General features: G+C 38.6%; 1 protein-coding gene across 1 annotated transcript; it reads right to left on the minus strand.

Moving 5' to 3' along the window:
- Window positions 1–13,258: 13,258 nt before the first annotated feature.
- Window positions 13,259–32,455, minus strand: FEM1C (fem-1 homolog C). The gene is made up of 3 exons (XM_072597206.1): window positions 32,321–32,455; window positions 31,078–31,764; window positions 13,259–16,219 (listed from the first exon to the last, which is right to left on the minus strand). Exons 2-3 carry the CDS (start codon window positions 31,619–31,621, stop codon window positions 14,910–14,912), a joined length of 1,854 nt encoding a protein of 617 aa, XP_072453307.1. The 5' UTR covers window positions 31,622–31,764; window positions 32,321–32,455; the 3' UTR covers window positions 13,259–14,909.
- Window positions 32,456–69,324: the final 36,869 nt, after the last annotated feature.

The raw sequence follows: 69,324 nt of genomic DNA on the forward strand, positions 1-69,324 counted from the left end.
GGGGACCTGTAAGTTTTTGGTTCTTCCAAGATGGTATGATCTAAGGAGAGGTGTGTTTTTGGGAGAGTACCCTTTCTGTATTCTGGCCTGTGAATGAGCATAAGCACTCATTTCCACCCTAGAATTGTGACCAGGGTCCTTGCTCCCCTACAGACACAGCCTTTAGTGTGTTAGTATTCCTCTTTGCTCTGGGACTGAGACCCAGGGCTGCAATCCAGATTCAAGAGCAATGCAACAGAGTCCTGCCTCCAGTGCCAGCAAAGGGATCCCTCTAATCTCCTTCCAACCTGTTGTCTGACTCTGCTCCACCCCTTACTGTCTGTGGGCTGAGAGGTCTGACTGGAAACTGCAACCACTGATTCAGTTGCCCAGCGGCCTGCTGTTTGCTGGGGCCCATCTGCACTGATGCAATATGCACTGGTCTATGCGCCACTCTCACCCTTGTGCAATAGACCTTTCCTGCCAACTTTACAAGGTCTCTTAGGCTGAAAAATTATTTCAGTGTCTTTTTTTGTTTTGGGGGCATTATTTAAAAGTTTTTGGAGGGGTTTGAGAGAGAGTTCAGGCAAGACCCTGCCTTTTCTCCAACTTGGCTCTGCCTCCTATACTTTTTCTCTTAAGAAGTCATAATCTCTGGAAATGCTCCCGTCTATGGGGGCTGTGACTAAAATTCTAAAATCATAGAATAAAATCATAAAATACCATCCTGTTTTATGAAAGTTGTCCACTTATAAAGTGAAATAAAAACTAAGTAATACCAATCTAATCCAAAAAGCATTTACAAAGTACCTATGGTGAACTCTCTTAGGGACTGGGAATAGAAAAAAAATTGAAAAAATAACCCCTGCTTTAAAGAAATTTATATTTTATCTAGAGTGAGGGAATTATCCAGATAATTTCAGTCTCAAAACATTACTGGAAACATGAATATAATTGAAGTAATAGATAATTGCGATTGTGATCATTTAGGTAATTACTACAACTCTTCATTGCAAACCTTAAATGCATTCTATCTTGCTTGTATGTGAGCCAGAGTTGTGTCTATGGGTGATAAAGGATATGGCTTTGTAGCATTTGAGTCTTGTCTTTTTAAAACTGTACATGAATTTCACTTTCTTTGTCCAGATTTCTTACAGCATTATTTATGAGGCTCAAATAATTAAATGTATACAAAGTATTTTGTAAGTTGTAAAGCTATTAGTATCTGTACCAGTCAAATTAAGTAGTTATTTACCCATCCATCCTCTGCTAGGCTTTGTTCCCTGTAGATTCAGTCAATGAAGCAAAGTGCACTATGGTGCATATTGTCTAGGAAACAGAACAAAGAAAATCATTCAGTTTCTACTGATATTAATGAAAATTAACAGGAGGTATTAATGGAGGTTAACAGCTGTTGGGATTGGAAGTTCAAATCCGTGTGGACGGTCTTGGGCAGGTAAAAGTGGGACTTCTAAATCTTAGAGTCTTACGAGGCCCTCCATGAACAGCGGGGATTCGAGAAGGTCAGACTGAGCTAGCTCGGCTAGCTCGGGTATTTCCGCCTCTCCCCGGGAGATACGTGATGGGTGGAGTCTCCCTGCCCTCGAGGTCGTCCCGGATCTGGGCACACTATTGTTATCTAACAGCACGGTATTCAGATGCAAACTGTGTGGCTGAAGGTTAAGTAGGATTGAGGAAGCCTGAAAGCTCTCTTAGCACGTGAGGAGCCAAGAGGACAGTAGGCTCCGCTTTTCTTCTCTTCTCTCTCCCCTCCCCCTCTCTCCCCGCTTGTACTTCTACTTCCAATCCCTTAAGATCCTAGCCTCCTTAGGAAATCTCCCCCTCTTCCTCCTAAGGAAGACCCCCCTGCACTTGTAACTAGACCCTGAAATAAAGCTCAACCCTTGTTCGACTCTGGAACGTCCTTTCTCTCATATGAGCATCCAGTTTTGGCCAACCGAAGACCTCAGAGGTGAGGTAAGAAGACTCAGGTAGCCCACACAGGCCTCTAGGCCTGGCAGTTGGCGCCCCAACAGAGGACTGGGAGCGCAGATAATCCTGGGTGCTTTGGGAACATCCGGAAGGGGCTGTGAAAGAAGCGAGTCCCGAATCCTAGATTCGGAAGGAGAGAAAGAGTGAGAGAAGCTTCCCACACCCATGGGAAAAGGGCAGAGATGGGGAATCTATTGCCAGTAATAAAGCCAGAGGAACAGGAGGTCTGGGCTGAGAAACTTCACAGGGAAGGCAGGGAGGCGGGGGTCACAATAGAGTTAAACGACCTCCGAGAATTTTGTAAGGAAGGGCCGGAGAGGCCAGGGCGGGATTGGAATGAGAGTGGAAGCGGAGAGAGGGGAGGGGAGGACCTTGGCGAGCAGAAAGTTAAGGAGCGTAAAGAAAAAATAGGTTCGGAGCTCCATCTAGCGGATAGGACCTGCCTTAGCGGTCGCTCAGTACCCCGGCACTGGAAGCTCAAAGAAAGCCAAAGACCAGTGTGGGGAATAGGAGGGTGCCAAAATACCTTAGAGACAATGCACCCAGTAAAGTGGGAGGCAGAGGATTGCCAAGGGACCGTATGGCCGTTGGTGATTCCAGGACTTAGTTTTAACATCTGGGGCAGAGACATTATGAGCCGCCTCGGGATGAGGTTATCAAATTTTTAGTAAGGGCCATTGCTGTTGTACTGGAGTCCCCACCCTTGAATTGGAAGTCAGACACCCCGATTTGGGTGGAGCAATGGCCCCTGACTCCAGAAAAACTCCAGGCATTACAAATACTGGTTAAGGAGCAATCAGCACCCTGGAATGCTCCTGTGTTTGTTATAAAGAAAAAATCCGTAAAATTCAGGTTCCTTACAGATGTTAATCAAGCATTTGTAAGCTCCTGGCAGCTGCTATACCAAAGTAACCAGCCACTATGCATTCTTATCAATTTTACCTTAAAGGCAATCCTCGCTAAACAAAAGAGGGGGAGATTAAGAGGCCTAATACAATCAGAGCTAAGATTAAGAGGCCTAATACAATCAGAGCTTGATACAGCTGTCTCAAGGAACTCACATACTACTCCAGCTATGAGACATTTTAAGATACTAATATGGGGTCCTGGGTATGTTTGTGTCTCCATAGGAAAAGGTCATGCGTGGATTCCCATTAGAAGGATCCGTAGGTGGGAACCGATGTCGGAGACGGCGGAGACGCAGAAGGCAGAGACCCCGGAGAGCCCGGAGACCCCGGAGAAGGATCATACACCACCTGAGCCTGCTGCTGACAGCTTTAACCTTGCTGCCCAGAGAGGAGGCAGCACTCATCACAACCGCAGACACTGCTGCTGACAGCTTCCCATCTAGGCATCTCTTTCCACCGGCTGAAGGAGGACTTTGATATCACAGACTCAGACACTTGGGGGGGGAGGAGATGACCAATTTTCCACCTGTATAGATCCATTTGCAAGATTAAGGGGGGTGGTGACGTGTGAGGCACCTACACCAGCTGCTCCTCTTAAAATATGCTTTGGGATTAGTTGATTGCACTTCCCCTGTTGAAACTCAGGCATTTAGTTTCATCTTTGTTTTATTTGATGCCTCCCTTTGTCAGTTGTGCTAGCTGCAGATTTCTGTGTGAATGAAGTCTTGTTGTAGGGTACTCATATGCTAAAGGCCTTCCTAATCCACTCAGCCTCCAGCCACTGTTTGCTCTAGAGCCAGGTGCGCTCCGCGCATAACAAAGAAGGGGAGATGTTGGGATTGGAAGTTCAAATCCGTGTGGACGGTCTTGGGCAGGTAAAAGTGGGACTTCTAAATCTTAGAGTCTTACGAGGCCCTCCATGAACAGCGGGGATTCGAGAAGGTCAGACTGAGCTAGCTCGGCTAGCTCGGGTATTTCCGCCTCTCCCCGGGAGATACGTGATGGGTGGAGTCTCCCTGCCCTCGAGGTCGTCCCGGATCTGGGCACACTATTGTTATCTAACAGCACGGTATTCAGATGCAAACTGTGTGGCTGAAGGTTAAGTAGGATTGAGGAAGCCTGAAAGCTCTCTTAGCACGTGAGGAGCCAAGAGGACAGTAGGCTCCGCTTTTCTTCTCTTCTCTCTCCCCTCCCCCTCTCTCCCCGCTTGTACTTCTACTTCCAATCCCTTAAGATCCTAGCCTCCTTAGGAAATCTCCCCCTCTTCCTCCTAAGGAAGACCCCCCTGCACTTGTAACTAGACCCTGAAATAAAGCTCAACCCTTGTTCGACTCTGGAACGTCCTTTCTCTCATATGAGCATCCAGTTTTGGCCAACCGAAGACCTCAGAGGTGAGGTAAGAAGACTCGGGTAGCCCACACAGGCCTCTAGGCCTGGCAAACAGCTGGAATCAAAATAATTCTAGAGGCAAATTGTCTTTCTTTGAAACAATTTTTTTTCCTTTTTTTGGGAATCAGGGTTAAGTGACTTACCCAGGGTCACACAGCTGGTAAGTATCTAGTGTCTAAGGCTGAATTTGAACTTGGATCTTCCTGACTCCAAGCTACTGCTCTATCTACTGGGCCACCTAGCTGCCCCAAAATAACAGTATTTTGGCAGGATTTTTGGTTTGACATTTTCACTAAAAAATACAACAGAGTGTAGGTAAAGTTTATTATTCATCCTACAAATATTGAGCACCATCTGTGTACAAGGGACTGTGTGAGCTCCTAAAGAGCAGCCAGATTTATGATAGTTCCTATCGTCAAGCAGCTTATAAACAAATTGCCTGTGAAAACTAGGTTAATAAAAAAAAAAATACATGTAGATATAAGTATCATGTGGATACATAAATACAGGAGAAACATGACAATACATTGCTAAGAAAAACCGTTTACCATCTCAGAAGGCAATGTGGATGCCAAAGAGCAGATTAATGTATTTGATGCACAAAGGCTCTCAGGGAAGAGGTGTGTTTCTGGGAAAGACAGAACATTCCTCCCAGCCCAAATCTTTTTCCACTGGAAGCAAAACAAGGAAGTGTATTCAATAGTTAATGTTTAATTTGGAGTTCTATTTTCAGATTAGTCAGGTAATTTTAAAAAAATGAATAGTGGATCCACATAATTTTTAAGAGAAAAAAAAAACTTGTCACAATGCATTTTTTTAACAGTCCAAAAAGTTGAAAATATTTAAACAACTTAATGGTGCTGCACTTCAGAATGGTAGGACCCAAAGGCCAAAAAGATAGTTCAATGGATGTAAGTTCTTTACAGATCTGTTTTATTAATAAGATCATTTCAGAAATGAAGCAAAAAACAGAGCCTTAATGATACTTGAACCAAATGCTCTGTCAATGTGCATCATATTAATTACTGGAACCAAAAAATGCTAAGGCCAATAAGCTTGCCTTGAAACAGAGATTAGTGGAATTTTGGTCTGACATTTTCAGTAACCAAAATTGTTGCATAAAAACTTGGATAGAGTTTTTATACTGGCTTGAAGTAACTCAATTGGTGCTGTTGTCAGTTTCTTTATTTTTAATCTTTATGACTTATAAAGAATACCCTCTAATAAAAAGGAAGTTGGGCATGGGAGTGGGGAGAGTAGAGGAAAAAATAGTGAGTTCAGTTTGGGGCATGTTTTGTTCCTTATAAAGAATGAATGTTGCATGTATTTACAAGATCTGGATCAACAAATCCTTATAGTTTCTCTTTATTGGTGAAGGAACCCAGAAGGTTAATGGACTTGCCTAAAGTCACACAGGCAATCAAGTCACTGGCAAAACTAGGATTAAAGCCTGGTCCTCTGACTTCAATTCTATTTGGAAAGAGAATGTATTGCAAGGACTAGTTTAACTATTTTTTTTTCTATTACTAGCACCTAACACAGCACCTCACACATTGATGTTAATATTTGTTAAGGAAATACTCCATGGTGGGGCATCTGCCAAAGAAGGCACTGCAGAGTGTGGGGAAGTGATTGTTAATATCCCTACTACAGGCTAAGGCCAAAGTTAGAAGACATTGTAAGGATCATCTAGTCCAAATCATACTTTACAGATAAAGATACGAGGTCCAGAGAGGTTATGTCATATGGGTAATAAGTAGGAGAGCTAGGATTTAAACCCAAGTCCTTCAATTCCAAATCCAATGTTGTTGGGGGTTTCTCCCCATTATACTATATTGCTTTAAAGAAGCTGTGAGATTAGAAGAGGTTTAAGTGATGACTGAAGCTATTTCCTCTCCACCTACACCTTGAAACATCACCACCCCGTCTCAATCCCCACCAGGAAAAAAAAAGTTTCATCATTTCCACCTGTACTCTCAACCAAAAGACAAGTGGCACAAAAGCGAAATGGAAGAAAGCTGCTACAGTCAAGGATGCAGCAGAGCTATTTGATGCTTCCAAATTTGATTAAAAAAGAAAAATACTGGACTTCAGTTATATCCCTTACTATATTTATCACCCTTAGATATGATATGTTTAACTTTGGCTCCTTTTTTCTACCAATGAAAAGCTCATATAACAAATGCTATTGCTCCTCTCTGAAAAAGTATCATCTGTTTAGTTTTTTGCATTTAACTCACTTTTTTTTTTTTTGAGGTCTGATTGTAGAACTTAATAATAAAACCAGATTTTTCATTCTGAAGAGTGAAAGAATTGGTCTTCTGAAGACCAATTTTGTTTTCTAAAGAAATAGATCAAATTTATTAAGGTAAAATGTAGGAAACAAGAACAAACTAAAAATAAAACAACAAAACACTGCATAGTAAATTTCTGAACGTTTAAGATTTCCTTAAACAGAGCACAACTACTAAGTAAAACTAACGTGGTAACATTATTAAAATTTCAAAACACTTCAGGGCAAATTTCTAAAAATGTTGATGCCCTTAAATAGAGCACAACTTTTTTTTCTCTCTCTCAATACACCTATATCATTGGCTAGTATTTGGATCCTAAGCAAACAGTTTAACCTTTTAATTTTAAAAAACATGGCTCACCTTTGGCAACAGTGCTCCAACAACTGTTCCATCATGCATTATCACTTTTTGGCACTGTAAAAGAAGCCAAGTTAATCACCAGCACTGCCTCTTAGATTGAAGACTTGTAACTTGAGGTCCACGAATGTTTTAAAAATATTTTCATAACTGGATTGCAATATGATCAGTTTCCTTTGTAATCCTACTTATCTTTTTTTCTGAGAAGGGATCCATGACTTTCACCAAATTGTCTCCAGAGCACCAGAAGGTATGCGCAACAGAGAAAAGGTTAAGGACCCATGATTTAGATAAAATAAAATCATTCATTCTTTTACGACAGCTGACAAGTTCCAGGATCTACAGGAGCAGAGAAGCCATTTAGCTCAATCCCCTTATGTGCTGTGGTGAGGTGGTAAGCTAGGTTCTAGCAGTTCGGTGGTTTGCTCATTTTCCTCGGATTTAATGATGGTGGTTTCCTATATCCTAGAAGGAACACCAAAAACCAAGCAATGTTTCTAAGATTAATGCAACTAAAACCTATCCTTCATATGTATATACCCCTACCTAAAATGTAACGTTTGAAAGGTTTTTTTTCCACCCTCAGCAGTGGTCAAACATTTACTTACACTATTCTTTCACCTCTCTGGAGACCTACTTATATAAGACAGCTAGCCATTGTGAAAGTCACCCAAAGGGGACTAATGCCATCTTCATTAGAACAGGATTCTAAAAGCAAAAAGGCAAAAATAGTGCTCTCATTTGCCTATTGCTTATGAAAATATCAGTTTGCATGTGAAGAAACTACAGGTATGAAGAAATAAAATTGGAATTGAATTTCTAGGTCATTTTAAAAAAGCTAACCTTTTTTGATCTTGCACTTCTATGTCTTGGAGAGTTATAGTTATTTCACATGAAATCAAGTTCTCTGGATTTCTAGAACTGAGAGTTGGTGCTTGCAAGGTGAATTATAACTAATAATATAGCATGGTATTCATGGCAAGTACTAATTTTGATATCAAATTATAAAAACATCACATATGAAATGCAGTATTTCTCTAAGAAGTCCCCCAAAAGGAACATTAAGAAAAAAGCTAAGGATTTGGTGGTGCAGTGGACAGAACACTGGGCTTGGAATCAGGAAGACTCATCTCATGAGTTCAAATCTGACTGCAGATACCTACTAAGATGGGTGACACTAGGTAAGTCACTTAACCCTGCTTGCCTCAGTTCATATCTAAAATGGGCTGAAGAAATGGCAAACCACTCCTGTTATCTCCGCCAAGAAATCCCCAAAAGAAAAAAGTTGAATTGATAACTCTAAAAGACAATGCAAATTCTGTATTGGTTACTGCCTCTACAACTGACAAAAATAATGCAAAAGCCAGTGCTACTAAGTGTGAATAATACTGAAATCAATGAGCACTCTCCAGATTATCTATCAGTGACAATTAGCTCCTGCTGCCTTACTTAAACCAGAGGCAGGATGTTTTCAGGTCTGTTGAATGCTTGATCCTTGAAGTTCCAGATGAGATATATTAAAGGAATAAATATTAATTTTGTTGTTTTTGTAAGATAGAACTAATGGTGAATCCTTCTGGCTTGATTACTAGATGCTTAGGAGAAACAAAATAATTTTAACTTTTATTTTTCAAGGATAAAACATTGTATAATTTGTATGAGGAAGTAAATTAAAATCTGACAGTGGGTTGTTTTTTTAACATTTTCCTCTTAAGTCTTGAAAAATATCTAAAATTTAGAGTGTCTATATTTGTGACATTCTCTTCCCTGTCCCTCCCACATGAACATTTAAATGACAAACTACTCAAGTTTAATTATATTTCTTAAGGCCTACAGGCAAATAGAACTCAAATCACAATTTTTAATACCTGCACACTCAAAGTACCTGGAAACTGTATTTCTGAAACTTCCAGGAAAAGAAATGTAAAATCACAAAAGTGGCTAAAGCGACAAGTGGTGTTTGATTAAGATGGGGCAAGATCATAAGTAGTTATATGGAAGAAATAAACAATATTTGCAGTAATAAAGATCAAATGTATATATTCAAGCCTTTAAAAACTTGTCAAATGTTTTTCATACAATCGTCACCTTTTTTGATTAGCATCACAAAGTTTGTACAGATGCCACCCTAATAGTAATTTTAAAGAACTAATTCCATCATTCAAAATTCTAACTTTCCTATTAAAAAATCTATCTGTAAAATAATGTACAAAAACATATAGTAAATACACTAATTTCACTTTGTTCCACTACCTGTTCTTTGCCTTTCATATATCTAAAAAATTAGGATTTATGCTGTGTCCTTAATAGCTCAGTCATGTAGCCATTTATAGTTTACACACAGTAATAATCATTTGATTCTCCCAATAATTATGTAAGGTAGATGGTGCCAAGTATTATTATTCACATTTTACAGATGGGTAAACTGAGGCTTGGGTTGGCTGATTTGCCCAAGATCACACAGCCAGTGAACTGTCAGTTCTCCAACTCCAAATCAAAAGCTGCCCCACCCCAAACTAATACAATTAAAAATTAAATAAAAAATTTTATTACAAATTATTAAAATTAAATCTTATTAAAAATCTGTTATTCATCAACCAAGCCCTTGAACCTACGTATAGGTAAGCATCATAGTAAATCTTATGCTACTAAAATCCGTGTCCCATTGCGGCTCCATTGCTTTGTGATATAGAGGCAACTATGGATTCTCAAAGACTATGCTAGGATATCACAAGTTCTGTAGAACCAATCAAGATGGAAGTTTCAAGAAGAGGCTGCAAACAGCACCGTAGGTCTGTTGTCCAAGGACCAGTCTACCAAATTTGTAGAAATCACTACCAGAATGTTACCTAATAACGTTCTTCGATTACAGCAATTGATTACCTTAATAAAATGGGGGTTAGGAGAGGGAACAGTATTCATCAGTGAAAGTATTACTCTTACTGAAGAAATCATCAGTCACTGAAACATTTAAATAATTGAGTGTCCAAGTATTTATTATGGCATAACGGAGAAATGTTTTATTTGTCCTAATACATCTTCCAATATTTAAACCACATTGCTTAGTTTAATAATAGCAATAACTATCATATATTTAATGCCTTATAAGGCTTGAAGAGTGCTTTAAAAAATCGTGATTTCCACAATCCTTTGAGGTTGATGCTATTATGCCGTTTATTGATGAGTTTACTATAGATGAGAAAAATCAGTGATTTTGTCGAGGGTCACATAGCTAGCTGAAACCAAGGTCCTACTAGTTCCAAGGCCACCAAGCTAATTATGTATTATTATCTACAACTGCCTCAAATATTTTAGTATTTTGGGATTTGGGGGTAAATCTGCATTCACACTGCCTATTGTCCTACACAGTTTTAAAGATTTTAAGCTAACTTCAACAAGATTAGGCTTTTTTTTTCAAAATAGAAAATTTAGGATCAATGAATCAACAAATAATTACTGAAGATCTATAAAGTACATAAGTTAAATATGCCATTATTAAATTTTTTTTAATAAACGCAATCATATTCCCCAGTGACACTGTAATTTTAGGTTTACTAAATATTAATTTCTGATTGACATAAAATTTAGTCTTCTAATGTTTTAACTTTAAATGTTTTCACCCTCCTTATTCATCCAAGCAAGTAACTTAAATATACTTTAATGTAGTAGGGAAAACAATTTCAATAAAAGAATTTTAATGTGAACCCTTTATTAATACGAACCTTTTTCTGAGTTTAATTTTTCCTTTGGGTTTGGAGCAGACAAAGGTATAAACTCTGTATGAAGACCAAAAGTGAGAGGTAAACATTAAATACCCTGAGAATAAAAAATATACACAATCAATATTATAGATTTCTTAAGTCTATTAAGAATTCACTTTTGAAAATAAATATCAAGTTACACACTCACAAAAACTTCCTTCCTGTAAAGCATTAAGTTTTTCTGCAGACATCTAAATGGTACTTTGATAAACTACTAAGATTTTTCTTGCGCTTGCTGATGTAAACATGATACTGATTCATCAATCTGAAAGTCCTTTTCAAATATTCAAAAAAAAATAACTGAAGAACAATAACCACACCAGAGTGCAAAAGAACATACTGAAAGGGAAAAAAAATGGCACTATTTTACTGGTCGAAATAAATAATCAATCAAAAAGAAAAAAATCATCTATGCATCAATTGCTGCATGGAATTTGGAAATTCTGGCAAGTCTCTTGCTATAACAAATCAGGCATGACAGTTTAATCAGTAAACCTTGTCTAAAATGTTCAAGACAAACAATCACTTGAGCAATAAATGTGTGCAAAAGGGTTAAGGATATTAACTTCTAAGTCAATACAATTTAGCAGTGATAACATTTTGTGCTTCTAAACAAAATTAATACCAAGCTGCTTTTAAAACAATGGCAAGAATTGTGTTTGTTTTTTTTTAATCCTTTCCCAACTGGCAAAAATATCTCCTCATATTTCTGTTCTGCAGCCTTTCTTGGAATAAGGCTTGTAAAGAAAGTAGGACAACACAGTGTACATAAAGGAACTCTTTAAAAAAAGGCAACAAATATTATCAGATGACAAGGAGACTCAAGTTTCTGTTTAAACAAATATCCATTCTTATACATTAAACAGATCCCAAACAGGAATGCCAATTCACATTCTGACAAGCATACACTTAAGTTTGCTGTAAATTTTTAATTTTATTATGCCTCACAATGTACACTGTGGCATGTCATTTTACCATTGTGTGACAATTCATTGTTTGTCATCTCCGAATACAGTATTGCTTTGGAAAGATACACAATGGGAAACTGACAAAAGAGAGCTATTGATTAGGAAAATAAGACAGAAAGGGTGGTTAATTATAATATTCTTCAAAGTTCTTTAGTATCTGACTCCAAAATGCACAGTCAATAGTCCTATATTTCAGTATACAAGAACAGAGATTGTACCATCTTAGGATATTAAAAGGGCTAAAATTCTTGCATTCCAGGTTATTATTTCTGGTAGACAACACAACTTTAAAGAGTTACTCTGTTAAATATAAATATTTATTCAAAGTCACAGTAGTTGGGGTCTCTGAAATATTCAGTGTAGTGTTAGAGAGTATCTATCTTCCTTTATTAGTTTGGGTTTAAAGCCCTTATTAAAAGAGATGAAAGAAAATGAGTGTTTTAACTTAAAACCCATTTGCCCACATAAAATAAATTGGCATCTAGTTGAAATAATGGAAATTTCTACTTTAAAAAAAAGTGTCTGTTGAAAGCCAACAGGTGAAAAAACATAGCAGACATATAGTTAATGTGCATTAACTATAGCCTACACTATTTATTTGCACTAGACTTGAACTTAATCAGTACAATTAGTTTATACAAGGGATAAATTTAATAATTGGTAAAAAATAAAGATATTAAATATTTTATTTGGTTTCACAATAACTTTTAACAACACCCCAAAAAGGTTTTTTCATGTGCAAAAAGAACCTGTTAACTCTCAAAATAAAAATTTCTTTTATGATGACACCTCAATATATCACTTTGTTATGTCAAACTAGCTAGTCGTGCCTTACTTTAAATAAAGAATTTTCATGTCACTACGTAAGAACAGTTCTAGGTTATCGACTGACAACAGTAGAGAAATGCTACATTTTAAAGTAAAGAGTCCTTCCAGCTGTGGTTCATCTTTAGAGGATTCTCTGGTGTCCCTAAGACAGCATATAGAAGGGATATGGAAAAGAGAAAAAATATTAGAATCATTTTTTAAAAATCTGTTTATACCTACCAAAAAAGGGATGACTTTAAATATCATTTAACAGCTCAACTTAGATTTATTGTACTTGTCAAGTGTTTTTTTTTAAAAGTCACTCCCATAGTTCATACACTACATGGTTTAAGTACATGGGTTAAATAAAAGTTGGCAAAATATCAGTCCTGTATCACAAAAGGCAGCATACTCAGTGGTGGTCTAAGATTTCATAAAATATATACCAAGAAACCCCCTGCCCTCCCAAAAAGAAAATTTAAAATAGCTAGTAGGTAGGACAGATATTCTTTTACTAGCCAACTCAGGATGTTGAATAGTTAACTAAATGCACAAAAGCAGAATAATTATTTAGGGGAGTGTAAGGAGAAAAGGAGAGGACAGAAGAAAAGATTTTTTGAAAATGTGCAGATGATTTCAATTATTGGCCACTAAAATAACCTATAAGATAATTGTTACATTACATAAACCCTTCAAACAAAATGTTGCCGGTGCCCTAATACCACAGGTCAACTGATTTTTTTCCCCCTCAAATCAGTGAGGAACGTTTTATTCGGAACAATTTCATTTTAAGACATCTGCAGTGATAAGCTATCAAACTTTATTCTGAATAACAATAAAGTGCTGAACGGTAATTACCTGAATTTTACACATTTGTATTCTTTATTTATACTTTACTTATACTTTTAAGTCAAAGAGCCCTTTCTGCTTCAATAGCAAATTGCTGTGCACACATTATATACATTTTTTTTTTAAATATAGTTTTCAGTTAGGGGCTATGTAGTACTGCAACCTTCTTGTATGGCTGAAAGATAAAGACAAATCATGCAACTTATCTTTAGGAGGTGTATTTAAACTTAAGGAAAAATGGGACACTTATTGAACCTTTTATACCATAAAATTATACCATTTACTAAAATATTATTATACTAGATGCCTAGGTTTAGATTGGCAAGCATCATGCCACTGACATGCTTTAATTTTTTTGTAACTAAGGAAGGCAATCTTTAAAAATAAGGTGATCTATAATTTCATACTATGAACATCTATTTCTCATTAAACTGTGTGATTAAATTTGAGATAACTTTGAGCAAATCCATATACAATCACACAATTAGTACATGCAAAACAGCACTGGAGCAGCATGAAAGGTATGCCAGTTTTTATCTAAAGACTCTTTCCTTTTGTTTCATGATGCAAGATGGCAGACAAATTTCATCTGGGTCAGTAAGTGACAAATAGGTCTCCCAAATTGAGCACATAATAATTTCAGTGTATTAGAGAAAGCAACTGCACAAAAATCTTCAAAAAAAAAAAACCAATCAGAAAATCTTAGGCAACTAACATAGCTCTTAAAAAAAAATCATGCTGTGAAGTGTTCTCTTAAAATAATTCAACAAATTCTTCAAAACAGTGGTTTGAGTTGAAGTTGGCAAACTGCTGCATAGAAATATGCTAACGTACAACAGTCATGTGTAAGCCAGTGCATAGAGAATATAAAGCACTTGTGGTAACTGCAAATGGTAAAAAGTCAATAAAGCTTGTACAACCCAGCAATGAATCATTACAAAAAATAAAAATAAAAACCAGAAATGCTCAAGCCCAAGCTCTTTCTCCGTGGCATCTCCACCCTGTCTACCTCACCATTCCCCTCCCCATTACAAAATAAGGGGGGTGGGGGCGAAGGGAATGCAAGAGAACAGATGGGAAGGCAAGGGAAGTGGGAGGGAAGGAAGAAAGGAAGGAGAAAAGAAAGGAAGGAATGGGAGGGGGAGGGAAGGAAAGAAGGAAGAAAGAGAGAGAGGGATAGAAGGAAGAAGGGGTAGGCAAGCCTGGCTGGGAAGAAAAGGACAGGAAAAAACGGGCAAAAAAATAGGTCTTCATTTGCTTAATATCTGCAAACCAAGAACTGTATAAAGAGACCAGTGAAAAATAGAATTCAGTCCCAAACATCTAACAGGCAAATAAAACAAGACAGACAGGGCTTTGGCAGACAATTTTAGGAGTTTGAATATGGCATTACACTTATCAATAATCTACAAAACAATATAATTATGGCATATTTATATTAAATACGGGGCAACCAATTCTGCAAATGTGATGCTCAACGCTTTAGCCAAAGAAAGCACAATGTTATCAAGTTATATGAATGCTGGTGTTATCACAACAGTGCTCAAATATGAAACAACTGTTACCAACTCGTGCTTCAACAGTATTAAGAATTCACTCAAATTATCATCTATGAAGTAAAACAAAGTTTTCCAGCTTTTCTGGGATGTGGCCTTTGTAATATATGCTATGATTCACTATGACACGAGCAGCAAGACACTGCAATGTTGTATGATTTATGGGCTGGATCAAATTTTTAGCTATCTCCTTCTCATCCAACAAGTCACTAGCAGTTTGTTTGTGAGAGTTTGTGGCATCAAAATGTGAGCCCGATTTGATCAAGAGGTTCATGATGTCTGGATGGTTATTAAGTGCAGCAATGTGCAAGGGACTGTTGTCATCAGAGTCTCTGACATTCACATCAGCACCACATTCCACCAGCACTGCAGTAACTTGCAGAGATGGGAATTTACAAACAGGATATCGACCTACACATGTGGTATTCTTGTCCACAGCAAGATGAAGCGGGCTAAAGTTATTCTTTCCTCTAGGGTACAGCTTAAGAAACTTGTATATAGTCTGCTTCTTAAAATGATCCTGTTCGGGTGTACAAGGAACTTTTTCTAACAAACAAACTAAATGCAAAATGATGGAAAGGGCTTTATTCAACTGTATTTGGTCGGGTGGACACTGAGTTTGTTTGATAGCTCTATCTATCTCAAGAACGCTTTTGCACAGTATACCCATAAGATCATCAAATGTAACGGTGGTTCCCAATAAGCCTTTTGCCCTGTCCTGCAGCATGAAAGAGAACAGTTCTGCGAAAGATAATAAACTGCTAGCAGTCATCGGGCTCAAGGGGTCCAAATTGTTCTGTTGCATATCCAAAGCATATTTCCATAGATTGATGCATCTTTTGAAATTTCCAGAGTCTGCATAGACAGCACCTCTGTACCTAATATAATAAGATGTGTCTGGGTGAGAAGGACCAAGAATACGTTCTCTAATTAGCAGAGCTTGCATTCTCATCTCATCAGGGTCAGCAATCAGACTTTCCAGTTCTTCTGCGCTGTTCACCTCCTTGGCGTAGTCATAAGCCATTATTAACGTTTGTGGCACAGGCTTGCTGATGACGTTAGTCCTGTCACTGTATCTCATGTCCATTGCTCTTTTCCAGTATTTCAAAGCCCCAAGGAGATCTCTTTTTTTGTCAACAAATGTAGCTCCCAAAAGTTCCAAGGCATTAATGCGTTCTGTCTTGCTAGTCTGTGCATGTTGTGTGAGAAAATCCACAATATTTGTGTGACCCGTCACACTTGCTGATAGAAGGGGAGTCATTCCATAGCCATCCTTTTCCATCTTGGCACTATACTTCAGAAGCATTTTCATGATGTCCAAACTTCCAGATTCTGCACAATCATGTAGTGCAGTATTTCCTTAGGAAAAAAGACAAAGAAATTAACACATCTTTATGGATAAATAATGCAACACATATCTATACTACAAGTTTAATGATATGAAAAGTAGTTTTCTCTAACAGGCACTAAAAAAAAAAATTGAACATAAAATGTCCATATCTGATTCCAAATATGGAAAATTAACTATGTATTCTCTGAATATAGTCTATAGCCATACAATGAAATACTCAAAAAATACAAAACTGACACATAAAAATAAATTTACTATAAAGGGTTTTAACATTTTTCTTTCTATATAAAGATACTTACTGTTCCTGTTGTCCCTCCATCACTTTTTTTTCCTTCTCTTATTAATAGTACAATTATTGGCTGGCCTCAGGCCTGGCCAAACAAAACAGATTGGGAGTGGGAGGATAATCCATATTTGGACCAATACAATAAAGAATCAAAAGAAACTGTAGAGTTCAGATTCAATTTAAAGAGAAATAAGCATTTATATAGTACTATGTGCTAGGCACTATGCTGCGCTCTTTACAAATATTATCTCTTTTGATGCTCACAACCCTGAGACATAGGTGCTGCTATTACCCTTGTTTCAGTTAAGAAAACTGAGGCAAACAAGTTGTAACTTGCACAGTGTTATACAGCTAGTAAGGTCTAATTTAAACTCTGGTCTTCCCGACTCAAGGCTTAGCACTCTATCCACTGTACCACCTTTTGCAGGTATTCAAATAAAGAATTAAACATTGTATATCTAGAGTAATGGGTTGCAATTTAAAAAATATGTGGGCCATTTGAGATTAATTTTAAAGGAGATATTGAAATATTTTTACATTTTTCATTGTTATTTAAGTACTTACCTTTTTTAGATGCTTGAGTGCTAGCCTATTTCCCCCTACAAAAAGCTTAGAATTGATGGACATTGGTACATTGTTGAAAAGTTTATATGAAACAAAACTCAAGGAGGAGGGACTTGCACCCATTCAGGAGTATTAGCTTTTATGTTATTTAGTCATTTTTCAGTTGTGTCCCGTTCCTTCTCCAGCTCATTTTACAGGAAACTGAGGTGAACAGGGTTAAATGACTCGCCCAGGTTAATACAGCTAGTAAGTTTCAATGGCCAGATTTGAACTCAGAAAGAGGAGTCTTCCTGACTATAGGCCCATCACGCTATCCACTGTACCACTTAGCCCCCTAGGAATATTAGCTACCTGAGTTTAATGAACACTTCACGTAATGCAATTTTTATTGTGCTGTAACACCTTTTGTGCTTCCAAATGTAATTCTCCTTTTTTCCCCCACACTTATCACTGTGTCACTTCAGTGATAGTATTTACAAAGGAAAAAAACCCCCACAACCTCTGGATTTCATGCTTGTTTGGGGTTGAAAAAGTAAATATGTAACAAGATGCCCTAGAAATATCTTTGGGATACCCCGATATTAAGACAGTTCAAAATTCTCATTAATAATATACTCATTCCCTGCAGTCAGAAGGACCTGAGTTCAAATCTGACCTCAGACACTTGATAGCTGCACAACCCTGGGGAAGTCACTTAATTCCAATTACCTCAAAAAAAAAAAATACTCATTCCAATTACAGAAGACTTATATGAACTGATGCAAAGTGAAGTGAGCAGAACCAGAACAGGATACACAGCAGCAACACTGTACAATGATCAAATGTGGAACGACTGAGCTATTCTCAGCATGAAGTGATTCAAGACAATTCCAAAGGACTCATGATGAAAAAAGCAATCTAACTCCAGAGAGAGAATGGATGGAGTCTGAATGCAGATTTATTTTTCACTTTCTGTATTTTTTGCTTCTTCTCCCTTGGAGTCTGTGTCTTCTTTCAAACATGACTAATATGGTCAAATGTTCTGCATGATTGAACATGTTGTTATCTTGGGGAAATGAAGGCAGGAGAGAGAAAATCTGGAACTCAAAACATTTTTTAAAATGGATGTTAAAAATTGTCTTTACATGTAACTGGGAAAAAATAAAGTATTATTTTAAAATTACTATATTCATTCCCCTAAAATGACATAAAAATCTAATAACACTCCAACTGAATCTTTTATTTTTCAAGTCTTTTATATGTAAAACTACAGAGGGGAAATAATACAGCACAACATTATTCCCCCTTTTTGCAAAGAAATACAATGCACACAGCAAGTACAACTGAACAATCAATCCACAAGCATTTACTAAGCACCTACTATGTTCCAGGCACTTTGCTAGGTATACAAAGACAAAAAAAATGAAACAAATTAGAGTGGACCTATAGAAAGTCATGCACTATTCATATGAAGTCTAGCTTCTTAGTAGTTATTAGCTATAGAATAGATAAGTTCTACAAGTTACTAATTATATAAAAATTTAATGGTACACTACATGCCTCCCCCCCCCAAAAAAACACCCTATAAAGAAGTACTTAGAACAGTACTTAGTTTTCCTTAGTAGTAAGAGATCTATCTCATTTTATCCTTAAATTAACTCTGTAAGGCAGATCTTAACCCCCTTCTTTAATTAAGAAACTGAACAACAAGTTAGTTGGTAAAGCTAGGATTAAAACTCAAATTTCTTAACTCCTACTCTAATGCCCTAACTTTATTTCAAGTGACTATTGTCCTAAGAGAACAATCCTCAAAATCCATGACTTTCTGTGAACTCTTTTGAATAAGTTAAATCTGCTTTACATTAACACTTATCATGCATTAAATGTATACATAGTTCTGAAAGGTAAATATGTACATTTTATGTATAAAAAAGCAAATTCTGAAAAGTAATGTTCAGAAGTGTCCCTTGTTCTTTCCTCCCCTTTCCTGAAACAACCTTGGTAGTTGTCTACCCCAGTTCCACTTCCAAGTGGAAGTGGCACAACATGATCTAAGAAGCTGTGATTTGCCACTTCACCTTCATGTACCTCAAATTTCTCCTTTGTAAAACAAAGGGGTTGGCTTGGAGGAGTTCTCTCTCTCCTCATGCTAACTCTTTGATTCTACGTCACTACCTGCTCAAAAGTCTCCAACAGTCTCTACACACCTCAAGATATAAGTACAAGCTCCTCAGACTACATTTCAAAAATTTATAAAGTACACAGTACAAAAAAGTCTCACCTTATCCTCTTAACTTTTTATTTCCCAATGCTCCTCAGTGTGAACCCTCAACTCTAGCCAAGCTACCTCACTTGCCCAAGCACACCATTCACATTCTGGCTTCCAGACTTTCAATGTTTTCCTCTGCCAAAATTCATTATTCACCTTACTTTTCATGTTAACCTTTTCAAATTCAATGTGTCTTTGAAGATTCAGCTTAAGTCCCATTCCCCTCCAAAAGCATTCCAAGAGATTCCAAGAGTATTATTCCAGGCTAAAAGGAACAGCCTTTTCAAAATCACAGAGATGAAATAAAATAACACATGGTAAATGCACAAAAAAAGGTAAAAGTGCTCTGTAGGACTCATAGGAGGATTTAGGAAGGTGTTCTAGAAGCACATTTGCAGTGCTTAAAAGTCAACAGGCAGAAAGGAGGCCATTCTAGGCACAGAGAGCACCACAAATGGCAAAGGAGGCAGGTGTAAGTGGGGCTGGTACTGAAGGCAACTAGACGATCCCTTCAGATCTGACCTAACCCTTTCAGGCTCTGGAACTGCATCTGTTGAAGAATTTATGAAGAGCCTAATGTATAATAACAAGTAAATACAAATTAATTTTTTTCGGGACTGGGGGAACAACACCACAATCATCTGACACGATCAAGACAAGTCTGTGCAGGAAGCAGCATAAGTTAATTGCAGCAGAAAAATAAGTGTTAGTAGCTGAAGATGAAAGATGTCCTGTTGTCTGGGGAACACCAAGGAGGACAGTTTGGTGCCCTGCTGCTTTAGCTAGGCTAGCCTGCCTTCCCTGTGGGTGGCACTTGGTGAGGATCACTGGTCCTTTATCCATTACATTTATATACTACATTTATCCATATGAATTGCTTCCCTGGATGACAGCTATGAGAGCAGAATTGGAATCAGGCATGGGTAGGGTGCTTCTAGGTAATGTGCCAACGTGTCAGTTGGTGGTAGTTGGATAAGTCCTCAACAAACATTTATTAAATGTCTACTATGTGTGAGGAATTTTGCTAAGTGCTGGGGACACAAAGAAAGCCCTCCCTACTCCTACTCCACCCCACCCCACCCCCAAAAAAAATTGTCCAGGAGCTCAGAGTCTAATGATCAGTAATTGTTCCTGGTGGTGGTAAAGAACATAGGCACCTATTCCATCATGATTTATTCCCACTGATGGCTACAGGAGGTAGGATGGAAGGTCTGTTGAGGGCACTGCTATCATCAAATTTCTTGGGCTATCTCCATCAGCATCTGAGTGAAGATGGTGGTGGTGATTTGATTTGCCTGGCACAATCCCACCTCTTGTTTATTCCCAGTGAGAAAAAAGAAGCAAGAGAGTAAGTGTCATGAAAATGCAGGGAAGAAAGAGTAATCATTTGCTAAAAACATTTCTACCCCGAAGATAACATATACATATATAAGTATGATGTATTTTTTCTAAATGAAGGGTGAAATCAGGAAATATTTTATGTAGAAGGTGGTACTTGAGATGATTTCTGAAGAAAATTAGGGACTCTAAGAAGCAACAGTAAGAGTAGTACATCCTACGCAAGAGTGACAGCCTGTGAAAAGGTAAAGGTTTAGGAGACAGAATGTCCTGCAGGAACAATATGGCCATTTTGTCTGCATCTTAAGAGTGTTTTAAGGGAAGTTTATATAAGGTTAGAAGGGTAGGTCCAGAGCTAGGTTGTAAAGGGTATTAAATGTCAAACAGAGGAGCTTGTACTTAACTCTAGGGGTAATTCAGTCACAATGCATACCAGTACTGAAACAGGGAGTGACGTGGTCAGACTTTATGAAAATCAGTTCAAAATCTATGTAGAGAATAGACTGGAGAGGGGAAGAGACTTGAGGAAAGGAGACCAATTAGGAAGCTACTTCAATACTCTAGGTAAGAAGTGACATTGAAGGCTTGAACTAAGGCATAGAACAGATGCAAGCCTTACAGAGGTAAAAATTAACAAGACTTGGCATCTTCCTTCAATTAAGAACTAAGGAAAGGTTTAGTCCAAAATGAAATGTCAGAACCATTACTACGAAACAACAACATAATTAGCCTTTAAAATCAAAGACAGTCACAGGGACCTTGCAGTTAGAGGGACAGCTACTAGGGCAGTGGATAGAGTGCTGTGCCTAGAAGCAGGAAGACTTTGAGTTCAAATCTGGATCCAAAACCAACTATATATCTCCACTAAATTATATATGTCAACTAATTCAGTTTAGAATTTAAAGGTATAGAGATAAAACCTTATATTCAGTTGATCTATTAAGAAGGTTTACCAATAGTACTATATACTGATCTCGTAGAAAAAGAATATATACCCTTGCTGTCTCATAGCCACCTTGGTCCTAATAGTGGTTCTTGTTTGGAGAGATGAAGAAGCAATGGAGAAGTCAGGTGGCTTGGTGAATACAGCACTGGGCCAGAAATCATGAAGACCTGAGTTCAAATAAGGCCTCAGACACTTATCAGCTGTGTAACCTTGAGCAAGTCACATAACTTCTGTCTGTTTCAGTTTCCTCAGTTGTAAAAAAAGGATAATAATAGCACCTACCTCCCAGGTTTGTAATAACTGTAAAATGATTACCATAGTACATGGCACAGATGTTTGTTCAGTCATGTCTGACTCTTCATGACTCCATATGGGGTTTTCCTGACAAAGATACTGCAGTAGCTTGCCATTTTCTTCTCTGGTGAATTAGATTAAGTCGCTTGCCCAGGGTCACACAGGTAGTGATTGTCTGAGACAGAATTTGAACTCAGGTCGTCCTGAATCCAATCCCAATACTCTATCCACTGTCCATTTTGTCACTTCTTATGGCACAGTAATATTTAATTACATTTATATACTACAATTTGTTTAGCTGTTTTCCAGCAAGAAGACCCTCCCTTCCTTTTCCTGCCCTAGTTTCTATTTCCTGACTGCCACAAAAAGAGCTACTATAAGTATTTTTGTGCATGAGTCTTTTCCCTTTTTCTTTGATTTTCTTGGGTTTTTGATATCACTGAGTCAAAGAGTTTGTGTAACTTAGTAACTGTGGGGGCATAATTCCAAACTGCTTTCTAAAATGGCTACACCAATTCATAGTTCCACCTGGCACAAAGTAAATATTTTATGAATGTGGGCTGTTGTTGTTAACCTCTACCTCTTTATTTTTTTCTTTACTTTTTATATTGAAGCTCTTCTGGTTTGTTTGTTTTTTAAGGAATACTTCATTTGGGGGGCAGAGTAGAAAGATGCACATACTCTAGCTCTTTCCCCACAGCCTATAAAATACCTGTAAAGAATGACTCTCAACAAATTCTAGAGCAGTAGAAGCCACAGAATGACGGAGTGGAGGAGATTTCCAGCCCAGGGTGACCTGGAAGGCCAACGGGAAAGGTCTGTCACACTGGACACGGAGTGGAGCCCAGCCCAGCGAGGTACCAGGAGGAACAGGACCAGAGCAGGTTTTGGGCACAGAATCTCCAGCAGAAGCGGAGGTTCGCAGATTCCTTAACTCACAGGCACCAACAGTGAGAGGGCTTTTTCAATTATGGAGAGAAGAGAGCAGAGTCATCCCCCAAGCCCTGGCCCCAGGCAGCAGCAGGCTGGCTGGCCTGGGTCCATTGTTGGAGCAGCTCAGCTTAAAGCCCCTGGGGGAACTGAACAGCTGATATGAATCTCAGCCCTGAACAGCGTTGACTGTACCACCTTGGAGGAACTGAGAATTTATAGGTCCCCAGAGTATGCCCTACTCTTGACAAAGGACCCAAAAGTCAAGTAACTCGTTGGGAAAATACCCCAAAAAGGGAAAAAAATAAGACAACAGAAGGTTACTTTCTTGGTGAACAGGTATTTTATTCCATCCTTTCAGATGAGGAAGAACAATGTTTAACCATCAGGGGAAGACATAAAAACCAAGGCTTCTGCATCCAAAACCTCTAAAATAAATATGCAATGGTCCCAGGTCATGGAAAACCTCAAAAAGGATTTTGAAAATCAAGTAAGAGAGGTAGAAGAAAAACTAGGAAGAGAAATGAGAGCGATGCAAGAAAATCATGAAAAGCAAATCAACAGCTTGCTAAAGGAGACCCTAAAAAAATGCTGATGAAAATAATACCTTTTAAAAAATAGGCTAACTCAATTGGTAAGAGAGGTCCAAAAAGCCAATGAGGAGAAGAATGCTTTAAAAAGCAGAATTAGTCAAATGGAAAAGGAGGTTCAAAACTCACTGAAGAAAATAAAATTAAAAAAAAAAAATTAAAAATCAGAATGGAGCAGATGGAAGCTAATGACTTTATGAGAAACCAAGACATTACAAAACAAAACCAAAAGAATGAAAAAATAGAAGAAAATGTGAAGTATCTCATTGGAAAAACAACTGACCTGGAAAATAGATCCAGGAGATAATTTAAAAATTATGGGACTACCTGAAAGTCATGATCAAAAAAAGAGCCTAGACATCACCTTGCATGAAATTATCGAGGAAAACTACCCTGATATTCTAGAACCAGAGACCAAAATAAATACTGAAAGAATCCACCTGATCCCCTGAAAGAGGATCTCCTGAAAGAGATTCAAAAAGAGAAACTCCTAGTAATATTGTAGCCAAATTCCAGAGTTCCCAGGTCAAGGAGAAAATACTGCAAGCAGCTAGAAAGAAACAATTCAAGTATTGTGGAAATACAATCAGGATAACACAGGATCTGGCGGCTTCTACATTAAGGGATCAAAGGGCTTGGAATAGGATATTCCAGAAGTCAAAGGAACTAGGATTAAACCAAGAATCACCTACCCAGCAAAACTGAGTACAATACTTCAGGGAAAAAATGGTCTTTCAATGAAATAGAGGTCTTTCAAGCATTCTTAATGAAAAGACCAGAGTTGAAAAGAAAATTTGACTTTCAAACACAAGAATTAAGAGAAGCATGAAAAGATAAATAAGGAAAGAGGAATCACAAGAGACTTACTAAAGTTGAACTGTTTACATTCCTACATGCAAAGATAATATTTGTAACTCCTGAAACTTTTCTCAGTATCTGGGTAGTTGGAGGGATTATATACACATACACACACACACACACACACACACACACACACACACAGAGCACAGGGTGAGTTGAATAGGAAGGGATCATATCTAAAAAAATAAAATTAAGGAGTGAGAGGAATACATTGGGAGGATAAAGGGAGAAAAGGAATGGGGCAAATTACCTCTCACAGAAGAGGCAAGAAAAAGCTTTTCCAATGAAGGGCAAAAGAGGGGAGGTGAGAGGGAAAAAGTGAAGCTTATTCACATTTGGCTCAAGGAAGGAATAACATGCACACTCAATTTGTTATGAAAATCTATCTTACACTACAGGAAAGTAGGGGAGAAGTAGGGTGGGGGGCATGATGGAAGGGAGGGCAATGGAAGGAGGGAGCAATTAGTAGTCAACACTCTTGGGGAGGGACAAGGTCAAAAGAGAGAATAGAAGAAATGGGGGGAGCAGGATAAGACAGAGGGAAATATAGTTAGTCTTACACAACATGACTATTATGGAAGTCATTTGCAAAACTACACATAATATGGCCTATATTGAATTGCTTGCCTTCTCAATGAGGATGAGTGGGGAGGGAAGAAGGAAGAGAAGTTGGAACTCAAAGTTTTAGGAACAAATGTTGAGAACTGTTTTTGTGTACAACTGGGAAATAAGAAATACAGGTAATGGGGTATAGAAATTTAACTTGCCCTACAGGACAAGAGAGAAGATGGGGATAAGGGAGGGAAGGGGTGTTAGAAAGGAGGGCACACTGGTGGAAGGGGCAATCAGAATGCAAGGCATTTTGGGGTAGGAGGAAGGGAGAGATGGGGAGAAAATTTGGAACTCAAAATTTTGTGGAAATGAATGTTGAAAACTTAAAAAAATTAAAATACCTGATTCTCTTCTGAGAAGTACCCTGACCTGCACTTTTAGCAATTATAACAATTACTTGGCTATGGCAGAAAGACTAAATTTCACACATTATTTGAGTCACTGCAAAATTCTCCTTCCTCTCCATATCTTTCATTCTTCCCAAATTCCTACCTTTGGTTTTACTCAAAATTTTAAAAACTTTCAAAATCTTCAAAAGTGCTTCATGTGTCAATGAATAATCACTCATTTCTAGGGAAAATGAAAAATGGAAAATCCTCCCTCTCAAAAATAATCTAGTACTGCACAAACAAAATCAACGCAGCTAGACTATGAAAAGTTGTTCATGAGATAAAAATATCTTCAGAGAAAATACCTAATAAAAGTCTAATATCCAAAATGCACAGGGAATTGATATAAATACGGAAAGAAGAAATGGAAGCTATTAATGAGCATATATAAATCATTAACGAAAGAAACAGAAATTAAAACTTTGAAACTTCATCTCACACCCATAAGATTGGCAAAGATAAGAAGGTAGAAAAGGTAAATATTGGAAGGACTGTGAAAGACAGACACCATAGGCAGAGGTGTGAACTGATCTCAACTATTCTGGATAATAACTTGAAATTATACAAAAGCCATTTAATTGTAAATACCCTTGGATTCAGTAATGCCACTCAGGCATATAGCTCAAGGTCAAAAGAGGGTATCACATACACAAAAAGTATTTATAGCAACACTTTTTATAGTGGCCAAAATGAGTGGCTACTGATTGCAGAAATGAGGATAGCAAGATATCTACAATGCAAAAAATAATATGAAAATTCAGATAAACATAGGAAAACTTGTATGAACTGATATACAGCAGAGTAAGAAGAACCAAGGACAACCTACATGATGATCATAATAATACAAAGGAACATCATCAAACACAGCCAATGTATTTATTGGCTTTGCTTAACTGTACTTTTCTGTGGATTTGGGGGGGGGGGGGGGTGTGAATGACAAAGAAAAAAAAAATCAATAAAAATGTGTAAATAAACTGACAATACATCAAATGATCCAATTCAAACAAGCATAGCAATCTAATAATGTTTCAAATCCTATCCTTGCTCAATTTGCCCCTACATCTCATCCTGGCATTCTTGTTAGCCTCAGATAAGATAAGTTCTTACTTTTCAGGAAAACAATGCTCCTTTTATTCTAAGTGGCACCTCAGGCCCAAGTAAACCTAGTTTATACTGATTTAATTCAGGGGTTCTTAACCTTTTTTGTCATTGACCCCTTTGACAATCTGGTGAAACCTAAGGCCCACTTATAATGCATGAAATAAAATACACAGGAAACCAATTATACTGAAATATGGTTCTGCTCTAAATGGTGGCATCATTTTAAAGTCTTAACCCCTGCTATCCTCCCTAGTTCTCAGAAAAGGATATCAAAACTAGCATCTTATCAGGCACTACTTGTGCCACAGGGGACCGCTTTCATCAATCCTCAAGGTGCTAGGTGATTCAATTTAATTCAATTCGGCAAACATTTATTAAGAAACTACTATGAGGTCCTGTACATTTACTCTTTCAGGTCAGTTAGTATTTAAATGAATATTAAGAACTAGGAATCAGGAAAACTGAGTTTTAATCTTGGCTCTACCAATGTCAGCTATGTATCCATGGATGTGTAACCATGCTGTCTAAATCAGAAGATTTAGAATTGGAACTTAGAAATCATCTAGTTAAAACTTTTCACTTTACAGAAGAGGAAACTAAGACTCAGAGAGGCTGGGATTTAAACAAGGGGTTCTCTGACTCTAAATTTATTGCATTTGCCACTTCGTGGCTTTTTTCCTTCCTTAGCCCATTTGAAGCGAAGTTATGCAATTAGTAAGAGCTTTTATGGTAGGTTTTATAGTGTTACCATACTGAGGAAGTGATATAGACATACCTTATGCAACAGGATTTTAGCAAATCACTTGACAAAGTCTGTCACAAGACACTTATGAAAAAGATGGAAAAGAAATATGGCTATAGAAGTTAGATGAACTCAAAGCAGATTGATCATTTCTTTGACAACTGTTGGAAAGATAAGTACAAATTTATAAGATGTAGGGCTAAGTTTATATAAAAGCCTGCTCTTAAGTTACCACAAACAGAATGGGATATACCTGGCCTAGTAGTAATCTGCCAAAAGTTTATGAGTTTTAATTTACCACATGCTCAGCAAAAGTTAAATACAATATGGTTGCCACAACAGCTGTACTCTGCTGCCCCATGATATGGAGGCATTCCATGTTTTTCTGAGCCTTGCTTTCCTCATCTGTAAAATGAGGATAATAATACTTACCTTACAGAGTTGCTGTGAGGATCAAATTTATATAAATCAATTTGGAAACTTTAAAATACTAAACGGGAGCTACTATTATTTAAGTTAATGTGTGCCAATGCTTAGTGATTATTTGTCCTTTATTAAAAAGTGGTCAGTTATAATTTTACCAGTTACAAATTATCAATCTCTTAGAAAAAGAATTTATGTCTTTTAAATTAATAAAACTATTTTTCATTATATAAATTATGCTGTATAAACAATATTTAAAAACACGTGTGCTCTTGGAAGTCTACTTGCCAAAACTCACAGGAACTACAACCTCCAAACACTCTTTACACAAACACAGATCTAAATAATTGGAGAAATAGTAATGCTCCTGGGTGGGCCAACTCAATAAAACCAGAAGAGCAATATTACTCATATTACTTTTTCAGTACAATACCAATCAAACTAACAAAGAATTACTTTTAAAGAGTTAGAAAAAAATCATCTGGAGGAAGAAAAGGTCTGTCATCTCAAGGGAAATAATGAAAAAAGAGGCCTAAGAGTACCACATCTCAAACTACACTACAAAGCGGTATTCTTGGGAAACAGTTCGGTACTGGTTAAGAAACAGAAAGCCCAGATTGGTGGAACAAAGCAAGTACACAACATACAGAAGAAAATAAGCAGGGTGATCTAGTGTCTGATAAACCCAAGGATTCCAGTAATTGGGTAAGAACTCACTATCTGATAGAAACTTTTAGGAAAATTGTATATAATGCAGTTTGGTAGAAACTAGGGGTATTTCACACTGTATACCAAGACTTTAAGCTCCCAAGTAAACTAAACTAAAGGATGAAATCAAGAGGAATATGGACGAAATTACCTGACAAATTTATGGATAGGGAAAGATGATCAAACAAGGGAAAAAAGGAATCCCAAAGGGTAGACAATTTTGATTTGATGATTCTCCTGTTCTTTTCCATTCTCCTTCATATTCAATCAGCTGCCAAATCTTACCATCCTACCTCCACATCTCCCAAATACAATCCTTTCTACTCCCTTATCCAGTTCACCCATTTACATGGTAACCTCTTAAATGCTTTTCCTGACATAAGTCCCTCCTGCCCATCCCTCAATCCATCTTCCATTCAGCTGCTAAACTGATATTCCTAAAGCACAGGTCTAAAATACAATAGCTTAAAAAGCTGAAGCTTAAAAAAGCTGAGGGTCCTCTCTTGCCTGCAGGGTACCAGTATAAATTTCCATTTATCATTTAAATCCTTCCCCTTTTGGCTCCAGCTCACCTTTTCACTGAAACTATTCTGGTGAAACTGACCTACTTGCTATTCCTAGCACTGACTGTGTACAAAGGGTTAGATTTGGAATCAGAACCTGATGACAGAAATCCAGCCTTGAAATTTAGTAGCTATGTGACCTTGGTCAAGTCATGTAAAACTCTCTGAGCCTCAGAGTTTTCTCATCTGTAAAATAGGAAAACTAATAATAATAGCAAGATTTTTGTGAGAAGCAAATAGGGGATAATATGTAAACCTTAAAGCACTCTATAAATTTGAACTCTTATTAAACATAATATTCCATTTCCAATCTCCATGATTTTGTATAGGTTGTGGCTCATGCCTGCAATGTACTCCTTTACACCTTCCTTATTCAGTGCATTGTGACCTCTGGGTACTCTAAATTTCTTCACCTAAAACAGTATTTGCCCTAGTTTCTTCATATGTATCTTTGTAACTAAATATGAACATTATATTAAAATGAAACTGAAGAAAGTATGCTAGATCTTTAAAAGCTGAATTTTAAGATGGAACACTGTTTATGCAGTGTGTGCTTTTACTGATTAGGGAAAATTTCAATTCTGAAAATAACAAACAAGTGCAAGTGTAAAAGTGCCCTGTCTCTCAAGGGCCTAAAAAGAACATAAACCCTTCCATATAAGAGCTGTAAAATGCTATTTAAACAATAAAAACAAAGGAATGGAGGAATAAACAGTGACGAAACAAACCCCAGGCAGGGTTAAACATTGCTTAATATGGCTTATAATTTAACAGAGAAAAATGCTGACAATACAAGCTATTTTTATGAATTGCCCTTGAATATTTTTATTATTGCAGTAACTGATTCATGAAGAGACTGTAAACGAAAAACAGTGAAATATGGTGTTAGATTCCATATTATTGAAACGATCTATCAAAAGCACATGACATTTTCAACAAGAGTCTATGATGACTCATTAAGGACATTTCGTATTCCTAGAGTGTTACAAAAAGTCCTTAATGAGTCACCACAGATTCTTGTATTCCTAGACTGTTTACAGGGCAACTGGGTGAATACAGCACCAGGCCTGGAGTCAGGAAGGCTGCCTGCCTAAGCTCAAATCTGGCCTCAGACACTTTACTGGCTGTGTGACCCTTGATAAGTCACTTAACCTTGGCTGCCTCAGTGAGCTCATCTGTAAAATGAGCTAGAGAATTAAAAGGCAAAACCACCCCAGGATCTTCGAAAAGAAAACCTCAAGAGTTGGATATGACTGAACAGATCATATTTTTGAGCCCTCCAAAAAGTGCCCCTAACTCATACTCCTTTAAGATTACAAACTTTAATATTACATCCTATAACTGTTCACAACATCAACATGGTCACATGTAAGCAGGGATGATCTCTTAATATTACTGTTTTAACTAAAAAGAATGGAAAAATTGTATTCAAATATTTTTATGTTCAAAGCACTCTATATGAAGTTGATCAGAAACAATTATGTTACTATTATACAAACATTTTGTTTGGGGAAAAAAAAGAAGTCCTTCAGTGTCAAAACAGTGGCTCCAAGATTTTCTGAAGTACTGAAGGAAAAAGGACTTGAAAGGTAATGCTTGTTTAAAATGTAATCCACATATAATGGTACAAATAAGCCATTGTCTTCTGAAAAAATTTGTAGTAGCACACCAATAACTTCAGTGCACATTCCACATTTTTAAAGATGAATACGTAACAGAAAAAGCCATTTTAAGATTTTTCTAGCTTGCCACATTTAATAAATATTGTACAAAAAAGCACTGAAAAAGAGGCATACAATAAACGTTTTAAAGGAAAGGATTCTCTTCTTCCACTTATAGAAATTCTCCGATAAGATCAGTTTACTAACACTAATTTCCTGCAAAAGAACATATTTTTCTTTTTGGTAAAAAGCAAACTCAAACATTTTATATATAAAATAAAAAGATAACTTTTTAAAGAGCTATTTTCAGTATGTTTACAAATAGAAAAAGACAACTTATCTGGATAGATTAAATAAAAACTAAGGAATATAACCGATTAAACAATACCTTGCTATCTGTAACACTGGGCAAGTCATTTCACATCTATGCACAAGTTTACCCAACTATAAATTAAAAGACAATGCTTATCATAGAGGTATTTTAAGGCAGTTTACAAGAAGAGCCAAACTAGAGTGCACTTGGTAGTCAGTCAATACTAATTATTACTTGCAGAAAAGTTCTAAATCGTAACCACCTAAAAATGATAGAAAATGCAGACCTCGAACTTACCTTTAACACTTTTTCTATTAACGTCTGCCCCCTTTTCAAGTAAATACTGGGCAATTTCTTTATGTCCTTTGTAACAAGAAATCATCAAGCACGTATGACCATGGCGGTTTGAAACTTCCAAATCAGCTTTGTGTTCCACAAGGTATTTCACTATTTCCAGGTGACCATCAAAACAGGCAGCCCTAAGAGGGGTGGAATTGGTCAAAGTTGTGTTGTTGACAGACGCTCCATGGTCCAGCAAAGACTGGACTACCTTCAGATGCCCTGCTGCAGAAGCTGCCCATAAAGGTGGAGCCCCCTCGATGGTCTCCCCATCAAAGTTCACAGAGCCTCCAATCTCTATGGAGGCACTGCACTGCTCCAGAAGGTACTCCACCATGTCAAGGTGCCCATATCGGGCTGCCATCAAAAGTGGAGTGGCACCGTTCGTTTTTTCGGAGATCAACAAGGCCACTTCCTCTTTCGATTTGCTTGCCAACAGTTTGGCAAGGAGGCGCAGCTTGCCATCCCGAGCTGCGTTAAACACCGCTGTCTTTAGATCCATTTATGTCCAGTGGAGATGTCCTGCTTCGCTTCGAGGGCAGGGCCCACAGCACAGGCACAATCACAGCCACCCGGTGAGGGTACAGCCGTGACAAATGTCCGTCTTCCTGCCGCCTTCCAACATCTGGCACCCGAGTGACCAAGCTGGAAAAGAGAGGGGAAGGTTATGGATGTATTTATTATCACACCTTTTAGATTTTCCTGCCTTATCTTTTAAGGAGCGACTCGGTTTTCTTCAATAATTCCCCTAAAAGCTCTTGCTGGAGACGACCCAGGACACTTCGTAGTTGGTTCATTTTGCTTCCAAGCGTCTCGTTCCGCGGTGCCAGCGGCGGTGCCCGTGCCAGGCACAGAACGAGCAAGGCAACAGTTGGGATCCTGATGAACTTTTGACTTAATCTCCCGGGGCTCCGGCTCCGAGCGGGAAGCAGGGTCGGGGCAGAGAAAACAAAAGGGCCGATTCCCGAAAGCTCCGCAGCCCGACTTCCCCATGCGGTTCCTCCAAACCCCAACTTCCGTCCCCCGGGACCCCGGGAGCTCCTCCCCATCCCCCACGTCCCCCGCCGACTCCTCCGAAGCCCGGGGGCTTTCCCACCGGCCCGGCCGCCCCCCCAGGCCTCCGCCCGGCCCGGCCGCTCCCCCCTCCCCGCTGACCGGGCCTCCGCTTCGGGCCCAGGAGGGCGCCCCCGCCGCCACGCACCTGCCCGGCCGCCTCCACGCCTCCGAGCCCCGACGCTGGCTCCAGTCTCCGGCCGCCGCCGCCACCCCTTCAAAGGCTAACCGTCGGCGCGGTGCCGGCCGTCGCAGCCCGGGCCGCCCTGGTCTCCCGGCCGGCCTCCAGCTCCTCCATGACCCGCAGCGCACGAACCCTAGCGGCCCCGCCGCCGCCGAAGCCAACCGGGCTGAGCCTCCTCCTTCCACTCCTCAGGACGCTGCTTCAGCAGCAGCCATGGCGGATGTTGTAATGGGCTCCGGGCGGGGGAAGCCTAAAGTGCTGGCTCACAGCGCTGACGCCACAGCCGCGCCATTGGGCTAGGAGAGGGCGGCGGCGGCCGCGAGCAACCGCCCTGGGGCGGGCCGAGCGCGTGCGTGCGCACCTTGAAGCCAAGGCGCGGGGGCGGGGGGCGGGGCCGAGGGAGGCGGGGCTTGGGCGCTGCGGAGCGCGGGCAGGAGGTCACGTGCTCCCCGGCCTAGTCTCGCGGGCTCTCGGGGCCTGGGGCGCGAGGAGAGAAGGGAGGGGAGAGGACCCTCGAAAGTCCGCTTCTTCGGTCTGAGAGGATTTCGTCGATGGGCGTGGCGGCTCATCCTTACTTCCCTGTTCCATCCCAGCTGCAAAAAAACGACGCTGTGTATCTCCTCTCCTACAGAATGCCCTAGAATGGATGGGCTGTTCCTTTTTTGTCTGTCCTTCATGATTGATCAGGGCACTCCCGGTGTGGAAACTCACATTGAGGCAAATAATTTGCAGGCATCAAACCGGAGCTGCCACAGACCTCAGGCCACCTCATTTTTACAGATGAAGAAACAGGCCCAGGGAGATTAAATGACTTCCTGAGCGTGCACCAGCAGCAAACTTTGCAGATGGGAGTTGAATCCAGGACCTTCGATTGCAGTTACTGCCCAGGAATCTGCAGTGCAACAATGTTTCCCTTGAAGTGTATCCCACAAAGCGTTCCCTCACCTGCTTGGTTTCTGAAGCTACTAGAGTATCAGTGTGACCGCGGGGCGAGTGAACTTCCCTTCCCTGTCTTAATCCCTTGCTAAACCAGTTCAGTACCACCCTGTTCTCTTGTCCTCTTAGTAAAGGCCAAGCCTGAGCTTTGGATCACTGCCGCCATCATCCTCATTGGTCTCTCCTGGTTCTCCTGCTGCCCCCAGAAACAAATACAGAATGCTCTGTTTAGCATTCAAAGACCTTGGTAACTTAACCCCTCGCACCTTTCCTGTCATCTTAAACCTTACCCCCTTCCATGCACTTACCCCACTTCCATACAGTGACACTGACCTCCTTACAGTTCATTACACAGAATAATTCTCCATCTCCCAACTCCAGGCATTTTCACTGGTTGTTATCCCGCCCCAACCCCCCCATGCCTAGAATTCTCTCCCTCCTCATCTCTGCCTCCTAGTTTCCTTCAAGTCTCAGCTAAAATTCTACCCTCTTTAAGAAATGTTAGCCCATCTTAATATTAGTTCTTTCTCGCTGAAAAAGCAACTGATTGGAAATATGAGGTAAGAGAGAGTGAGAAATCAAGGATAATGGCAAGACTGCAAATAGCGGTGCCTACAGCAACAAGAGGAAGTTTGGGAGAGGGGTGGGTTTTGGGAAAAGTCAACGGGTTTTGGGTAAAGTCAACGAATTCTGTTTTTGCCTTGTTCAGTTTCAGGTATCTCTTCTAGATAAAAATAATGACCGGTAAACAGTTGATACAGGATTGAAGAGATTGGGGCAAGAATGGGAGTCATCAAAGCTCCACTGACCCTGACATATTTTCCTTCTTTCAGAAAAACTGACTGGCCCCAATTTCCCTGATGAAAAATAAGGACCTAATTAAGCATAGTCACCATCTCTCAGAATTAGTAGGTGCCTGAGACCACATGAGTGAGTGACTGCACGCTGATGACTAACTGACCAGACATGTTTCCAGATGGAGATGAGGAGGGCTGTGACCAAAAAAGCTTAGTGACACTGTGTCCTTGTTGCATATCCTTCCTATGCTGGAGCCAAATAAACTTCCTCTTTTGTTACATATTCAATGCCTTCCTGGTCCCTCATTTCATTCCATCACTAAACCTGACCTACGAGGGTACTGGCTTTAGAGCCACGCCTACAGTAAGAGCTGCTGAAGTCACTGAGAGAGAATAAAGAAGCCCTAGGACACAGCAAACAAATATCTACAAAGCAAGCTATATATAAGAGAAATGGAAAATAATTAACTGAGAAAAGGCACTAGAATATATAAAAGATGAGATTTGGGTTGATACTTAAGATAATCAGTATACAGGTGGAGTTGTGGACATTACAGACTTGGGGGACAGCCAAAGAAAACACCTGGAGCCAGCTGATGGTGTATCTTATTTATGGAACATTCAGGAGGCTGGTGTCACTAGATGAAAGAATAGGTATTAGGGAGTAGGGTATAAGAAAACTGGAAAGGTAGGGAGCTAGGTTATGAAGTGCTTTTAATACCAAAAGAGCACTTTATATTTGCTTCTGAAGGCAATGGGGAGCCACTGGTGTTTGTTGAGTAGGGAGGTGACCTGATCAGACTTGTGTTTTAGAAAAATCACTTTAGTGGCTGAATGGAAAAAGAATTGGAGTGGAGAGAGGAATTAAAAGAGATTAGTTTCATGAAAGTTCAAAGACAAAGGTTATCCAGGAGGACAGGATGGTCAGCATGTCAAATGGTGTAGAGGAGTCAAGAATGTGAAAGCATTGAGACAAGTTTCAGTTGAATGCTGAAGTTGGAAGCCAGGTTGCAAAGGGTTGAGAAGTGAGTGGAAGAAGGAAGTAGAAGCAGTGAATGTATACATCTTTTTCCAGGAGTTTGCCTGAGGAAAGGAAAGATTTAGAATGATATTTGAGGGATTTTAGTGTCTAATGTTTTTCTTTTTAAAGAGTAGAGGACATGTACGTAGCTGGGAAGGAACAAGTAGATAGGGAGAGACTGAAGATTAGAAAAATTAAGGATGATTATAGGGACAGAAAGAAGAAGGAGATAGGATCAAAGGTACATGTAGAAGGGTTGGCTTTGGCAAGCATAAGGGCTATTTTATCAAACCTTTAAGCGATGTATATGAGTTATTGCTATTTAAGTGAACCATTGACAATGCTCCCATGATACTTATTTGCCAGTCTAATTATTCACAAAACATCTGTCCTATTTGGCCAGTAATTAATGCCAAGCTTACTATTTTGTGGTTTTCATACTATTGTTATATGGAAAACAAATAAAAATATCCCTGGAAAAAATAACTTTTTCTTATTATATTATCAACAAAATAGAATTTCTCATTTGTACTGCATAAACAATATTTCTAAACATGTTGTAATGATCAAAATCAAAGTAAACCAAGGCATAAAGTTCTGAGCATGATCAATTTATTGACAAAGCATGAATTTGCCAATAAACAGAATCTCAGCTTCCTCAGCAAAGCTAAGACCTCAAAATAGGCTTGCTTTCCTTTTTTTTTTTTTGGACAAAAGAAGGAACATCCAAAAAAAAAGGAAGGCAGCCTCATAGATGGGGAAAACAGTGTTATTGGTTATGAGGCATGTAGATCACAGCTGTGAGGAACAATATGATTGTCTAGAAATTAGGAATCAGAAGCTAGCAACAACCCCTCTTTCTATCCTGTTATCTAAGAAATGTTCATTGTTTGAGTCCACCTGCAAGGACAGTATAGCAATAGTGGATCAGACTATCTTGGATAACAGATCAGATTCCCTGGTGTCCACCTGCATCCTTCAGGGTTAACCGATTTCCCTGAGACAAGAATAGGACAGTGGCAGACATCTCAGAGACAATGAATGATTTACAGGAAGATTGAAACTCCAAACTTAACTCTGAGACAAAAGAGATATGACTTAGGTTGTTACAAAATATCTGTGGTGATACTGTTGTTGTCAGAGAAACGATGACATGACTTGCAAGGTCACCAGTCTCACTTCTCAGGAGCTCTCTGGATACAGTGACCAGATATTCATCAGGATGACTGGAGATGGTCCAGGATGCAGTGGGAGACCTTGGCCCTTTTAGGTCAAGGCCTATTCAGGTACTCACTTAGGGTGAGGTAACACCCATTGAGTGAATAGACCTGCTTAAGAAGTAGTCAGGGGATGGCCCCTTTAAGGAGGCAAAGAAAAATAACTAAATCAGGCTGGAAGGGAAACAGCAATAGTTACCACTGATAATCACTCTTAAGCCAGGATGGTCCAGAAAACATCCCGTAAGTGGAGCTTGGGCAGGGGTGAAGAAAAGGAAAGGGAAGGGAAGGGAAGGGAAGGGAAGGGAAGGGAAGGGAAGGGAAGGGAAAGGAAGGGAAGGGAAGGGAACGGAAAGGAAGGGAAGGGAAGGGAAGGGAAGGGAAGGGAAGGGAAGGGAAGGGAAGGGAAGGGAAGGGAAGGGAAGGGAAAGGAAGGGAAAGGAAAGGGAACTAGCCAGCAAACACCAAGTTAACTTGGCATCCTCTGGCCATTCAAATTTACCTTCCTTTGAATAGGAGAAGGAAGAGGAGGGGGAGACAGATAGGAGAGGAGGACTTCAGTTACCTAGCTAGCTGGGTCCCCATTCAGGCAGCTGGGTCTACTCATAGATTGTTGTGTTCATCCTTCATTGCCAAAGAAGACCTTGCGCTCAGAGAAATGATGACACGACTTGCACTTGACTTTGTTTTGAGTGAGGGAGGGCTGTGCAGGTCACCAGCCTCACTTCTCCTCCTCAGTCATCTGGATCCAGTGACCAGATATTCATCAGGATGACTGGAAATGACCCAGGATGCACTGGGAGTCTGTGGTGATACAGAATAGAATCAATCTGCTTATCCCAATTTTCACTTTACCCCTTTGATCAATGGCAGACATTTCTCCCATGGACCACTCATCTAGAAGCTAATTTTATAAGATTTTTAACATAGTCATCATGCATCTTACCATAAACTTTTCTGGGGCTAGTCTAGAACAAGATTTAATACTATAACCAAAGCAAAGAATAAGAAGACAAAGAACAGGAAGGCCCATTTTACTGAAGGTGGCTGACAAACTATTTCCCTGCATTCAAGTGAACTAAGAAGAAGGATTCCACCAAGGGTCAGTGGGGCAGGATAGTTGTGCATCTGCTACAAGTTGTTGGATTTCATGAAAGTTGGTTATAATTTCCCCAGAACAGTTAAAAAGATTAATCATATCACAAGCCCCTCCCTGAGCTGCCATAAGAAATACCTACAATCATTTGATTTCTCAAGGCCATTCCAGCTACTGTGAATCTATCTCAGTCTGGAAGGAGGAGATGGATTCACTTGCGACCTGGGTCACCTCAATCCCAAGGAAGAAATTTTTAGTTGCTTGTTTTAATGAAGTGACTTCTAAAAATGGAAATAGGGACCAAAAGAATTTCATTCTGTTTCAAAGTTCTTTAACAGGGTTTGGGACTAAATCTATATTTTTGTTAGGTTGAATCTCTGGTCTTTTGATGTTGATGCTACAGTGCACCTCAGTTGCAGGAAGACTTTTCTCCCAGTAGTCCTACGGTGTGATTAAAGACTGGTGCTGGTGAGGCCACATAGGCAATTCCACAGACCAAACCAGTTTGGAGTCAGGGAGGAATAGACTTTGTCTTTACAAATAAAAAACTGATCTTGGGTCACCAATCCCTATTATATTTTGGAAGAGGAAAGTTTATGTCCACCTTAGGGCTTTGCCAAAAACCATTGCCTTTTATAGTATTGGCCCCTGATTTCACCCACCGGAACCTAGCTAGACCCACTAATTAGGGAAACATGTAGAGGTGTATGGTCATTTTACCATTATAGAGAATGACATTAGCATAGATAATGGATCCCCTATATGAATATGAGGGAAAGAAAGGACATTAATGCAGCTATCTCTCCTAAATCTTAAAGTAGCACTAGGACCTTTCTCCTTCTTTATACAGAAATGGAAACTCAGGAAGGGAGTAACAACTTTTAACAAAATATCCTTGACTTTAATAGTACCACGAAACCCACTGAAGTTAAGAGTGATTTGGTTTTTCCTGAGGTTGGTAAAGGAAATGACCTTTGGACCTTTCAGTACCTTCTTATCAAGAGTATTAAAATAAAGCAAATAAAAATAAAGCAAAAATGTAGAAACCCCAGTTAAAGGGGGAAGGGTGATACTCTGAATGATAAATGTTCTCTGGCTGGGGGAGATTTTCCTTTTCAGTAATAGGGAAAACTTCCCATGGGTCAGGATCTCTCTGGTGGATAAGATGACAAACCCAACATCCATGAGGTCCAATAGCATTAAGGTGGTATAAGTATGTCCCATTTTCCCATGGAGATGGCTAATATCACTAAGTCTTTTCCAATCCTCTCAAGGGGAATGTACAGGATAGGAGAAAGCTATGAAGGGGCTGAGGGATATCAAAGCAAAAATGTCATGAAAGAGTATGAGGAATAGGTTTCACAAGAGTGCTGTATATTCAAGCATCCTTTTCTTGAGTTTTGATTACAGTTGGGGTGGCCAGCAGCACCTGGAACAGTCCTGTCAAGTGGACTGAGTTTCTCTGGTCTGCTAGAAATTACTGATGTAGACCTTGTTTTTCAAATGTAAATAATAGAGTAAGAAGTTCAAAGGTCCAGCCTGCACTGCTGCTCCTGAGTCATGGAGTTTGTTCAACCTATTTTGTAGCTCCTGTATATAGGAATGAACAGATATCTCCTCCAGTAAGGGTGTATACACTGGGGGTGGGATAGGGAAGGTCTGCCATGGATATGGGGTGGGGTGCCCAAAAACATTTCCAAAGGAGATATATGTAATTCCCCTTCTTGGTCTACTGCATAGATGGGACAAGACAAGAGGAAAGACATCAGACCATTTCAGATGGGTCTCAATATACAACTTGCCAAGCATAGTTTTCAGCTCCCCAGTCATATATTCAGCTTGGCCCAAGCTTTGGGGGTGGTAGGACATCTGGAATTTGGGGAAAACTCACAGACAGGAGTAGACCTGAGATAGATGTGGGCCAGAGCAGAGTCAGTAAAGTGGGTGCTCTTGTCAGAATCACTGCATGTCAGTGGACCAAAACAGGGAAACTTAGCAATAAATCCAACTGCTGCTCAAGAGCCAGGAGAATTCTCCATCCACTCAGTGAACAATAACAGGACAGAGTTCATCACAGCCACACTTGAGCACATAAATGGAACTAATCTGCAAATGTTCAAAAGGCTAGGGGATACCCAACATAGGCAAAAGCACAAAAGGCATGCTGATTATATATGTCTGGCAAATAGGGCAAGAGGTATATATGGGGCACCTACATGGGTGACATATATAGCAACTCAGATCTTCCTTATTGAATTCACAAAATACACCCCTTCTCCACTTATGAATACACAGACATACCTGATGATAGATACTCCAGGGAAGGAGTGGTTTGTCCCTTTCAGTTACCCACACACCAGCAACTTTTAGCTTGACACTTGTATTCACTTCTCAGTTCCAAAGTCATCACAAGAAAGAGATATTGTCATCACAAGAAGCAGAGATTAAAAATATGTGCACAGCCTTCCAGGGCAGAGAGCTTTGCCATTGTGCCAGCATGTTCATTTCCTTGTGAAATAGGGTCAGTTCCACTAGAGTAGGCAGAGCAATGGACAATGGTTAGGGCAGCAGGGAATTTCAGAGCAGATAAGAGACCTTGATAAAATCTGCATTTGCAATGTCCTTACCAGCAGAAGTAAAAATACCCATCTGTAACCAAGGCATGACAGATACCAAATGAGTAGCATGAATCAGTATAAATTGTGGGGCTTTTTGTTTGTCAAGGAGATATGCCTGAGTAAGGGCTATGAGCTCAACAGCTTGCATGCTGAGACTAGAAAGCAGTGAAGCCATCCAGATAGTGTCATGATCAGAAAGCATGGCAGCACCAATGTGGCAAGAGCATCACTCATAAAAGAGGACCCTTCAGAATATGTAATCAGGATTGTGGAAAGGGGTATCTGAAAGGTGATTTTTTAGCCATGTCCACTATTAAGGTTCACTAATGTAGTGGTTCCCCAGAGACTGGCATATGAAGGAGCAACGTGGCAGAATTAGGAGGGCACATTGCTTGAGAGTGATATTTTCTTTGCCACCTCCTATTTGGCAAATCTCTGACCCAAAAAGACCTGAGGTCATTGACAATGTAAGATGGCCTTAACTTCATAGGGACACTGCACTTTTGAGGGGTACCCCAAAACCATATCATAAGCCTTGTCTACCATAAGGGTGGTGGCAGCTAGAACCAAACTGGGCAAAATAATAAGCTACTTTGCTCACGTGTAAAAAGAGAGAAGTACTTACTGTAATCCAGGAGCCCCAATCTAGGTGCCAAGAACAGGACTTCTTTAAGGTTCGCAAAGGTAGAGGGATGTTGGTTGTCAAGGTGCAAAGGTTCGGGAACAGAGTCTTTAGTTAGAGAGAAAGGGGGCTTGGTAATGTTACTAAATGAAGGAATCCACTGCGTGCACTGTCCTGCTGTTCCAAGGATAATGCACATCTGCTGCTTAGGGATAAGCAATGTTGCTGGACAGTCTGAATGCGTTTAGGAGAGACAGAACAAGATTCAGCAGCTAAAATAAACCCCAAATATTCCACTTGTGGAAAGTATCACTGGACTTTATGGTCCCTTTGATGAACCTCAAGCAATAGATGATGACTGTCTTCCCAACAAACTTCAACATCCGGAGCAGCTAGAAGGAGATCATTCACCATACCGGACCAAGTTCGTGCCCTTAAAAGTGATGTAAGCCAAATCTACCATAAAATTTGACAGAACAGAATGGGGCTCTCTACATAGATGAGTCCATAGTCATTGCAAATTCTTCTAGGTAAAAGCAAACAAGTGCGGGGAATCTGGGTAAATGGAGATTGTAAAAAATGCTGAGCAAAGATCTATCACCATAAAACAGGTAACCTCACAAGGAACTGAAGAAATGGCAGTGTCAGACTTGAATACCACAGGATGTCTAGGTATAACATAAACATTAATAGCATGCTATATGCTGGTCATTGGGAGCTGGCATTGGTTTCTTAACAGGGAGCGTCAGCATGTTGCATGAATATTTGCAAGGCACAATAATACCTTTATATTAAAGTGTCAATGATGAGTGAAATGTCCTCAGTGGTGTTCCTGGATAAAGGGTACTGAGAGACAGATGGTGCAGGGTTTCCTCTAACTTTAATGGTAATAGGAATGACAGATTTTAAGAGTCCTGTATCTGAAAGCAAGGAGACCTATAAGGAGTTGGGGATGTCAGATGAAATGCTAAAAGCATCCCTAATAGTCTCTTCGACATTCTGAATGAGAATGAGGAATAAGTAGAGGGAATCCTTAGGCAGTTGTAGTGACAGAGAACCATCAGTAGAATAGGAAATAAAAATCCTAAATTTGCATCAGCGATCATGCCCCAACAGATTCACCAGGGATTTCCAGCGTGAGAGGGAGGAGTGTTCAACAGAAAGGACAGTGGAAACAATAAAATGGGAAAGGCCTGGAACAATCAGAGGCTTTCACAACATTCTGGCTATATTTAAAAATCCCATAGAGACACATTCAGAGTTAGGTTTACTCGGTAGCAAATTAGAGATACTGGTATCCAGAAAGCCTTAAGTATTAAAGTGCTGGGCCTGGAGTCAGAAAGAGTTCAAATGCAGTCTCAGACACGTATGAGCTCGTTTGTTTTTGGGGAAATCATTTAATCTCTGTTTGCCTCAGTTTCATCAACTGTAAAATGGGGATAATAATAGGACCTACCTCCCAAAGTTATTTTGAGGATCAAATGAGATATTTTTAAAGTGCTTACTTAGCCCAGTGGCGGCTGGCACATAGTAAGTATTACATAAATGCTAGCTATTATTATTAATGAGGCCAATGGAAAGGGGACTATCCAAAAAGAATAATAAAGGGAATAGAAGAAGGTTGTAGCATTTTTTAAATGCACAGAAAGGAGTTCAGGAGGAAACAGAGAGTATTTTGTGAGAGTATTTTGAAACAATCATTGAATTTTTGATGGTCTTAAAAAATGAAAGCTGCATGTAATAGAAATGTATGGTTTTGTGTTAAAACTCTTTTGCTCTTCCATGTCTTTATTTGTTAAGTACATGGCACAAAGCTCTGGTCTCCCTATCCTGACCCACATATGCACCAACAGGTCAGGTCTCCAGAGGAGTGCAATGCTTGACTACATCTCTCTTTCAGGGTTCTAGCGATAACCCTGAGAAGTCATGGAGAATTACCACTGCCACCACCAACACCACCACCACAACCCCTACTCCCAGTAGAATAGGCAGATGAGAACAATTTATTTCAACAGCCACTAAGGTGGCTATGAATGCTTATGAATGCTATGAGCTTGTTCAGACATCAAAGGTGCCAAGGTTATTCACTGCATTCCAGGCCATCACCAGTGGTCTTGACTTAGATCACACTGGAAGAGTGAGGCTGACTACTCTGTGCAATTCTGCCTCACTTAAATCCAATTTACACACTAGTCAAGACATCACCCCATGATGTCCTTGCTCCTCTTCTAAAGGAATTCAAGCCACTATTCTGGTATGTTCTCAGTATCAGTTATCCATTTTCTTCTAATGAGTGATACAAGCAAACGAGCATTTATTAAGTGCCTACTATGTACCAGGTATTGTGCTAAGGGCTGTAAAAATATTATCTCCTTGAATCCTGTGAAAAGAAGAAAAGGCACAGATGTTTCTGATGGGTACAGTTTTCTCAAGCTTCAGCAAGCAAACTGAGTCTAAAAGTAAAGCATTCTAGTTCTAGCCTTTGTAAGTAGAAAATGGTGGTTCCCTTTGTACTTGATGGGGATGAACTGTAGGCTAACAGAAAAAGGTATCTTGAAAGTAGAATGATAACTGGCAGCTGACATTTCCAAACCAACTCTCAAAACAGAATCTATATCTGAAAATTGACTGGTAAATATCACTTCTACTCCTATCCCTTCACCTACCCAAATCAAAAGTGGTTTTGATAGTCACAGTAGAATATCCATTAACATTTGGATATGATATATATATGTATATATATATACACTATTTCATGAAAATTGTCTTTGTTACTCATAATTGGTCTAGCACATTAAATATTAATTGTATTGAATTATTGCATCAACTGATAATTCACAGCTTAAAAAGAACTTACTCAAAATCCTGGCAAAGTCTACTCGTTTGAAAACATAGATTATTTCTCTTCCTGGTGATGTTGTGGCACCTTTCATTTACTACAAGCTTTTTAGCAAAGTGAACATAACTCTTCATTTAGAATGAACAAGATTTGTTCAGGAAAAAAATTGCTACTTTTAAAAATTTCTCCTCCTATCCTCTACAGAGTTAGTTCTGAGTCATACTCAGATATAGGAAAGCTTTTATTAGCAGCTTAACAGTAAGCTATATTTAAGCAGTTCCATTAAGCAGCTAATTAAGAATGTTTTCCTAACTACTCACACAACAGGTTCAAACTAGATAAATCAGCTGTATGCAGGTCATTTCTGGGAAATAATAAAGTAGAACATATCAAGATGTCATGTAACAGCTCTGATGATGTTACCAGTATTCTTGTAATGAGGGAAATCACTATTTTACTTTTACATCAATAACCAATTGGTATCCAGGCTTTTCTCCTATGTTTCTTCATCAAGACCCAGCTCCTGTGGAAGGTCAGCTTCTGAAGGACATGGCTGATTAAGATTCTCTAATCCTCAAGGAACATACTCCTCTATCTTGAGCTGAATCCCACCCAACTAGAAAATCAACCTTACTTCTGTTTAGAGTGCAAATAGATTCCAGTCTAGACTAATTCCTACCTAGAGGAGAACAGCTCCTGTCCTTGTACCCCTCCATTAGAGTTTATGATGACCTAGCTCATGAAGGAGAATACCAACCAGAGTGACCTGACCTGGATGGAGATGGGTTCCACTGTCCAGGCTGTTGGACGTACAGTCTCGTGATGAAGCCATGTTCTCAGCAGGAGGAACTGAAGACTTCTAGCCCACCTCCTCATTAAATATCCACCGATCAAAGTTGATTTTCACTTGTCAAGGGAATTTCCTTTCAAGGATTATTTAAAGATTTCAGTCTCTCCATGTCATTTGTCTTTGGTTGCCAAAAGAAACCACTGACCATCATCAACTTATTGATTATTAGCTAGCCTAATTAATAAGTTGATTATTAATTACCCAGAAGCTCTGTCTCTCAGATTTTTCATTTGTTACAACAAACAAGCACTTTGGAAATTTCCATACAATTGTAATGGTGTTCTGATCAATAAGAGATCAGGAGCTGTATAAAGGAATAAATTCATTGTGTAGAAACTTGAAAAAAAATCAATAATATCAAGATAGCTACAGTAATTTCTAAATAAGAAGTAGAAAAGGGAGGATACGATGGTTTCTTTCATGAGTTCTTAGTTATAAAAGATTGGTCCATTTTGTTGACTCCACATAATTTCCTTATGGAAATAAAAACAAGGTTTTATGCAATCTACTACTGTTACCCTCAATTACCTTACAGAAAAGTTTGGGTTGCTTTTGTCCCATAGAAAAGAAAACTAAATTAGAAAGTATAGTCCTGATTCTACAGCTAAACTGGAATGAGATGAATAGGCAGGTAACAACCTCTCTGCTCCCTATTTTCTTTATTTGTAAAATGAGTGGTTGGAATAGATGATCTCCAAGTTTTTTTCCAGCTCTAACATTCTATAATTCTACCTTTATGTTTTCTTCACATCAGCTCTCTAATGCATGACTCATCATTTCTTTTTTCCCAAATATTTGCAAAATGATAATAACCTTAAAACATAGCACTTTCAATAAATTGAGTCTAGACCCAAAATAGAATTGCGATTTCCTGAGTATCTATGAAATATTAAAAAAAAATTTTAAAGAAAAACCTACTTACACCGCTTCTATTGACTCCAGAATTAAAAATATTAGTTTAACAGGGGTGTTCCACTCTGTTCTATGGATCTGCATTTTGTCTTTTGATTTCACATAGGGATAAAGGAAATATATTCAACTCAAACACCCACAGTATCAGAAACAAAATCTAACGCAACATACAATTGAATGAAACAGAATACAAAGCTTCATGTCATTAAAATAGTGTCAGAATTTCAGGGAATGGAATAGGGGATTATTTTCCATTTGTTTATGAAGAACTATTGGAACAAAAGATACAAATTCCCCAGAGAGAAGTATCATGCTTCAAGACACTGGCTTCCTAGAGAGACAGGAGATGACAAACCTCTTTGTCTCCAAAGCTTAAACATCTCCACTTCTGTCATCGCCAGCTAGTGTCACTGCCACTGTCACATCAGTCTTTGTTGCTGAGCTGAGAAGCTGTGCTTAATTTTTTTCTATACCTTCTGCTAATTACATTTTAGCTTTAATTCTTCCAGGCTATTTGCCTGGGAGTACAAATGTTTAATGCTGATTTAGATTTACCCCAGACCTATGCATTTTAAAAAATATTTTGTCTTAAGTCGCCATGATTTGTCTTCTCACCTCCCTCCTTAACCCCTCCTCTTCTGACCTCAGTTGAGAACATGAGAAAAACAAAGCCCACTGCAAGCAGATATAGTTAATCAAAACAAATTCTCATGTTGGCCTTGTCCAATAAAAATTTCTCATCATGTATTCTGAGTACTTCATCTATCTTTTAAGAGGTAGGTAGCTTGTTTCATCACCCGTCTTCTGGAATCATGGTTTGTCATTACATGGGTAAGAGTTAAGTATTTCATCACATGTATATACCATAAATTATTCATTCTCCATTTTGGGGTTTTCCCTCAGATTCCCATTCTTTGTCACCTCAAAAAGAGTCCTAATTATTTGGGGGCATCCTTAGAGTTTATTTTGCTTAATCCTTAATCTATCCTGCCTCTAAATCTGCCTCTGCACTTCTCCCCTTTCCCTCCTATTTTCCTATTGAGTGAAATGGATTTTTGTACCCAAATTGGGGTGTGTGTGTGTGTGTGTGAGCATGCATGTGTGTGTGCATGTGGGTGTGGGTGTGGGTGTGTGTATTCTTCCTTCTTTTGCCCTGTTTAGATGACAGCAAGGTTGGAGTGTCAGTCACTCCCTGCACCTCCATCTCTTTGAATAGATATCTACTTAAGCACTCTGATTGTATGAGATAATTTTCCCTAATCTTCCTTTCTCTCCTCCTACAAAATATTGCTCTTCCTCTCTCTCTTTCCATTCTTTTCTTAAAATCATAAAGATAAAACAGAACTTTTCTCAAAGCTTGTCTGTTTGGATTCCCTCTATCATCCCTGATGATGATAGGGTTCAGAAGAGACACATATATTCTCTCCCCATATTAAGCAGTTTATCCTTGTTTACCCCTTTATCATTGTTCATCCATTTTTTCCTTTTCATGCTTCTTTTCACTCCCAGGTTTGAACTTCAAAGTTTCTACAGAGTTCTGTTTTGTTTTGTTTTTCCCAACCAGGAATACTTAGAAGTCATCTATTTCATTTTAAGTCCATGTTCTTCCCTGTAGCTTTGTGGGTAAGTTTTTCTTGACTATACACCCATCTCCTTTTTGTCTTCTGGAATATTGTATTCCAAGTTCTTCGCTGTTTTATAGTGATGACTCCTAAATCAATCATGTGTTATCCTGACTGTGGCTCATTGGTACTTGAATTCTTTCCTTCTTAATGCTTGCAGTATTTTTCCTTTGAGCTGGAAACTCTGGATTTTGACTGTGATGCGCCAGGGAATTGTCTTTTGGAGTTTCAGGAAGTTACAATTTCTACTTTGTCATCTGGTCCTAAGAGATCTGAGCCATTTTCTATTAGGATTTCTTGAAATAGAATGTCTATGCTTTTTTTTTGCATAGTGGGTCATAGTGTGAAATGATCCAAAGATCCTTAAACTTTTTCTCCTTGATCCGTTTTCCAAATCAGTTGTTTTTACTGTGAGACACTTTACATTTTCTTCCATTTTCAGCCTTTTAACTTTGTTTTGATATTCCTTGTCTCACAAAGTCATTGTCTTCTATTTGGTCCACTCGTCTTCAGGGAATTTGTTGCTTCAGAAAGGTTTTTTGTACCTCTTGAGCCAAGCTGTTAATTCACTTTCCAATTTTTTCTTCTATAGCTCTCATTTCTTTTCCAATATTTTTTCCTCAAGTACTTTCATTTCATTTATAAAAACATTTTTAGCTCCTTAAGAAAACCTCTTGCCTTGTCTGTTTCAAGAATTCTAGTTGAGTTTATGCCCAAGCTGTGCATTGCTCATAGAAGTTTTGGAGTATTTCTCCTCTTCTGTGTGCCTTCAGCATCCCTGTAACCAAAATAGCTCGCTAAAGTGTAGTTCTTTTTAATCTTGGTTCATTCTTTCAGCCTACTTTCTGATTTTGAACTTGAAAGGGCCTCTGCCCCATTTCTGGAGGGAAGGTCTGAGCTAGTTCTGTTGCTGCTTTCTTGGGGTATTGAGTGTTGTGTTAATTTAGGATCTCAGGAACAGACTAGAGATTTGCAAACTTCCAGTGCTCCCAAAGAAGGAGTCTGATCCTGGGCAAAGTCTTTGTTGCCCTCCTGGTCTAAGCTATGTAAATTCCAGACCTGGGTTTGGGCTTGTGTAAGAAAAGACTGCCATTAAACTCTTCCCCTATCATCCAACTCAAAAGTTCTGTTGGTTCAAAGTGGCAGAATTGTAAACTCCCCTTTCGTTTGAGTTTCTTGCCTTAGTCATTCCTCTTGAGGCTAGGCTAGATGCTAGAAGCGATAACCTATTTGCATCTGAGGTCTGAGCGGCACCACCGCCATTGCTGATGCTACTTGTGGCTTCTGAAATTCCTCCTTTCTATGTACAATACCCAGCCCATGTGTGTGCAGGTCCTCTTCTCACTCAGTTCTAGATCTGTGACTCAGAACTGGGTAGTGAGCAACAAATCTACTGTTTGGCTCTGTCCCCAAGGTGTTGCTCCAGTGTGGATCTATGGGTGCCTCAGTACAGGTCGGACACTTCCTTTTGTGCTGATGTGCAGCTTCTCCTGGGGTGCTAGACAGCTCCTGCCCTCACTGTTCTCAGTGTCTGCAGACCTCTCAGTTTATCTCACTGTGTCTGACCTGGGATGAACAAAGACTTCATTAGTTTCTGGATTTCTCCATCAGGATTTGGTCTGATGCTTTCGGTATATGTGGACATATGTTTGGAGCAGAAATCTTTTTGAAGGTTAGGAGCTCAGCTGCATTGCTTCCTTCTACTCCATCCTCTTGGCTCTGTCCCCAGCCCATGTTTTTTAAGTATTATTACTCTTATACCTTCTAGGACAAATGTCTGGGTGGTGTTAATAGCATCTTGTTGCCCTGTTTTCTTTACCTGACTGTGACACATCTACAAAGTCTTTAAAAGGTCTCTTACACAGCTACTGTAAAGTATTTCTTGTTCTTCTTCAGAGTTATTCTAGCCCTTATACCTTTTCCCCAACTTGGAAATAAGCATTATACCTCCCTCCATTGCCTGCTCCTCTTTCTTCAGTTTTCTGAAGCTAGGACTGAACACTGTGCCAACTAGATTCCCATCATTTTCCACAATGAAAATTGTCTTGATAAACACAGGAAAACTCCAAAATTTTAGGGAGTACAGGAGGGTTGGGCACAAGCATGAACCCATAGATAGCTTATATTAGTAATTTCAGTAAGACATAAAAATGGCAGCTAGGTGTCGCAGTGGGTAGAGTTCCAGGCCTGGAGTCAGAAAGACCTGAGTTCAAATCCAGCCTCAGACACTTACTAGCTAGCTGTGTGACTCTGGCAAATCATTTAATCCTATTTGCCTCAAGTTTCTTCATCCATAAAGGAGCTGGGGAAGGCAATGTCAAACCACTCTAGTAACTTTGTCAAGAAAATCCCAAATGGTGTCACAAAGAGTCAGACACAACTGAACAGCCACAAGAAGACATAAAAGCCTAAAAAGAATTAGCAATACATATTATATGAAAGGTCATATTATATTGTGTTACCTATAAATCATAACAGAAAAATCTAACCATCTCAATAAGAAAAAAATATATAATGCCATGAGAAAAAATACAGAAAATGAATTCAGTAATATCATGTAAGATTAACCTGCAAAAATAATTGACATTCTTATGGAAAACCAATAAAACAGCAAAAAATGAAAGAAAGTATCTCATTTATGTTTAAAGCCATCAACTATTTAAGAACTAATCTATTTTGTAATACACATGACATAAAAAAACAACTATAAAGACCTTCCAATTATTTAGGTCTTCCTTTATTTGTCATTGTAGTATTCATTGATGAATCAGACTAGGAAAGACAATATTACCTCCAGAATTAATTCACATATGTTTAATATAGTGAGATAGCATGGTATGCCAGGGAAAAAAACCTCAAAAAAAAATCACAGAATTGTTTGGCCAATGAGAGAGCTATGGACCAGAAACGTTGCTAACTTGTCCAAGTTAACAAAATAAGGATCCAGAGTTGCCATTTGTTTTTGGTCAGTCACGTCCAGCTCTTCATGACCTTATGGACCATAGCACCCTGGGTCCCTCTGTCTTCCGCTATCTCCTGAAGTCTGTCTAAGTTCATGTTCATTGCTTCCATGACATCCTGTGAAATCCCCTTTTCCTTTCGCCTTCAATCTTTCCCAACGTCAGGGTCTTTCCCAATGAGTCCTGTCTTCTCATTATGTAACCAAAGTTACAAAGTTTAAGCTTCAGCTTCAGTACTTGACCTTCCAATGAATAGCCTGAATTAATTTCAAGTATTGACTGATTTTATCTCCCTGCTGTTCAAGAGGCTCTCAAAACCTTCACCAGCACCACAATTTGAAAGTGTTGATTCTGTGGCACTCAGGTTTTCTGATAGGTCCACTTTCACCAGCATACATTGCTATTGGAAAAACCATAGCCTTTGACTACATGGACTTTTGTTGGCAGGGTGATGTCTCTGCTTTTTAGCATGCTGTCCAAATTTGCCATAGCTTTCCTTCCAAGGAGGAAGTCTTTTCAAATGTCATGACTGTGATCAATATCTGCAGTAATCTTTGAGCCCAAGAACATAAAATTTGACACTGCTTCCATTTCTTCTCCCTCTATTTGCCAGGAAGTGATAGGACCAGTTTCCATGATCTCAGTTTTTTCATGTTAAACTTCAAGACAGCTTTTACATTCTCATCTTTTACCTTCATCAAGAGTCCTCTTAATTTTTTTTACACTTTCTGCCATCAGAGTGGTATCATCTTCATATCTGAGATTACTGACTTTTCTCCCAGCAGCCTTAATTCTGGCTTTTGATTTATTCAGCCTGGCATTTTGCATGATGTACTGTGCATATAAGTTAAATAAATGAAGTGACAATAGACAGCTCTGTCATACTCCTTTTCCAATCTTAAACCAATTAGTTGTTCCATATTTGGTTCTAACTGTTGTGTCTTGACCCACACATAGGTTCCTCAGGGCAGAAGTGAAATGATTTGGCACCCTGATTTCTCAGAGCTTCCCTGCTGGGCTCTCTGACTGTTACACATCTGACCTTGATTCCTGCCCTAAAATCACCATGGCTTGAATTCCTGGGTCCAATTGGAATTCTATCACCGATATCTATTAATAAGAACAAACAAAATGTATCAAAACATAACCTCTCAGCCCTACCAGGTCTTGAGGTCACAGGGTAGAAGTGGAGAGGAAAGGAAGTTAACTCGTCGTCCTATACAATCAGTTCATACCTTTATACCCTTCATGCTATCTGGACACCTAGGGGCAAAGACAGTGAATATCCAGTTTGGCAGTATTTAAAGTCACAACCTATTCTAGCTACACAACCAATTGAGGCAGGCTATTCCCACCCACAGGATAGAGGAATATAAAATGTCTTGTCACAGAAGCAGCATGCTTCCATCTCAAGTGATTATCTAGGCATGTACTAAGTCAAGGCCAGCCAAGTCAAATGATGCCCCGGTTTCACTTATATATAAACACATATGGGACTGGTAGCAGATGATAGAGAGATAGTTTCAGAGCCAATTAGATCTAGATCCAAATCCACCTTTGACACTGTTGACAATCAGACTCTGTGCAAGTTACTTAACTTCTAAGATTCTAAGTTGAATGAAACCCAGAAGGAATGGCTAGAAAGAAAAATTCTATTTAAAATAACTATGAAATATATAAAATTCTGGAGAGTCTATCTACCAAGATACACATACGAAGTCTATGAATATAACTATAAAATATCATTTATGAAATAAAGGCAGCCATAAATAATTGGAGAAATATTAGTGGCTCCTTGAAAGGCTGAGCTAAAGTAATTAAATAACAATAATACCTAAATACAATACCATATCAATAAAACTACCAGAAGAATTTATGGAGGTAGAAAAAATAGTAAAATTCATATAGAGGAAAAAAGAGATCAAGAAAGCACTTTAAGATTTGCAAAGCACTTTAAATATTATTTCATTTTACCCTACCAACAACCCTAGGAGGAAGGTGCTATTATTATCCCCATTTTACATAGAAAGAAACTGAGGCACAAAGACGTTAAGTGACTTCCTCAGAGCCTCAAAGGCAATAATAAGGCTGGATTTTTTCTTGCTTCCACATCCAATATTCTATTCACTATTCCACTGTAGGTGGAAGTAAGGTAACCTAGCAGTATTAAATCTCCAACTATGAAGGCAAAGCAATAGTCATTGAAACAAATTGGTATTGGTTAAAAAATAGAGAGGTTTATAAACGATAAGATTAGGTTCACATAAGATTAGGTTGGCAAGATTAAATATACATTTGACAGAAGTGAATGATCATAATAGCCTGGTGTTGGATAAGCCCAAAGACCTACTTCTCAAGTAGCCGTTCAAGTAAAGACCCAATATTTGACAAAAACTGTTGGGAAAATTGCACAGCAATCTGATAGAACTTAGGTTTAGACCAGCACTTCACAATGTATATCAAGATTATCTCCAAATATATACTTGACTTAATATAAAAGGTAGTATCATAAACAAATAAGAAGGTGAAGAAATTAAATTGATGCAATATCATTTTCTAATTGATTCTATGCTGTCATTTCTTCTATTCTAAACCGCCCTATTTTGTACAACTGCTCAAGCCACATTTGTCTCTTTGCCAGTGAGCTAAGTTTAGAAGTTCAGTTCTGCTGCTAATCACTGTTCTATTTTTGCATCAAAGAAATTTGTTATCATCAAGGGATTCAGGTAGACACCAGGGAGTCCAGTCTACTATCTCTAACCTTTTAAGTCAACTAAAAGAATATTTCTAATTCACAGGAGTTCACCTACCTCTGTGAGTTAGTTAAAAGAAAACTTGTTATCCTTCATACCTTTGGCTCCTGGAAAATCTCAGGACATCTGTTTGTCTTCTTTAAAGGTCTACAAGCTGACCTGGTACATTTCCACAAAATATACTATCCATCCTTGCCTGTCTTTGTACAATTCAAAAAGCTCTTATTTCCCTCCTAGAAGCCAGGAAGTCTGCTATACTTGGTCCACTGTCAATAGCCAAACAAGTTCCATAAATCAATAAGGAATTCCTCTGTAACAGAGAGAGGGGTGGTTGCTAACCCCATAGAAGTGTAAAAACTAAGAAAAAACATGGAAGCTAAGATAGTGTCTATCAATTGAAGCACAGCTGAATAAATTATAGTATATTAATATAGTGGAATACTATTGTATTGTAAGAAATGACAAAATAAATACTTTCAGTGAAACCTGGAAAGACTTGTAGGAATTGATGCAGAGTTAAGTGGACAGGACAAGGAGAACAATTTTGTAAAAACAAACAATTCTGCAAGACTTACAAACTTTAAACAACACAATAATCTCCCATGATTCCAGAGGACAGATGATGAAGAATGCTACTTTCCTCATGACAAAGAGGTAACAGATCAGTACACAGAAAGAGACTTATTTTTGGACATGAGGATTGTGTGTGTATATGTGTATGCGCAACTATGCACATTCATTAAAAGAGTTTTTATATGGTTGTATAAGCCTTGCTTTGACCTTTGCTGGTGGAGGAACTTTCTTCCACTGGGTCACAGGTGTCAGACCCAGGAGACTCGACCTTGGCTTGGTCAGAGGCTCAAGTATCTAGGGGAGACTATAGGAGGGGGATTCCCTGCCATGAGGTACAGAGTTCAAGCTCTCAGCTCTTATTCTCTTTGGTGAAGGAAGGGGGTTCTGCTTTCAAAAGTGCATCTAACAAGGGATCTAATCCCATACTAGGAGTCAAAGCTAAGCATGTTACCTCTCCAAGAACTTCACTTTGATTCTGAAAGGAAAGGATGACTCCAAAGGTCATTACAGGAAGTTTTATTAGTGGCATGTTGACATTTACCACTACCAGGGGCCTATGGTAGATGTAAGCAAGGTCCAGGGGCTGGTAGCACAAGCAATAAAATCTATGGGTAGGTATAGAGGGAGGTCAGGGGCCCACTCGAGGACTTAGATAATAACATCAGAGGGCTAGAGGAGTTAATTCGGACATCAGGGACTGACAGTGATTGCCCTGCTCACTGGGAATTTGAGTAGTTTTTGTAAAGATCTTCAAGGACATTTCCTGCCCATCGGCATGGTGCTGGGAGTCTTACTCCCTGAGTAAGTGAAAGCCTACTTTAACTTTAAATACTGACCTTGTAAGAGATAAAACAACACACTTGAGGGCTGCTAGCACAGGTTCACTCTTTCTTTGGTTGGGCAGGAAAGACACCAGAAAGGGGTTAATAATCTCACTTTATTCTAGTCTAGTTTTCTCAGAAGAGGATTGCTGATAACAGGAGCACAACTCTTATAACATTCCCTAATCACCCTTCTCACAGGGGCCGGTGAGAAGGGGGGGGCAACTATGTCTCAATGGCGTCAATCGAGACAGGCACAACTTGTGCTTCCCCTAAATCCCATCAAGCCTCAACGGGGGCCAGTTGAGGTACACACAGCATTTGCGCATTCAGCCCTAAGGGTTTCCCATTCACTGTCTAGTGACCACCTGTTTTATAAGCCAACAGACAAAGAAGGCATATTGCCAACAATAGCCTCACAAGTTCACATCACCTCATCCCTGTCCGCAGTGGATGTTTATGCTATTTGCCATTATATAACTATGCACAAGCGTGGTGGAGATGTTTTGAACCATAACTGTGGAAACTCATATCTAATACTTGAGAACTGCTTATTTTTATGGCCATGGATCCTGGGAAACTGAACTCTGAGAAATAACAACAAAAATTCACTTTACACACACTAAAGTACACCTTATTTACACTAAAATTCACCTTACATACAGATCTATATGGGACTAATCAGGCATAGAAAGAATCTGGTAATTATCCAGGTAGGTACTCAGTCGGGTTTAGAACTAGCCAGACTATTCCTATCTGAGAATTTGTAGTACTCTGGGAACATCCTGAAGTTGGAGCCTAACCCAGTCAAGTCACCCTTGGCCTTGGCATAGGTTTTAGGACTGAGGACTCTGTGTGTCCAGAAAGCCAGGGGGCTGTTTAGCCTTGGTCCAGAAGCTTGAATGGGTTGTAACAATCTTAGTTGCCCTGATCCACAAACAAATAATATCCTCAGACCAATCACCTGAGGGTTTGGTGGATGGCGCTACAATCATTTAAAATTAATTTGGCCAGAGCTTTCTTTCATTTTCTCTTTTTTTTCCTTCCTTTATTGTATTTCTCCCTTCAACCCTCTCATGATTTTTGGAGATAAGGGCAGGCAGTAAGGTTGTAAAAAACTGGGGCTTCAATTTCAGAAGTTCTCCTGTGTGCACAAGATTATATTTACCTTGAAGATTTTGAAGGGGAACACATAACTGAGTCATACAGACTACTATAAAAAAAAAATCACAGAGCTACATTTCTGATAGCAAACTCTGCTCCCCAGATAAGCAGGAACTTATTCCTACTGACCTTTTGATTGGACTTTCAGTGGAAGACAGGAGAAATAAGGTTTTAGAATAGGGAGGGAAAACTATAAGATACTTTCTCTCTGCCTTCACAACGCTAACTAGGTTGATGGTGTAGACAAAGACAGACAAGGAAAAAAAAGGAAATATTTTCCCTGATTTGTAGAAATTTATGGCATTATAAAATAGTGACTAAATTTATTGTTAAAATGTAATATCTTTACTGTATATTTCCAAATTATGGTTTGAATGTTTTTTTAAATACTAAAATAATTTAGTGCATTTTTTGGGAGATTTTCAGTTCCCTAGGACCAAGATCATGTGCAAATAGCACACCTTTTCCTTCCTTTCCTGAAGGGTGAAAGATTCATTATTTTGGTAGAAGGTGATTTCATCATCCAGAGAAAGATAAGGAAAAAAGTGATTTTTGTTTGCAGTCTTTAGGCCTTATCAGGTGAAAATTTGATCTTAGAAGGATAATCACCTTACCACTGTATTTTCTCCTGTGAATGATTCAATGGAACTTAATTGTTTAATTGTAATTAATTGTTGCAATTTAGATGCAGTCACCTAAAAATTTCAATAGACTATGCAACTTGAAATGTAAAAGTTTTGCAATTAATTGGTATTGTATAAGAAAATTTGTACAAGAAAGATTTGATGAAGTGTTCAATCGGAGTGTAAGAAGAAAGATGCAGTTTTGAAGTTTGTAAGGCTTTAATCAAAGCCAATGGAATTTTTAAAAAGAGGGAAGGTTTAAGCAAAGTAAAAGAAGAATGGATAATGAATGTAAAGTTAAAGGAAGATGAAATCCATTTGCACTGACAGTGTGAATAGAGGGTTTAATAAAGGATTTGGAGTTGGAAAGAGAAGTTTAAAGAGGTTTAAAATTTCATTAAAATAAGAAGGAGATGAGAAACTTTCTCTGCCTGTAAATTTGTGGATACTAGTTAGAGAAATGCCTATTAGTAATTTCAGATAACATTATATGAAGTGACAACACTTACCAGATGGAAACTATAGAAATAAATCGGGATTTAACTATAACATGTTAAACTTCTGTCCTTGAAGGACCATTAAGTGTTCCAATCCTTAGAGTTTCATGGAACCCAAAAGAGGCAGATGAGAATGGGAGACTGCCACCATAAACCTTTGAAAGTGAGCTGACTGAAAGCAGTGGGCTTTATAACTTGAGGTGCTTGCAGCTAAAGGCTATTGGGAAAACCGAAGGGTTTTTTTCTGAATGATACCATTTGTAATTCTAAAATCATAATGTGGTCACATTTAAAGTGAGATGTGTCCCTCATTTGGAAAATTGTGGTGTTTGACCCTTTATTGGTAGGTCAGAACTTAATGATACCTAATATTTGACATTAAGTCAATAAACTTGGAAACTACATAAATAAGAATTAAAATCGCAAATGCTCTAAAATTTGACTCTATGCAGACTGTCCATTCACAGGTTCTTCTGCTTTCACTTGGAGGATTTTTTAAGGGTTTTTTTTTTGGGGGCAGTGGTGGGTGGGTGGGAGGCCATTGAGCACTAAGCCAGAACTGTACAGTAAAGCTAACATCGTTTTGGTTGGGCATTTTTTTGTCTGGAATGTTAATGTCTTTTTAGAATTCTTTATGCAAAGTCGACTTTGTCAAATGCAACTTTACATAAGGCAAAAATTATACTTGTTTTTTTAACGTGATTGATCTAGCATGTCAAATTGATAGATGGATGAAATTATTTTCTATATAAGATGATTTAGAAATGCATTTATTTGAACTGATGTTATTTGACTAATGACAAGTTTTGTGTTATATTTTTAAAATCCACAATGTTATTTATGGCATTATTGACTGCTGTTTTTTCTTGTATTATGACTTTGGAAAAATAATTGTATAAGAAATACTGCTCACTTGAAAAATGATACCCAGAGTGAGATGAAACTGTATCATGAGAAAATTAATTCTTGTTTTGGTCAGAATGCTGTGAAATTATAAATTTTAGGTTATTGCTTACTAGAGAATGTTGGGCTTTAGAAGCCCCAAAGAGGGAAGCTATGCAGAAAACTTGATCGTAATAATCATTTATAACTTTATGCTGTTATAATCTTTCATTGTGATAACCTTTATTGGAATGCTTGAACCTTACCCAAGTCTTCCGTTTAGATCACACCCAAAGTTTGTGCTTTGACCTGGACCTAACCTCATTAAAATGTATTTCAAGCAATCCACATACCTGATGTGGAAAATGCCTTTACACAGAAATTCATAAAGGAAAGTTGCCTCATAAAGGGAAGAAAGAAAAAAATTGATTTGTTCCCCTGATCTGTGTCTTCAAAATTCAGTATCCATACTACACATATCATGCAGGCAAGCACAAGTACCAGTTAGCCTGGATATATTCAGGAGGCTGTTTATCTGGAAATGAGAAAGGGATGTGGGGAGGGAACATGCACAGCAAAGTATACAAAATTAGATATAGTAGAGTCAAATGAACAGAAAGGAAAAAAGAGTCTACTTATACTCATTCATTCTAAAATGATTAAACAATAACTTGGACATTAACATATTTTAGTATCTTATTTGACAGTTCAATAGCAATATGAATTCATCTTTAAGAAAAGATTGTTGGTCAATTTTGTGCTTAAAAATATAAAAATTGTTCTCAATTCTAGATGAGAGGGAAAAAACATATAGGAATCATTTTTTTTTTAAATACATAGCATCTTGTCAGGGTTCTCTTTCAGCTTCTGCTCACATCGGTGGATTGGCGCTCCAGAGGGAGACCAACTACTTCTTACCTCAGGATTCTACAGGTAACCCTGAGGGGTTAAAGAATTGTTGTTCATGACCCCCTATGCGTTCCCTAATCACCCTTCTCACTGGGGCCAGTGAGAAGGGGGGGCAACTATCCCTACAACTTGATGAGGTCAATCAAGACAGGCACAGCTTGTGCTTCCCCTAAGTCCCCTCAAGTTTCAGTGGGGTCCAGTTGAGGCAAACACAGATTCCCCTCAAGCCTTGATGGGGGCTGATTAAGGCACACACAGCATTCAGCCCAAAGAGATCCCCACTCACTAACCAGTGCCTACCTGCTTTACAGGGCAAAAGAAAAAGAAGGCATATTGCCAGCAATAGTCTTACAAGTTTACATCATCTTACTGTTCTATCTCACCACTCAGTTGTAGTGGATATTTACAATTTAAGCACAAATGTTTATATTACTTATCATTATATAATGCTTCACAAGGGTGGCAGAGGTGTTTCCAAGTCATGAGCCTGGGAAAATAGTGATTGTTATGGTCATGTATCCTGGGAAACTAAACTCTAAGGAAGAATAACAAAAATTCACCTTACATGGCACTAAAATCTACCTTACACTCTGCAAAAATTAACCTTGTTTAAATCTAAATCCTGTTGAAGATATTCTAGGCAAGTGCAATTTAACTAATTACTGAATCTTGAGAGGACGACATCCTCTGAAGAAAGCACAAGGCATAAGGAAAAAGTCATCTACCCTTGTTTATGTAACGGGAATCTATTAAATACCCAGACCTCTTAAGATGGTGTCTTAAAGTGGAGAATGTGGAAGGTGTAGAGGATGCTAAGGAGCTGCTTCTGAGAGAATCTTGAGATTCCAGAGAATGCATGGACATTTAGTAAGTGGTTCTGGTTTGGATAACCCATGGTGAAGGGGAGGCTCTCTCATCAGCTTCGGAGGCATTCAAAAAGGCCTGTCAGTTTTGGCTACTTTCTCTACTTCAAGGTCCGCAGCTGTGCTCTCTCTGTTTTCTAGTAGAGACTAAACTGTGAGGGGAAATGCCTCAGGGCTTTCTTCCCTTCTAAAGTCATATGATACTCCCAGAAATGGGGTTTCTGTAGCCTATGGGTTCTTTTCAGTTCTAGGTGCGGAGAGTGGAATCTCTTCTGACTCAGGGGGGTGAGTTACGGGAATCTGGGAGTCAGAATCCAGGCTGGGTGTTGCAGCTAGACAAGTATTGATGCCTTGAGGAGTTACGATCAATCTTTGGGAGTGACTTTTTGGACTTCAGCCCAGTAAAAGGACTCATTCAGCAGTGATGTCATATTTGGAGATGAACTTGGTGGGACCACTACTATGCATGAAACAAGCTAAGTTGAGAGTTCAAGCCCCCCTCCCTTAAGACCAAAGAAGAGGGGAATGGGAGAGGGAGTGGGAAGCTTTTGCCCCCAAAGTGTTGGGTGAAATATTTGTACATTTGCTCTTGCTATATATTTGTAGCAAATATTTCCTTTGTAAATGTCACCCAATGTTAAGTGGTTAAATGTAACTGAGGGTGGTGTTAGTAACTGGGCCACAAAAATGGGGGAAATAGTTGCTCGAGTCGAAAGCCTATGACAATAGAGAAGATACACAAAATCCTCTGGGTACCTGAGAATCTTGAGGGGAAAATGTACCCTGATTGCCTCTGAGAGGGTACTGCCAGAAAATACTGTGTAACGTTTAACTTAAGCAAAGCCTGGATGGAGGGATTTCATTAGTTTCAAATTATATTGAGACTTAATCTTTGAAGTCTTCAGTATGAAGTTAGGTTACAGGGTGGAGATAGGGTAGAACAGAGGATTTTTTTTCTGGATCTATCTAATTTACTAAAGTGTATAGGGGATGGCATAGCCCCTGTTAATGGACCCAAGCCATGTCTAATACCTAGTACTTGGGACTATCTTCTGAGTAGCCAGCAAAGCCTAGAGCTCCACTCTACCAAGCGTGGCTCTTTGTAAATACTACTTAAGTCTTAACTACACTCAGTTCTGGTTGGAGCCAGCTGCTAAAACTCCCCCACAAGCTTGCTGATGTGGTATCGTTAGAATTTGCCTTCTTTACTCTGAGAAGGTCTCTTGTTACTGATTCATGTTCTTTGACACCATTGTCCCTCTCTTGACATGACAGGCGCCATGACAGGCCTTTTGTTTGAAAACTGTATTTTGTAGCCATGTAAACCTGGGTCTCCTATAGTGCTCTGCCTTCAACTGGAATGTATATCCCACTGCTTATCCAGGGAACCACCCTATGTGCTATTTCATAGAGTACATTCCATAGAGAATTTCATAGAGAAAGTGGGAATAAAGGTGGGTACATGGAACTCTATCCCTGACTGAATTGTCCTGTCCATACTTTCCTATACTGTTTGTCTATATCAATAAACCATTTTGATTCACCTTAATGCTGTTGCATGTCACTCACCTGAATTCACACAAACCTAAATTTCCATGACAACATTGTTAACCAAGGACAGAACAAAACAAATTGTCTGGACCATATATCTTCACTTCCTACGGCAGAATAATTGTCTTAATTTGAGGTGGACAAACATGTGAGTGTGTAAACTAGTGTAAACTAGGATTTAAGCGCAAATATCTGGCATGTTTTGTACAGGAAAACTAAATTATTCTCTGTTAATTCCCTTTAAGTGAGAGTTTGGGAGAATGAGATCAAGCTCTTTCTGATATTTTATGAGACATATCTAGCAATCAAGACTTGGAAACAATTATCTATGGCTATTTATATACTTCTTTCTCTAGTTCATGGAGTTTCTGGTGGTTTGTAGAACTAAAAAGTATCTGGTATTTCCTGAGTCATTCTTAGGATAACTTTGCGAGATATCATATTGACTCTGAATGACACTGGCAACTACATAGCTCTCTGATACAAATTCATGCCACTGCAGGTGTCCTCAAGGGCAGGTAGGTGACACAGTGGATACAGTGCCAGGCCTGGACTCAGGAAGACCCATCTTTCTAAGTTCAAATCTGGCCTCAGACACTTACTAACTGTGTGACCCTAAGCAAGTCACTTAACCCTGCTTACCTCAGTTTCCTAATCTGTAAAATCAACTGGAAGAGAAAATGGCAAACCATTCCGTATTTTTGCCAAGAAAACCTTAAGTGGGGTCAGAAAGATTCAGAAATGACTGAAAAACAACTGGAAACAATAGTAACAAAAGTGACATCTGAAATATAAGATGTGCAGACTGCAGCTTTTTAAATAATATAGTTTGCTTTTTATCTTAATTTAATATTTTATTTTTTCCCAACTACATGTAAAAGCAATTTTAACATTATTTTTCAAGTTTTGAGTTCTAAATTATAGTTTGGTTTTTTTTAGTGGAAAACATTCCACCACCCTAAACAAGGTGAAGGTGAGGAAAGTTCTCAATTCAACAAATAGTTGTTGAGAATGTTCAAGGCATTATCATCTTTATAAGAATCATCAAGTTATTCTGTAGCTTCTGTTCATAATGAAGAGTTAATTTGATTGACAGTGTTCTGAGTTGAAACTTATTTAGGCCAGTCCCTCAGTAGTATAGGTTTGATATTAGAACAAAATGAGACACTCATAAGTTATTCAACAGTTACCAAAAAGATTTGTTTAGCCTTGCCAGAAGAAGGATCTTTAATAAGAATAATCATCGAGTAGATTCAGCTAATTGAAACTTCTTTGCCTGAGTTACCCATCACAATCCATCAGTCAAGTATCAGAGCATCCCTAGAGCTCCTCATGGCTACTTTGTACTCTGGTGAAGGGGAAGTAATGTCTCCAATCTGAGACTTTAATCCCCTGAGCCAGCCAAGTCCCAAGGAAGGTCTTGATACCTTTCATGGAAAAATTATCCTAACTTTCACAGGGGAAGGGTTAAGATCTAGCTCCCACCATAGTTTACTCATGGGTGATGAGGTCCTTTAGGTCTTATAGCTGACCTTCCACCACTGGAATGACTCGAGGGCTGCTGCTGTTACTCTGACCACCAGCATTCAAGAAGCCTAATACAGGTAACACTGAAGGAGGAAGAGAAAAACTTAAAACAGAAAGAGGGAAACTAAAACAATTTAGCAATTGTTTCCCAGTTAATGCCTTAAGGAATGAACAGTTCTGGGAGAAACCTAGGAAGGATGAAATTCCAGGTCTACAGGATCAAGGCTTTGTGGGGGATGATGCCAAAGCTTTCCAGTGAAGCAGCACAAGCAGGAACATGAGGGTTACAGCAAAGATGATACTTCTTTCATAATCACCAAGCCTCATCACAGGTCAGAGAGAACTGTCCTGTACAGTCAGTCACTTAGTCCACTAGCAGGAACTGCCCTCAACTCCCTATATGGGAGGCCCCATGGCGGTGGAGGAAGAGGGTAGAGGTGGAGAGAATACACAATTTTTGCCTCATGAGAAGTCTCTAAGTTGAGTCTGAGGTAATTCTCTTCCAGACTGGTGAGTCTGCCTTGATTTACTCTAAATTCATTTCTTTAAAAAGGGTCCCTGATTGGAGTAAGAGGGACTGTTTGGCTTTGTGACTGATTTGTCTAAATTTATAAGTTCTGAAGCACTCAAACTCTATTTTTATAAAAATAATATGGCCATAATTTTAACTTTTTATACACAGGCTACTGTTTTTTCCGCCTCTGTTTTCTTTGCTTTCATTTTGTTAAGACCAGGGAGATTGAGCACTGGAATTGCTGGTTCCTCATTTTCAGCCAGCTAGCCACCTAGCTAATTTTAAAACTTCCTGTTGTCAGGACGGGGGTGGGGGGTGGGGGGGGGGGGGGTTGCCGTTAAATTCTTTTATCAAGGAGTAATTAAATCATTCTTGTCATTAGTAGAGAAAATCTCTTAAATTGGTTGAGGGGGACCCCATCTAGAGGACCCTATTACCAATCCCTGGATGGGTACGACTTGGGAAATGATTCCCTACTGAGAACTCTGACGTTACCTTGAGTGAGCCATAATTCAGGCCTGATCCAATAGTCTTAGGGGAGGGATTCCCCACCTCAGTGGTAAGCTATCAAGGTGTGCGATCACTCTGGAAACAATTCCAATCTCTTCTGACCTGAGAAGAAAGCTCACTTTAGTTTTACAAATATGAGGGAAGGAAAAGGTTATTATCACTAATATTCTTAGGATTAAGTCAGTCATTGACAATCAAAACTATATTTTTGGAAAGTTTTAAAGGAAAGCTGGTATACATTTTGCTGAATATTCACTTTTAAAGGACCTTTAGGGCCTAGTTGGCTGGTCTTAGGAACTCAGAGGTTAAGCCCAGAAATTAAAAATTGGAAGTATTGAGGAATTTACCAAAACAAACCCTGTATATTATAGTGTTAGCTGTAGGAAAAGAACTTCCATATTGCCAGAAATCAGGCAGATAGAAAATTGCCTCCTTTGATTCACAATATGAAGGAGGGGGGGGGAGAACATCTCTAGCATCTTCAGGGGGAAACTTCTCAGATGAAGTAAGCCAAAGGGCAAGTACTTTGGGAATCTAGTCCAATTCTCTCAGAAGTTCCTTCAAGGTTGGGGTTACCCCCAGGAGAGAAGGGGACAGGCATAAGAGGATAAATGTGTCCTACAGGATCCCCATTGGGAAAAGGGTGGACTCTCTTTCCAGGGATAACTAAAGAAATAACTATTAAGTTATGTAAAATTCAGTTTGAGAATACAAAGAGTTTAGAGAATTGTTTTAGCCAATGCTATTTAGAAAGTTGCAGAATTTTATTGAACAATCTTCCAAAATCAGCTGAGAAGAAAGGACTATTAATATTGTTAAATTCTTCAACATTCTCAGTTTTTCTTCCTGCCATTAGGCTTTGGCAAAAAATCTAGAGGAATGGAATTTTAGCCAGCTCTCCAATCAACTAGGGACGTTTTCTAAAAACAAAATGCACTTTATATGGGTGAAGACAGATGGCAAATTAGACTAAATCAATTTGTATTGTTACTAAGTTCCACATGTTATTGATAAGATTCTAAAAGCATTAACACAATTAGAAAACAGAAAAATTATCTTGGGTTGACAGCAGGACCCCAGCTACAAGATGGTACCATGTTCTACCCTTACTAGACCAGACAGATAAGATCTTGGCTTCAAAATCTCCTAAAGAAAAACTTAGGAAAAGTTCAAGTCTGATTTAATGTTGTGTCTTGTTATATGTTCTCTGTGTGTCTGTTTTGTAAATGGTGAAACTAAGTTTAGGAAGAGTGGATTCTTTACTTCAGATAGGAAGGGACTTGATACAATCGGGAAAATCTTTAAGAGAATGGGAAATAAATATCCATTTGCGTTTTGCTCTTTGTGCTAACTTATAGCTAACAGATGTTTTTACTTATCTATGCCTTTTCTTTTGGCATGATCAACTAAAAGAAAAAGGCTATTAAAAACACTTTCAAAAAAGGCCTAAAAGAGGACAAATTTCTCTTTTTTCTCTGTTTCCAATACTGACCATGTTGGAGATTGCTGAGATGAAAGACTAATATAGAAATTAACCAGAATCTAAGATTAAAAAAAAGACTAGAAACCAATTTTGTGAAAAGGGAATAATTATTTCTTTCATTTCTAAATTATAATTTGGATGTCTTTATAAAGTATAAAGCTTATGGGGGTGCTACCAAACTCTGTAGAGTTTAATGAAAACAACAAAAACAAGATCAGTTATTCCTTAAAAGAAACCTTTTAAATGATTAGGGATTGATTTAAAGCTGAAGTTTTCACTTTAAGAACTGTCCTATTAGTCATGAGATATGTTTAGGAGAAGTTCAGTGAAAGAGGAATTCAGGGACATGTTAAAATAAGAAAAATGTAGGGAATAATGTAGGTGAATTTAGAATAAAACTCTTATGAGCTTAAATAATTTCTCAACTGAAAATTTAGAAAGGAAATACATTTCTAAGCCTGAAGAGTTTCAGCTAGCCAATCTCTACACCCGAAGTTTCAGGATATCATTCTGTGAAACTGTCCTAATTTTAGTGTAGAATAAAAGCATACCTAAAAACTGTACTTAAAGTTGGGATTTATTAGATTATATATATATTATTTATTCATTATAGGTTTATTGCAGGAAAGAATTTTTATTATTAGAAGACAGAATAAGAAAATTTTAGACTATCTTCAGAAAAGAATAAAAATAGGCAGAATTGGGATTTATGTCCCCTTCTGTTTACTGCTTTTAAACAATCAGCCTGAGGATACCAGACAAGGCCTAATTGGGACTCCCTATTGAAGAGGAATCTCAAAATGCTCTCCCCCCCAAAAAAAATCTCATTTTTGAAATCAGAAAGCAACTGAAGGTTAGTGAAGTTTAATGACACTTCTGTAGGTTAAGCGAATTGTTAGATAAATTAGAAACACAGTAAAATTTGTGTTGAAATCAATAGTTTAGGGAAAATAAGTTCAAATTGTATAATGAGGTAAAGAATCATTGAAAATAGAATTAAATAAGAATATGTATCTAAATAGGTATAGGAATAAATTGAGTGCATGCACACCTAATAGAGGGGACTCAGATTAGAAAAGATGAAATTAAAATGAGTGTATGGTTTATAAAGGTATAAAAATATTGAAATTTTGAGAGGAAAAAGCAGAACTTGCAAATTATTTAAAAAACAAAATAAATGGCCTTAATTTGGACTGATTTAAAAGGAAACAGGGAAAAAATTATACCTTGAGTCCTTCAAACAAAATCCAATCTCTATAAGATAATTTGAAGTACTAAAATTCCTGTTAACTATATGAAATAAAAACTCTTCAACAAAAGTAGAAATTTTAAATCAAGAAATTGTTATACTTCAAATAAAAGTATCTTTCTAATTCAAATCATTGTCAGATATGTTAAAGCAGGAATGTATTGATGATATTGGACACTGAAATTTGGAATCTTGGTAGTTAATAATGACCTTTGTAGAAGCTGAGATTTTTAAATTATTGAACTGTATTTCATTTAGGTGAATTCGAAGTTAAATTAATGTAATAAGGATTTCTCTTCAGTTTTAACTATTAGGAAATTAGCTCTTCTTTTGATGAGAGGCAAACATTAAATTCCCAACAGGGAAACTATAATTTTGGAAAATATCAAAACTTTGTAAAAAAAAAAAGAAGAGGCAATTAGGAAACATGTTCATTCACAGTCAGCAAGCAACAAAATGTCAATTGCCTTTGAGAAGACTGTTCAGTGTTTCATTAAGAGTGACCAATAAAGAGGAGAGTAGTAACAGGAACTTACTGTAGGTAAAAGGAAAAGCAGAGACCCTTTGAGGGTACCAATATCTGTGACATTCCTGTGCCATAGTTGGACCTTGAGCAGTCCCCTTTGTCATGACCAAAATAGCTGAATAAATGCTCTTCCAGCATAAAAGAGGTTAACTTTGAGGAAATAGATGATTCCTTCTCCAAAGTCATGAAATTTGTGATGTCCTACTTGAGCTGAGTGAGTCGTTTTGGGTGGCTATTTGTCTATCACTTACCAAAAAACCTACGTGATCATAACTCTTTCTAATTGCCCCCAAACCCTTAAAGAAATTGGTAGGAACTGTGCATTTGTCACCACTAAAGAACCAAAAAGGGATTTGCTAGAGGAATTAAGTAGAAGGAAGAAAAGAGCAGTGTTACATAAGGAAATTAGAGAAGTTAAGAAGGAGTTGAAGGATAAAGAAAGTTGAAGTCTGCTTGCACTGACACAGCATAAATTCAGAGTTTGGAAGTAAAGATTTCTGGAGTTTTGAAAAGATGATTTCAGAGAGGGTCTTTCTCCCCATTGAAATAAAAAAGATTTAGGATTTTTTTTTAAAGCAGTATCTTTCAATAATTGCTACATGTCTTCCTTCCTCAATAAATATGACCATAATCTGTGCTCTGGATTAAACAGTCATACTAAAGGATTAATAATTTAGAAATTTTAAAGGAATTGATTTAGCTCTTTGGGTAACTCAAAGAAACAAAGAAGCAGTAATGGGAAGCTGGGAGTGTCCCCATCAATTTTTTTTTAATCTATGCCAACCAAAAATGATGGAAACTTGTACAAAATGAAGTTTAGTGATTGCCGCTAGTCATTATAAATCAAAATTGAGTGTGCTGAAGATATTGTAATGGTAGTAAATTAGAGAATCTAATCAGTCCTTGTATGTACAAAGGGAATAATAAATATTTACATCTATCTTCCAGGGGTTGCTGGGAGAAATACATAGTTGTGAAGTGCTTGTGTAAATGATGAACACCATAGTGTTCAGATCTTGTGGGAATACAATTAAATAAAATGCCATCGCATTTATAGGAAATTTTTTCTAACTGGCGTGCAATGCTAACAAAATTGAGAAAATATGTTATTACTATATATATTACTAAAAACTTGCTTAAGCCACTTTCAAGACATAGAAAAATCCTGGCACATGGCAGGCACTATATAAACTACTATGATTAGCATGAAAATTCCAGGAATAATAAGATACATTACTCCTATGAATTGACAAGTTTGAAAGGTATTTAAATTATTATCACTTGATGGGTGAGGTTTTAAATACCTAAGAGAAGGTGTTAAAGCAAATTTCTTCCTCTTTTCAATTTGAATGCTGTTACGTTATAAATATATCTATTTTGATTATTAGAGTATATTTTGTTATTTTTTAACTAGAAAATAAAGTAATATTTCTTTTGGGAGAAAAGCATAGTGGAGTCCTCTTAAGAGATCTTTGTGAGGTTCCCTTGAGATGAGCCCTGCTGACAGGGTATTGTGAAACTTACTAGAACTTCTCCCATCCTAACTGGAGAAATAATACTTTTCACTAATAAGTGGGTATCATTTGGGGTCATTTGGAAAGTCATATAATTGCCTCTTTGAATGCAATTATTTTGAACCAACTATTCACTGTGTATGAACTTATGGTGAAGAAGTGGAAATAGCAAATACAAAGCTAAATAAATCTCTTGGGTCTGGGTGACAAAATAGGTAAGCCACTCCTACCAGGTATACTTTTTTAGTTCATGGTGGGGGTCATTGTGGCACACAAAGGATAATAGATTTAATTAAGCAAGAGTGGGTCACTCCAGACACCATTCCACTGGCAGCTTGTATGACAGACACTTGTCCAACTTGTGTAGCTTTTAATCAGCTTGCCTTTGAGGTCACATCCACCGGTGGCCATCTGCTGGCTTGTACCCCTCTTTGAGCACTTATAGAAAAAAAAGATTATTTTTGTTACCAAGTCTGTTCTTGAAACAGTGCTCAGGTATGAACCACTTGCTTTTATGGACTCTGCTGGGGAGATTTCATCTCATTTTCATCCCATTGTATTCTAGAAATAGTCTGATGTTCTCCCTTTGGCTTTATCTATAGATCAAAGGGGGTGGGGATGATATAGAACAGATGAAATTTGTGAACAGTTGAAAAATTCTAGATGGAATTTTGAGGCTAATATATGATTTAAAAACAACAACATTCACCCTGAGGTGCTATGTCATCTCTTTCATGGGGGAAAATCTTGAGAACTTGGAATTTTCTGACCTACTCTGCCATCTTCCCAGAATCCTCAAAGGCAAGGTCTATTAACCAGTGAGATTTTGTATTTCACCACGCCTCTTTTGCATATTTGGAAACCTTATAAAAACAAGGTGCTAGAAGAAGGGGGCATCTCATATTGTGAGGAACATCTGAGGTCCACTTCATCAGAGGAGACTATGAACCCTTGAATAAAGTGCTATTGACTCAGCGCTCTGCCTCAGTCTATTTTATTGTAAGATGGACAATTTTAATCCCCACAAAAGGACTTAAGTGGACCAGTGCACTATGAGATGGGTGCAAGATGTCCTAGACTGTCTGCTAGACTGCCAGTGGTTTCCAATTCTGTACTTGCACAGTGGATATTATCAGATTCCTATGTCTGAAGAAGACAAGGAAAAGACCATTTTCATCTGTTCATCTGGATTTTACCAGTTTGAGAGAATGCCCCAAAGCATCTCAGAGGTACCAACCACTTTCAAAAGACTGAAGGAAAAGGCATTTGGGGACATGAAGTGTCTGAACGTCTTGGTGTACCTTGAGTAAGATGCTGGAGGAGCACGAGGAGAAATCTAGAAAAGTGCTGGATTGGCTGGAGGAGGCTGATCTAAAGCTGTCATTGAACAACTTTTGCAGAGCTTTCCTTAGATATGTGAGTCACATTGTTTCCCAATAAGATGTGAGCTCTGATTCAGAGAAGATAGAAGCACTTTTCAAATGGCCACTCCCACAAAAATCTTAAAAACATAAGAACC

Source organism: Notamacropus eugenii, chromosome 3 (genome assembly GCF_028372415.1).
Source record: "Notamacropus eugenii isolate mMacEug1 chromosome 3, mMacEug1.pri_v2, whole genome shotgun sequence".
In the NCBI taxonomy this organism is placed as follows: Eukaryota; Metazoa; Chordata; class Mammalia; order Diprotodontia; family Macropodidae; genus Notamacropus; species Notamacropus eugenii.

Bases quoted from the DNA above. Each gene is read 5' to 3' on its own strand.
- FEM1C (XM_072597206.1), bottom strand. From the start codon at position 31,621: ATGGATCTAAAGACAGCGGTGTTTAACGCAGCTCGGGATGGCAAGCTG. The intron at 16,220-31,077 runs GTAAGTTCGAGG...TTTTTTCCTAAG, and splicing joins TAATAGAAAAAGTGTTAAAG to GAAATACTGCACTACATGAT.